Source organism: Phaethon aethereus, assembly GCF_964289735.1.
Source record: "Phaethon aethereus genome assembly, chromosome: 3".
Taxonomy (NCBI): Eukaryota; Metazoa; Chordata; class Aves; order Phaethontiformes; family Phaethontidae; genus Phaethon; species Phaethon aethereus.
Genome location: NC_138576.1, coordinates 80,425,448 through 80,497,536, shown reverse-complemented (window position 1 = coordinate 80,497,536; position 72,089 = coordinate 80,425,448). Strand labels below are relative to the sequence as shown.

Below are 72,089 nucleotides of genomic sequence, written 5' to 3'. Positions count from 1 at the left end.
CTGGGAGGCCCCAGATGCCTAAGCCAGCATCCAGAAGACACCTGTACATCACCTGGGGCGCTCCTCAGCTTCCCTAGGAATTCCTAGGGTATTTTCTTCTGAAAATAGTTCCCACTTGCTGATATGTCCTCTGAGCACTAGAAGGAAATGAAGAGGAGACATGCTTACAAAGTACCGATATGGATTTGGGGTTGCCAAGCCAATATTGGTAGCCCTCAAGGGACCCTGATGTGTAGTCAAGGCCTGCTGTGCTGCTTCTGTTCACAGCACAGAGACAGTGATTGTCTCCTTCTTAACCGTGATTACCTCCTTCCTAACAATTATCGCATTACACTTATCAGAAATTATTTTTATCTTCAGCAAAAAAAGCCATCAGCTCCCCACTCCTCAGCGTTAGTGTTGCCTGCAAGACACTCGGTTCCAGCAATGGAATTACTGAGTCACCTCTGGGCCAGTACTTCTGCAAATGGAGAATGGTGCATGGCTGAGGAGGGCACCTATTTTCTGCCTTGTCTGAGGGCTAGGTAGCATTTCTATTGCCTTCCTGCTCCATTGGTGTGCATTTTAGAAAAATAGACGAAGCAGTGTGAGTAAAGAGGTTTGACTTTTCCAACATGTCTTTGAAGGACAAAGCAGAGAGCAGGAAGAATGTCTTCAAAGTACAGAATGAATTCCCAACATCATTTAAATGAAACAGGTTTCTCCTCATTTATGCTGTCAGGATATTAATGGCTTTTAAAACAGGTTAATCCAAGAAGTAACCAAGTGAAAAGAGAGGACTATCATTGCTGATACTCCTTTTATCCTCCTATTTCTGCCTCTCTGACTACAGGCTGCTTCCTGCCAGATGGAGGAGATGTGTCAGCTGGTGCTGGCCCATGACTCATGGAGATTCAGCCTGCAATGGGCTGGGCAAGACCTTGGTGGCTTCAGAGGCCAAGTTAAAATTCTTCCATCATAGGAGAGGAAAAGAGCTGGAAGACATCCCTGGCCAAGGCATCTCTCCACCCTTCCCCTACTTGAAATACCACAGGAGACAAACTCAGGGGAAACAGAAACCCGTGGCAGAAGACCCTCCTTGGGACTGTAGGGGATGGGGCTTTCTCCTGTGCAACATGGGCAGGCACTGGGAAAGGACTGGCACGAGCATGGGGCAGAGGGGGATGCTCAAGGCCCACACAGCTCCTCCCCAGTCTCTGAGGAGCTCTTCCCCGTCCCACTCACCTATGGCCTCAGCAAACCCCACAGAAATGACTGCCTGCGTAGAGCAGCACGCAGACCGGAGGCAGCCGTCACAGGCCAGTCTCTCGGAGTTCGCCGTAACGATGTTGATTGCCCCCAGACACTACCCTAGGAGGTCTCTTGGAAAAGGGTCTCTGCTTTAAAACCTTGACTTAGGCATAACAAAACCCCAACAATTTCTATCTTATGCCAGACTGGTTTAATCCCTGGGGGCAAAATATTTGGTATATGCATAATATATAAATATTTTGTATCTGCCTCCCATGAGTGACTGCTTGCTTACCACACGTGTTCCCCAGCAGGCCCGTCTAATACTGAAAGATGACTAGTGGCATCAGACAAGAGGGATGTCCATGCCCCTTTTTTCTGCCAGAGTCCTTCAGCATCAGATGATACAAAAATATTTTAATATATTTTTTGGCACTTAAAAAAAACCTTACAGTGCACAACTGAAGAGGTATTTGCACACATGTAACTGTGTCTGCTATCTAGCTTTGCTTCATTCTCTCCCACTTTCAGAAATCAAACTTCTGGAAAATACTGGCAACTTTTACATGACATTTGAGTTAAAAGAAAAAACCCAACACACCCAAGAGTGAATTTGATAGTAGGATGATTATTGTGTGACTCACCCCTATAAGTATAACAACCAAGAGTTTACAAAGTATGCACTTGGGCTCTGGGCTGCCCACCTACACTTAATTTCCTCTGACTGTGGAATGTCCTCTGGCAGCTTTGCAGCTAACCGATACCCAGGAGACTGAAGAAAACACTACAACTCGTACGGTATTATTGGTCTAAATGCTGTGGGCTCATATTTCAGCCAGCCAGCGCAAGGTTACTTGTAAAACACAACCACATCTTGTGAGAGACAAGAATTCATAGGGTCGTGGCTGGAAATTGTGTGCTCAGATAGTACGGAGATGAATACATTAAAACTGCTAGATAGCTATTGTACCAAAAGGCATCTGCAGATTTTTCCCTTTCTGCCACAGCCTTTTGGCTCACAAGCAAGCAGCGTGCTAAAGAGGAGCCTGACTGGCTACACACCCTGTGCGCAGCGACGTATGAGTGCCGATGGAAATACTGCTCTTTAACTCAGCTACCCACCTGTGTGGCTGGAGTGCCGTGCCTAAGGCACATTCATCACTCCTACATCGTGCTCCCCGGTGGAGCCGTGACCACCCCTGTAGAAACCCCTTGTTGGACATTCAACGCGGTCTCGTTGCACATTGAGCTTCCCGTGAGAGGGAGCGGAGGCTGCTGTAACGGTATTGTCCTTCACTCCTGGCATCCTTCTTTAGCTGGAGGTGTATAGGCCATCCTGGAGAAGTGACCTGTGTTCAGCCTGCTTGTGGCCCTCCTGAGATCAGAAGTGGCCCTCACAGTTATTCAGTGTTCATTGAGGCTAACACATACCCATGAAGAAATTTGGTCCTTCTCCCACATGTGGCTTTCCCTGGAGTCTCTCCTAAGGGAACTGAGCCTCTCCACTCCAGAGGCAAAGGCTTCTCTTCTCCTTGTCCTGCCAGCCTGGGGCTGTCCTTAGCCTGTCCCAGCCCAGCACAGGCATCAATCCTAAAAGGTTTTGTTTGTTCATTCACCTCTTGCATAGTGAGAGGAAAGGGTATTCTGCTTGACTCGCTACACAGCGACACATTTCATCAAAAACAGTTCCATACTCATTACCCAGAAGTCCTAAGAAGTCGTAGCAGGTTTCCCCACTTGTGACATCAGTCTCTTGCGTTTTGTCAGAGTTGGGGACCCATCCAAAGAGAAAGAGTCTTTTTACTTCAGTGGCTGCTGGACTGGCCTGAACTCAGTAGCATCTAGTAAAATCCCAAGGAACAGCATCTCAGAAAGGGTACACAAAAATATCAGCATGAAAAACTCCAAACTAGGGACATTGCAAAGGCAGAACAATCAATTTGTAGGAAAGCACTGCAGAACAGTGCTTTAGCACCTGAGACTCTGGAGCAGCAGGCCCGTAACACTCACCTGGCACACTCAGTGGCTTATTTGACTTTAAGGAAAAACAAAGGTTTACTTCTAACTTTGGGCACATTAAAGCACTGACTGATTCTACATTTAGAAAGACATTGGGCTCTCCTTTCTTTCTTATCCATTAAAAATAAAAACTCTGGGGTTTTTTGTTTTTAAAAGAATTAAAAGGATTCTAATACTGACTTTTTTCCCCCAGGATACCCAGAATCATAAAGGTCTGTCTGGAAAACTGCAAACAGTCAGTGTGATGGGAATGAGCACGCTTGACCTTGCTGCTAACCGACTCTGCGAGCACCTCCTCTCTGCTTCTCCCCCTTCTCCTCTGTAGATGGACAGAGAAAAGGATGGCATTTCTCCGAGTTTGCAGAGCAGCTGGCGTTTCTTTGCTGAAGAGTTGTGATCTCTAAGCTAAAGATTAGCATAACTTCAACCCCGCCCCAAACCACACAAAACCCTCTAACCCTCTGCTTGGCGCAGAGCAGAGCCCTTTGCCAAAGCTGCAGGTGCCCAAAAGGACCCTGTACTGTAAGGGGACAGGGTTAGGGCATGCCTCTGCTCCCCGCGCCGTCACTGGCTGCAAAGCAGCCTTTGCTCACCAGGACAGATCACTCCTTCCCGGGGTCCCAGGACCCTCCCACAGCCACATCCTCCGCACAAACTCCTCTGCTGAAGTAAACTCAGAACTCGGACTGGTAAAAAAACACCGGGCTCCTGGGACCACCCTTTCTCTTCAACACACCAGGCTGCAGCTACAACACATTAGGTGCTTCCCAAGCGGAGCGGAAACTGGTGCTTTTCCCGTGCAGCATTCGTTAACAGCAACAGGTAAAGGGCCAGATATAGGTCAGCAAGCTGAACAATTGGATGGGCCTGATCCAAAATCCCTTGAAAGCAGTGGAAAGACTCCCACTGACTTCAAAAAGGCCCTGCCTGAATAGCAGAGAGAAATGTTACAAGGAATGTTATATATCTTAGTTTATTTCCTTTATGGAACCGAGTTCCAACTTTTCTACCCATGCCAGCAAACCTTCCCATGCACCCACTTTTTTTTTTTCCTTATCTCTTCCTTCCCTGCTTTGAAAAAAGGCTGATATCGCTCGATTATTTTTCAGCGCTGTAGCTTAGTCATGACTGCTACTTGGTCCCACAAAGCAAACCAGAGTGTCCTCCGCTCTCCTCTTCCAGGAACCTCCGTGCCGGCCGTGCCGTGGGAAGGAGCAGCCCGCCAAGCTGCACAGTGGGGAAGGGCAGCTCCTGGCAGGCCACGCTCACCACTCCACCTGCTCCACCAGCGTCAAAATTGCTCATCCCCTGCGAGGCTGGAGGGCAGCCTTGCCCCGGGGAAGGCAGTTCACCTGCTCCTCAGCATCTGCGCAGACTTTGTATTACTTTGGTTTTGCATGAAAATCAGGCTTTCTGTTTAGGTTCTTAACAATGCTTTGTATTTTGGGACTACAAAGCCCTGTATCAGGGCACTTTACACAATGCTACTTTCTTCACTAAAGGAAAAAATTTCTGAGCTCTCACTTTTCAGATTAATTTCTTCCCTCTCCAGAACTCAAATGACTAAGGACTTGACAAATCCAGGGATGGCCCCGGCATCGGTACCTATGACTTGGGGATGGAGCTACAGTGCTCAGCAGCAAAGACTGCTGCAGAGTTATGCGAGGAACTGAACAGGTCACCTTCTCCCATCCCAACCTCTGTCGGAGCAGCAAGCTCAGAGACAGTCAATAGGCTGTCCATTATCTCCCGTGTTTCAGTCAATGCTAAACAGAATGCCAATGCTTTAAAGCATAGAAAGTAACAATAATAGACTATCATATCAGTGTTCTGCTTCACTGAAGCTAACCAGACCTGTTCCAGAACAAGCAATATACTTTTCCATGGGGATTATATTACCCAAGGGTATTAAAGTATTAATTATTATTATTATTATTAAAATATTTTTCCAAGGGGGGAAAAAAAAAAAAAAACCAACCACCTAACCACAAACCAATCCTGGAATCATCTACAAAACCCCCACTTTTATAATCTAGGAGCTACTTTCCCAATTCACATTTTACAAAAAATACTATTTTTATCTCTTTAAAACAGAGAACAGCACGAAACGATTATCATGCATATGTGGGCACAAGCTCATGCGCATATACCTGCACATGCTGCATGTGTCCCTGGATCACAGGACAGCTTAATTCAGCAACGGGACATGTGCTGCTGGGTAAACCATGACAAATGCTGCAGCGTGAAGGGTAGCCCATCTGACTGGCAGTGTTGTGGGAAGCCACGCATTTCCAGTTCTCGGAAGCCTTTTGCCTCCTGGAAGGCTGTAAATAAAAGGGGAACTATCATCTTTGGCCTGAAGATTGTGGTGTTGTGATAAACAGAAAATCTAATTAATCAGGAGCATTATGCCTGATTTGTACAAACTTGTGGCTGAGCAGCTATAAATTATAACATCATATTCAATTACTGGAAATGACGTTTCCTGTGTAAGGCAACCTTTGCAGTCTGTAGGGAGATCTCCCAATTTCAGATGTACGTTTGTTAATCACTGCTTTAATTTTTCCACTTGAAAGGGAAGAATAGAATCTGTGCAGAGCAGGAAGTTCAAAAAGTCTTTCAATCTGGAGTGTTAAACTATTTGACCACCTTTGCAAATTTTAAGCTCTTAACAAATACACAGAGTAACAGGCATCTTAAAGATAAGGATACCTCGATTGATGTGCACAACTAATAAAAACATTTTCAGTTTTCAGCCATTCCATAAAAATGCTGATTAAGTCAAAGCCAAAACGTTTCACCAAGATATTCTGATCTTGATGAAGTTTGTAACAGAAGATCTCAAAGCTCTAAGGTGGACTCTAGCCATTTCTTGAGAGACAGTCTGAACTGAAAACCTTATCTTTTCCACTGAAAAGCTTTGAATTTATTCCAAAGCAGAATTGAAACAAAATTTAACACTTCAAAAGTTGTTCAAAAAAATTTAGGTCTTAGAAGCTGTCCACTAGTATCCAAGTGCACCTTCAATGTATATTATCACCAGGAATTCATTCAGGATTGTGTATACATGCAGACACACACACACATGTGAGTATGAGAAATGGCAGGCCTAATGAAAGGAGCCAAGTGGGCATCCCTTGAGACTACTTTGTAAAGAATCCTATTATATTTCTGGCCAACAACTGCGGAACGTCACTGCACTGCAGGTAAAATGTTAGCATAAAAGCAAGAACTGACTAGATTGCAACTTGACGCCTCAATACAATCAGTGCTCCGAAAGGCACTGGCTGAATCGGGAGAATCAGCTGTCACAGTGGCACTTTTTACAAGGTCAGAGGGGACACAATGGCAAGCACTGTCCCTTGGCAAGGTGTCATCCAAAGCAACCTCAGGCACAAAAGCTTAACCTGGCTGCTAAGCCTCCTGGTGTGTCCTGTTGGAGAAAGTACAATGCTCTCCAAGGCACTAAGGCAGCAGAAACTGGAGGTACAGGCCACAGAGACATCAGCATGAAGGAGGCTGAGGGCAGGAATGAAACAGGGTACACTGAACCCTGCTTTTATCTTGGCCTCCTCCATACCTGAAAGTCATCCCTGTTAAGCACCTCCACAGTTACTCCCGGGAGTCTGGCATTCCTACCCGCTGACATGAGCATCTCTACCTTGAGTCTTGCTGTGTTCATTTGTGGAGCCTTTACTCCATCTCCACTCTTCTCAGACTAGCAGAGTCACCTCTTTCACATCCCAGCACTTCACTGCTATTCACAGTGCTAAGGCAAGTGAAACAAAGGCAATGGACAAGTGGTTATGGCAAAGACTTTGTGAAATGGAGAGTCCTAGGCCTCTTTCCTCTCTCATACAGTTTGCACTATCTGTAACCCCAGTGATTTATATCAGGTTACTCTGGCATGACAACCGTAATTGGCAGTGGTAGGTCCTCTTGGTTATCCCAGGAGAAAAATTGATTGCACTTGTCAACTTTGGATTTACCTTCTTCAAAATTCCCAGTGTTATATCTTCAGCATTGTCAAGAAGGAAATGTGGTGTAGAAAAGACACTGGCTGCTACTGTACTACCAAAAGCCACCTGAACAAGAGCATGGGCAGAAGTGGTTGAAAGGCTGATAGCTGGTGCTCACTTGTGCTTTCACTGTTGCTGGCTCTAGAACAGAGATTACGGATTTTACTTTAGATTGCCAAATGCTGGGGAAAAAAACAACACTGCCACCAGAACCATTGATATCTTTTGATGAAAGGAAAAGGCATTTTCAAAATGCCTTTCAAAAAAGAGGTGTGCAGTGAATTAGTAGGGCAGTGAGCTCCAGTGGTTAGACTCCTCATACCTTCATTGAAGAAGAGCTGTCAGAATACACAGTCTGTGGAGGGAGTCGGAGCTGGCTAATTCATGCTTAGCGAGGTACTCAGATGTCTGGCTATCTGAAGTTTGAAAGTTGATCTTAAAGGCCTGTACCACAGCCACTGCTGTTATGTTAAGATTAAGATTTCCTGCAAAACTGACTAGGAATGGGCAAGCTATTGGGGAGTGGATTATATAAAAAAACAACTGATGGCTCTCAGCCCTGTCCAAGAAATGACAAGCTCATCAGAAGGAGTCCCCTTGTTCCTCACTCAACTCTGAACTCAAGCATTCTTCTGAACAGCACTGGTGGCCTGTGGTCCAGAAGGACTTTTCCAGTAGCAGGGACTCATGGGGTCAAAAAATAGCCTCCCCCTTCCTCCCTCCCAGTGTTTTGGGCAAGGAATTATTGGGAAGGACATGTCTTTCTGGAGATCCATCTCTTCAGTTTCTAGGGCTGTGGATCTGATATCTTTCATTAGCCTTGCCATGGCTGACCAACTCACCCACATTAAAGTGAAGTAGTGGCGATGAACTGGGTAGCTGTGTAAATAACATCCCATTTAGCAAACAAAGCAAAATTTCAAATACTGTCAGGGAATAATTGCAACAGCAGTGAAGCTATCAGTGAGCATTTATTAATGTAGCTCATCTGCTGGATACCACCAGCAGCAGCTAGGGTTATGTTCAAAGTACCTGTGTTTTTTCTCCGCAGTAACCAATGACACTGGAGAGGATGGCCATGCAGGCCTCACAGTCAATACTTTCCCTAGTACAAGCAGTTTGGAATCCTCAATCTCTTATCTAACTCATTCAGATCCTTAGTCCTTCCTTCAACCATCCTACCATCTGCTGTTAGCAGAGTGCTACCAATTCTGTTGAGTCTGCTTGGGGATCACTTATGTTCACACAGAGCAAGACCCTATTTGAACACTGTTCAGGTAACTCTACCCATTTTGCAGTGATCATATTAAACCAGCTTGCCCCCTCACACGTAAATGGAGGGCTTGAAGGCCATCCAACTAGAATTGCCTTAATGCCTCTCATCATGGGAATGTCTTTGAGAGATGTGGAGAGAATAAAGGGTCATGCTTTCCCCAGAATTGCAAGACGGTGAAGAAAGTCCTTGAGGAAGTGAGGGACAGATCATTAACCAGAGTGAAAGGTCTCATCCAACACAGATTTGGGAAATAAGGCTGTACCTTATACCAAAACCCAATAAATAGTCAGTGTTTCCCATTCCATCCCTGTTTTTCCCAATACTGTGAGATTTCTCGACAGATCTTCAGACAAATAAGCAAATTCACAATTTTGTTTTTTTTTAACGGATAATGAGTGCCTTAGTCTCCTTGCTGTCCTTTCCTTCCCACCCAAGATTGTCCCCTATCAAGCAGACCTCCAGAGGACCAGCCTCCCACAATGCAGCATCTGCATGCTCGCACTTTCCTGTCCCATCAGTCCTGTGCGCTGCCTGGAATTAGCGAGAACACTTGATGAACATTTTGTTTATTGACAGGTGAGACAACGCAGGACATGAGGAATGAGGAGATAACCAGGAAGCAGGATGGTTATGCATATTGCATCTTCCTACCTTCACCCTTCAGCTGTGCAGTGAAATCTCAGAGGCAGATGCAAAGGGCAGAGTCCTTCCTACATACACTTCTCCAAAAGAGCAGCTGTGGAGCCTACCTTGTACTGAAGTTGCAAAAGATTTGCTGGAATAACTTCTTCAGTGCAGTGAGGTTGTAACATGATCTTCTTCCAGTCATGACTGAAGGTCAGGAGGACCCTTTCTGGGGCAGTGTGCTATCACTGATCGTTACACAAAGACTCTCTACTACGGATGAGTGCTTGATGGGCTTTTATGTAAGGTACTGTGATACTCAGAAAGAGACAGCTGGAGTTAACCTGTCTTGTCAACGACTGCATCTGAGAAGCCTGATTTTCACTCATAGATAAGACTTTCATTACTGAGCCCTGCACAGCCTTCCAATTTGGGGATGAAAAGACAGAAGCTATAGCAGCCCTGTGAAATTTAGCCCTTAATAACCTCAATAGCAGATTTCTTTATGAAGCAAATACTTGCTACGGCTTTATGTAAGAAAAAAATCCAACAAAAAATCCCACAGAAATGTAAGAAACAAAAGCACAAGACTTGCTTTAGGAAACATCTTGGGACACAAGACAAGCTGGGAACCTCCATTTTCAGTTGACTTCTGAGACAAAAATGAAAGGCTTTAAAAATGCAGGTGAGAGCCACAGCATGGAACACCTCTGGAGCTGTGTGGCTGTTGTGGGTTAGCCCCGGCAGGCAGCTAAGCACCGCACAGCTGCTTGCCCACTTTCCCCCAGCTCCAGCAGGATGGGGAAGGGAATCAAAAGAGAAGAAGTTAGAAAACTCATGGTCTGAGGTAAAAACAGTTTAATAAGTAAAGAAAGGAAACAAAGAAAAGCAAAACCAAGAAAAAACAAGTGAAGCAAAAAATAAAACCCCACAACTGCTCACTACCACCTGGCCAATGCCCAGCCAGTCCCTGAGCAAACTTCTGCCTCCAGATTTTATGCTGAGCATGGCATCATATGGTATGGGATATTCCTTTGGTCAGCTGGGGTCAGCTGTCCCGGCTGTGTCCCCTCCCAGCCCACTTGCTGGTGGAGCAGCATGAGAAGCAGAAAAGACCTTGATGCTGTGTAAGCACTGCTCAGCAATAACTAAGACATCCCTGTGTTATCAACACTTTTCATCACAAATCTGAAACATAGCACCGTATCAGATACGATGAAGAAAATTAACTCTTCCCCAGCTAAAACCAGTATAATGGCTTTGATGGGGTAATGCAGGGTTGGCAGCATCTTTTACACCCTATTATAAACTAACCTTCCCTCACTTCAGAAAATGCTGGGCTAGGAGCAGAGGAAATGAACTGACGTTCTGGATACATATCCCTTTTGCTTCTGATATTTGTATTTGGAGCTGGCTGTGAAATGCTTGAATGCCTGCTGACAGGTATGACAGAGTGTCTCTGATTACAGGAATGTTGTCAGTTGAGGCACCTCCATGAAATGCTGCACAGTGAGAGTCTGCATCTGGCTGCTCTTCTAAGACTCTCTGTCTTACTTCTCTCTCTCCCCCTCTTTCAGTCACTTACCTTTCAGGCTGATTTCAGCATCACTGTTCCTTCTTTCTCCTCCCTGAAAGGATATTTTGGAACGTATGGCTGATTGCTGTCAGCTATAATTCCTCAGAAATGTAATTGTGCTTCAGAGAAGAGGAAATACGGTATCCGTGACTCATCCATACTTCAGGCAAATTCTCTAGTTCAAGGGGAAAATGAAAAGACGGTCTCTTAAAAAAAAAAAAAAGTAGGAGGCCAGAATAACAAAGTTGAACAGGAAGAGATATTGAATACAGTCAACAGGCTTCAGAAGCAGCAAATGTCTGATCCACAAGAAAGTAACAATAGGCTGAGAAATTAATTATTCCAGATGTACTGTATATCCTGCAGGCAAGTGGAATAGCAGACCTCAGCTCGCACAAACGTACAGCCTATTTCGGTTTGCATGAGGACACACGTACAACGAGCAGCACCCAGGCCCCGCACCACTCCGTCGAGTGCCGTGTGAGCCAGGGTATTAGTGCCTGGCTCTCTGCCAGAGACCCCCTCGCTTGGAAACAATTGTGCGGCCCTGTGACATTTCCTTTCTGTGCTGCTGGTGTCCCTCGTGTTGAGTCACTGAGGTCAGACACGATGGCTTCAGGGAGCCACGAGTTGCGTGTGCGCAGAACCGGTGGGACAAACCCTTGTCATCCTTCCGCGGCTGGTCATGAGCAGGACTTTCAGTCCTATGAAACGATGCCACTGTGCCGCTGCCCGCCTCGTGGTGACGGTGACAGCTCGTACGCATTGCTCCCTAATCCTGGCCATCCTGAGGACAACAGCAGCACACTCGCCCTGGGCTTCTGGGCAGCTGCTGGTGGCATCGGGGCAGTCGCCCTGCTGGCTTATGCAGCATTTAGTGCTGCGGTTCATGAAGGACATCAATATTTATTAAAGTCAGGGTGTGGGTGCATGATTCTGCCTGCTGTGGCATGAACAGGTCTCAGGTGATACAGAGGACTTGCACCAGACTCTGCTGGCATGAACAAGAGTGAAGGCAGTCTAAGCCCAAAGCAATAGCATACTTCATGTTTCGGGTCCCAAGGCGTACACCTGCAACCCACGTTTTAGCATCTCTGTAATGACCCAACGGCACGGCAGTTTCTGGTGGGCTTCAAGTGTTTCCATGGCAGACTGGCTTTGCAACAAAAAAGCTTAACTGGTTGCCCAGAGCAGCAAAATATTAGGACCTGCACAATGTCAGTGCAGCATGTGAACGGCAGCAGGTCCAGAAAGGCTGACTGTTCTCCAGTCGTGCTGCTGCCCAGTGTTGGATGCTCCACAGTCCAAAAGGTGCAGTGTCAGTGATGAGCTTTCACAGTAAAGATATGGTCGGTAAATACACAGAAGGAGCATCATTGAGCATTAGCAGGCTTAAGGGGAAGCTATTGCTTTAATGGATTTGTCAGCAATAATAGCTTTTCCAGGCAACCAGAAAGGGACTATCCCCAGGGTATCCTGCTACTGTCGCTTTCACTGGATGTCTAAGTAGAAGACTACAGTATTACTCAAATAAAATCAATTTCCTGCAGAGAAAAATTCAAGCCACACAGTTCACATCTGTATTTACATGCAAGTTTTCACTGAGTTTTGATCATTGTGCTCATTTAAGGTAGAGAGGCCAGTCTGAGCATCCAGTTCAAATCTCAAATTCGTGCCCAGGCCTGTTTCTTCAATATAAATCCATCTCCAGGTTTTGCATTACTTTTGGTTTTTTAATTTTTTAATTTTATTTTTTCTTTTTCCCTGGGAAAAGTACAAATGTGATCTCCCACTACCACAAAATATATAGCCAAATTTCCTAAGTTTGGGGAACTCAGAGAAGGGCTGACACACTGACTATGTGAGGGAGGCATCTTCCCGTAGGAAAATCCCTGCCTGATCATGGTGTCGTTCATACCACTGCTGCTAACCCAGCGTGCAGCACCCTTCCCACTGAGCCACTGCTCTGATTTGGCGTGGGGGATTAGTGTACCCACCCGTTTCAGTGCCCAGGGTGCCCTCGCTGGCTCCCTGTGCAGCCTTGCCCCAGGGCCAGACCGGCAAAAACCATTTGCAGCTTGGTCCGAAGCCAGGGGAGGCAGTTGCACGACCGTCAGACAATGGGGGATGCATCTCCATTTATTATGAGCTATTTCTTCTTTTTTCCTTTCTTTTTATCTTTTGTCAGTGAGTCCCAGCAGTGAGGCTGCCGAGGGACTGCGCCTGGGGCGAGGAGTGCAAAGGAGGAATGGGGCACCGAGGCCAGGGTGGGTAGCCCCAGGGACCTCACTGCAAACACTCCCATAGACCATGGCTGCTATTTCCAGAGGAGAAGGTAGCAGCTATCAAGGAAGAACATGCAAATCATGACCAAAAAAAAAAAAAAATCCAGGCAGCTGCCACCTTGCTGGCATTGGCTTCAGTGGCTGTGTCTGTCCCCAAGGGGCAGATCTGCTGGCAGCTTCATGCAAGCACTGTGCAGGCTGGTGTGCCCAGGCCAGGCAGAGGTAAGGTGTAAAGGCAACAGCTTTCAGCAGATGCTGGGAAAGGCCATCCTGCCCTCAACAACCACGGGAGGAAGGGGCTGGGTGATGCCATTCGTGTACCCCATCCTCTGTGTTTCGCTGCCCAAGCTTCCTCAGGAACCTGCTGAGGGAAGAGTGAATGCAGCTGGACGGGAAGCCAGGCGCTGCCCTCCAGCTCACATAGCTGTAGCTGTCTCTTTGCTTACAGGCACTGCTGCTTCTCCCTTTTCTCCCGTGGCTTCCTCAGCCCTTGCATATCTCCCTTAATTCAGACAAGTGTTCACCACTAGGACAAAGCCGGAAGCGGGGACCAAGTGACTTCAAAGAACATGAGGGTAAAAGCTGTGCCACCAGACATGAGTTTTCCTCCATGTGTATTTTATGTATACCACCTCAGTGCTGGGGTAGCAGTTACAAAAGTAAATCAGATATTAGAAATTATTAGGAAAGAGATAGAGAATGAAACAGAAAAAAAAAACCATCATTATGTTGATAGAAGTTTGAGGGCCAAGAGTACTTTTTTGTACTTATGGGCAGCCAGAAGACCCAAAATACTTGAAGATGAGATCAGCTAAAGGTTACTAAAGAGTACTGTGTCAGACTCCAGAAAATAACCTGCAAACAACTAGGTGGTGGAAGAGAGGAGAATGGTATGCTCTTTCCTCAAGCTTATTCCTCCCCATGCCCCTGCCTATAGCACAGTCAGAGACCAAATTGTTGGGCAGAGGGACCCGAGGCCAGAACTGATACAGCTGTTCCTACGTCCTTACTTCGGTGCATCAGTCACAGGCAATGAACGTTCATTTAATAACCCAACTGGGACAGGCATTTGACAGAGGTACACAGGGACACACATTTCTGTCAGTGTAAAATGAGAATAAACCACCACATTCTTCTAATTCACACAAGCAGAAGTGACGGAGCAGGTTGTGCAGGATTCTGCTCTCACCCCTGGAAATCTGCTGACACTCATGAATTACTCTGCTAGAGACCAGAACTGAGGCTGGAGGTGCAAGGCATTGGCAGATTAGACCCAGAGGGTTTCTGAATTACTTGTTCCGCTTCATTCCTACCCTTTCCTGTTCGGCAAATTCATTCCAGTTTTGAGAGGTCAAGAAGTCTTGCAGTGTTATGTTTGACTAATTGATCACATAACTTTGTGTTCAGGCGCCCCAATTGTTTGGACACGGTCAGGAATGTCAGGCTGATTTTTGTTAACTGGAACATGATGTCCAGAACTGGGGGGCTTCCAACATTGCTACTTTTAACACTACAAGTAGCTGGGGAGTGGCAGCCTGGCCTGGCTGCTCTCAAGTAGAAATGCTCTTGCTTCCAGGCTGTACTGGTGGCAGTTGGGCTTGGTTTGCTAAAAACAAATATTTAAGGTCATAGATGATTGCTCAAAACTTTTCTGCTTCCTGCTGTTTCTTCCAGGGGCCAAGCTTTCATTATTTAGCTCCAAGGACAGTCCCTCCTCTTCTGCCTGCCCAGGCAAAGTTAGACCCGGGAGCCTCCAGGAATGGAGGTTGCCTGTGGAAGCCTCTCGCCCTTACGCCCTTCCTGACCACTGCTCCCACGACAAGCCAGTATTCCTCTCACATTGCATCTCTGTGTTGCTGCTTTTTCCTCCATACCCATTCCTAGGGAGAATGGGTTATAAAAATAGTCACGTCACCAGAATTCTTTCTGGAGAGGTTGGTTTGTTTTATGTTTTTGTCTGGAAAAAGAAGTGGCATACTGATGGAGGCTTTTTACCCCTCTCTCTCATGTTACTTGGTATTTTTGTGAAGTCCCAGTTTCTAGAATTATGTACAATGATCTCAGCTGTCATTTTAAAAACCACAGTGAGCTGTTATCCTCATAACTATAAAAAGAGAAGCCTGTATCTCCAAAACCAGGTGGCAAATGACATCCTTCTGATTCTTGAAATCTTACTATCTTGAAGACAAAACGATTATGTTAGCAGCTATAGCAAGGGTTCTGGTTATAATTTTGAATATTTAGAATTGGTAGTGCTGTCTTTGTGATTTCATGAGTACAGGGAATGGAGGACACTGAAAAATCATTTCAGACAGGCTGGGGCTGAAAGCAGTACAGTCTCTCCTCCAGCTTACCAGCGGCTACAACAGTATCCTCCAGCATGAATGTGCACTCCTGAGTGAATAACATACACTGAACCTGAATATTTTGGTTTGCAACTTGAATGACAATCAGAATGCATATTTTGTAACCTGTTTCCATCATAGGAGAAAATAAACCTCCCAGAAAATTATCAAGAAACAACTGTTTCACTGAAAGGCTGACACAGGACACGGGACTAAGCAGGACATCTTGGGTTACTGAATTCAGTCTGACAGGTGCCGTTTGTCACTTTCATAAATTGATACAATTATTTTTTTAATTATCTGGGTTTCTTTCAGGTCACTTTCTCTGATAGACACCCCAGAAGGTCTTTCTTCAGATAGTTTGACAGCTTGTTTATATGCAGCTTCTGTTGAACTGTGGCTACTTCATAGTTACTTGATCTTGCACCACCTTTTTCCTTTAATCTACATAAATGTCCTTCTGTAGTGTGTGTATTTGTGGCTAGCAAGCACATGGCTTCTCATCCTTTGTTTTGCTGTCTTTGTCTCTTCCTGTCTAACAGACTCTCATCCCTTTCCACACTCCTTCCTCTCCCTACCCCCGTCCCCCAATCTTGCCTTTTTCTTCAGCATGGTTGGCTGGGATTGCATGTGATGTCTCCAAAGGAGAGGTTTGGGGTTTTTTTTCTGTGCTGACATCAGTATTCTTCTAATTCAGCACATTGAAGTTCCAGGGTTTTAGGAAGGAAGAGAAAGTAATCCGAGTTCACAACACTCAAATATATGATAGCTCAGCACTTAAATCTGAAGCGGTCAAGCAAAATAAAAGAGAAGAAGCTATCATTTAAGATTCCAAATCATCCATCCATAAAAGGATGCCAGGAATCTTTAAAACCTAAGTCCCACCCAACAGCCAATGCAGTTTACAGATTATTGAGCACAGTCTATGTAAACCAGGATAGCACCTGATTTTACACAGTACCTTCCACATCTAGAGAGTCTTAAAGTTCTTTAAATAGTATCACTTCCCAGATGGCTGCATTTAGTAGATTACACCTATAATTAGCAATAAGAGGCTAGGGAATGCTTCCCGTAGGGCCTATCTCCTCAGAGGGATTTTACCCAAGTATGTTGAGATGTGCCTAATACACCTCTGTAGGACTGGCTGTGAGAAACAAATTCAATTCCCTCTTCTTTCTGCAGAGACTCAAGCCCACGTCTCTCACCTCCTGCAAGAAGGGTGCACAACCAGCTAGCTTATGAGCTACATGATCCACCTCTGCCTTTCCCATTTTACAAAAAGCCCAGAAGACGCAGCAGGTGGGGGAAAAGGAGTAAGCATGCGAATTATTCTGTAATCCAGTGACACAGGCATTCACTCTGTGGGGAAAGAGGAAACAGGCAGACTGGATACTGGGTCTTGTATTTTATTCTGTGTACTGGTTAATACAAAATAGCAAAACATGGAACAGGGACCAGCTCTAGGTCTCCTCTCCCAAGCACCTAACAGTGATGTGCTGAGAGTTGCAAAGGCTTATGTTCTTCTGTGGATCTGCTCCTAACTCCCCAGCAATAAAAAAGGGTTCACAATATGCTGTTTCTCCTCTCCTGTGTTTTCCTGTCAAATATAAGAGAAGAGGACTGTTTACTCTTGGAATCATTTTGGATAGACTAGCAACACGGTACTCCTACACACTCATCAGCAAGGCAGAAGCTTCTGAGAAGATATGCCTGGCTTTACAGGCAATTCATACAGTCCCATTAATGTACTTTGGCTTTCAATGGATGTCAGATCAGGCAGAAAAACCCCCAAACCTCACAGATTAATTACATACAGGCAGTAATGTTCATCTATTGTAAATCAGCCCGGAGTCGTTGACTTTAGTGAAAGTATACTGATTCACATGGGTACAGATGTGACCTTTGAGACTGAAACAATCCTCGATTCTTCTCCTCTTCTCTTGTTACAAACTTACTGGAATCTCTAAGACTTCACTCTGACAACAGTGCCTCTCCACAGACACTAACAGCTCATCAGCCAGCAATACAGCTTCCCATCAATTAGCTTTTAAGAGGAAGAGAGAGGAAGCGCCATGTATGACTTTGTGTATTTGGTGACATTCAACCCACTTAATTCGAACTCGCTGGATTTACCGGTCTGCATATCACAAACACCCCACATGTGTGCGCAGGTCTGTGCGCAAGGTAGTTCCAGGCAATCAGCAGAAACTCACATTGGGGAGCATCTGAGTAAGTGTAAGAGAAAGATTACAGTGCTTAATTCCCAGAAGGCTTTAATATGTTTATATGTGGGATGAAGAGATCATTTGTATTTTATTTGCTTATAAAGCAACCTTAGATGTCTGCTTGACTAGGAAATTTGGGTAAAGTAGACCTTGAGTATGGATGAGTGCAATTATTTGTAAAGCATTCACCACTGTGTTGTGGGAAACCAAGGATAAGCAGAAGCCCTACAATAAATACTTTCCTGTAGGACTGGGCATTAAACAGTCCTTTGACAGTTGAAGTTCTCCATTTGGTGAAAAAAACCAAATATGTTCACCTTGTTCCAGTGGTGACTTTCCTACGAATCAGTAAAGGTCCAACACTGCCTAGATAGGCAGGACTGCCCAATGCAATAGATACATAGATCCTTACCTATTCTAATACATGGGAAGTCTTGTGTGAGGATGTATTTGAGACAGCATTACTTTCATTCCCATCACAACTAATCTGTGTCCTGGCTGTCTAGCTGATGGTCTGATGGTGCTATGCCAAGCCATTGTTGTCCAGCTTCAGGGCTCAGACCATGTTAGATTCCTTCTGGCCCAAAGTGCCCTTCTCCCCAGAGGGGAGTTGGGCCCTCAATGCTTGGAAACAAATGATGCACAACAAGGCAGTTTTATAGCTCCTTTCACAGCACTGGATCTGGGGAGCTCCTCTGCACCAGCTCCCTGCAGCTCTCCTGAAGGGTGGCTACGTTGGTCATACATAGAATCATAGAATAGTTTAGGTTGGAAGGGACCTTTAAAGGTCATCTAGTCCAACCCCCCTGCAATGAGCAGGGTCAGCTTCAACTAAATAAGGTTGCTCAGAGCCCTCTCCAACCTGACCTGGAATGTTGCCAGGGATGGGGCATCTACCACCTCTCTGGGAAATCTGGGCCAGGGTTTCACCACCCTCACTGTGAAAAATTTCTTCCTTAGATCTAGTCTGAATCTGTCCTCTTTTAGTTTAAAACCATTGCCCCTTGTCCTACCTCAACAGGCCCTGCTAAAAAGTCTGTCCCCATCTTTCCTATAGGCCCCCTTTAAGTACTGGAAGGCTGCAATAAGGTCTCCCTGGAGCCTTCTCTTCTCCAGGATGTACAACCCCAACTCTCCCAGCCTGTCCTCACAGGAAAGGTGCTCCATCTCTCTGATCGTTTTTGTGGCCCTCCTTTTCTCTGGATCCGCTCCAACAGATCCATGTCTTTCTTGTGGTGAGAGCTCCAGAGCTGGACACAGGGCTCCAGAGCTGGACACAGGACTCCAGGTGGGGTAACATGGTAACACCTGAAAGACTACATGGTGCAAGAAAAAAGGGAGCAAATGGGAAACTACGGTGCACCAAGGAGGAAAATAGGATTTGCTGCTATGGCAAACATATGCTTATTGTCAAAGGTTGGATTGCAGGGATCCTGCGTGCCTTCTCAATGCAGACAAGACTGCTTTTCAAAGGTGCATCTGAAAATTCAGCCAGACTAAACTGCATGGTTCTGAACAGGCCTGGTCAGAGTTTCTGGAAATTCGGTTTTCCTGATAAGAAGAGGGAAATTATGTGTAAACAAGCAAAAATGAAATCCTATTTTTCTAGTTTAAGTTGTGTTTACCAGCATCAAGAACAGTAACTTGCATATTCAGCACTGATATCTCATGACAAGATGTGCTGTTAGCACTTCTTTTCACTCTTCAACATACAGGTCTATTAAATGATTTCCCAACAACTTTTATTTCAAAAGTGCTGTTCTACTAAGCCAGCTCTTTCCCCCTGTGCATTTAGTTAGCTGTCCTAAAATTCATGTATTTCCATCCTTCTTTCCAGTATAGAAAGGTTTTTAAAAACATCTGTATATAAGCAAAGAGTAAAGATCACCTCTGTCTTTCAAAAGTGATGGGACAATGCATGAAAATTTAGATGCCTGTCACCAAAACTTTAATTCCCAGAAGGAAAAAAAAAAAAAAAAGAAAAAAAAAGAGTAGTTCTATTTCTTACAAAATATTTGTTGAAGGGAAAATGGAAATGCGTAGCAGTCAGAATGGACGTAAGAAAAAAAATGATGGCACACCAATATAATTTTCTTCCTATGATGGGTTACAGGCTTTGTAGCTAGCTAGAGTGCTGATGAAACTAGTGCAGGTTGGGTGCAAACCTGGAGAGCGCTACACTCAGTGACTACATACTCTGGATCACAATTGGAGCCGAAAGAGAAACAGAGCAAGGTTTTGTAGGTATCTATCCTGGATCTAGTCCCACCTACTGATTTAACTCATGATCTGGAGGCCTGAATAGAGAAGGACCTGATTATATCTGCAGAAAATATGACGCTGGAAGAGACCACAAGTATTAGAATTCAAGATGATTTTACAAGTTTCACCAAAACTTTATAGTCAGGGATGTTGTCTGCCGGACATACAAAGCTACCTCTCTGTTCTGCCTGGCATTTGTGAGGCCCCAGTAATTGGTTCCTGTAGAAGCAAGAATGACTCAAGTTATATATTCAAAGAAGTTTGCAAGAGTAAAAGGTCTGAAATAGATTGCCAAGGTCCATACCACCTCTTTCCTTGGACATCTTTAGGAAGAGATTAGACAAATGTTTAAGAAATGACTTGGGTAGAGACGATCCTGCCATGGAACAGACAGATGAATTAGAGGAGCTCTTTAAGCTGCATGCCACATTTCTTTTCCTCTTTCAATTTTTCTCCTTGGTGCCCACATTCTCTCTCCTTGGAAACAACAGAGCCCAAAAAATGTTATGTGTTTGCCTCGTTTCTACATACAGTGCAATTTTAGTAGGCACACACAAACAAAGTGATATTTCATGCTACCAAATTGTCAGATTCCTGCCTTGGTTTTTAAACTCAATAGCTCATCTAAATTAGATGAAAATTAGGTCACTTGATTTGTCTGGCCCCAGTTTATGAAGGGTTTTGCTGTATTAGTTGCCAAAAGTAGTAACTGCATACAAACACTGAATGCCATAGAATCATAGAATCATAGAATCATGTAGGTTGGAAAAGACCTTTAAGATTGTCATGACATAGTATCTACACGTTACCATCCCCCTCCATCCTTTTGAAGCTGCATACACCCTTATGGACCTTCACAATGACTTTGCAGCTTTTAACATGATGTCTGGCTTCCATTTTCACAAAGCCTCTGCCAGCATGCTTCTAAGGGAGGTTTGGAAGGCAGGATTTTTTTTTTTTTTTTTTATATGCTTTGTGATACTAAATAGATCCTCACAGAAAGCTCTTCAGTAAAAGCAGAAAGTCAGGGGCAGAACTCCCTTTGATGATTCACCATGCCCAGTTTTTGTTAAACAGTCAGATGATGAAGGAGCAGGTTTCCAGGCTCAAGCTGACAAGTCAACTATATTTGCTATGCTCAGCTTCTCTCTTTATCAACCCATGGCTCAGAGCCTGGAAGATGATACAGTAAGCTGGTAAAAGAAAGATCAGCCATGACATAGGTGAGACTCTCAACCTCTGAATAGATATGGGAGAATCACTGAGAAAAATTAGTATGCTGAGCAAGTCCAAGGGAGTCACTGGAGAAAGGTGTCAAATAATTTCAATACCTAAGAATTGATCTAATGGAAAGGGTTCAACCAGACAGAAGGAGTGCCTCAAACCTGAGCAGCAAGTGAAACAGTCCTTCTGATTTCTTAAAGGAAGTTCCTAAAATCCTGTAGCATTTTGAGCATCAGAATGCTCCACTCAAGAGAAAAGGGCCTAGTGGCAACTCTGTAGGAGAAATATATAAACCCAACAAAAACTAAAAATAGGTGTCCTAACTCCATATCTAGACCCAAATCCTCAGTCCTCCAAGGAATAAGCTATTTAAACGCAGTGATCTGCACTAGCCTGTTACCTGCAAGAAGATTTAAGGTATGAACCCAAAATGAAGGCTAAGGCAAGATTCCTGACTACTAGCCTAATTTTGCACTGTGGTAATTTCTAGCAAGAGCTTATATTGCCATCTACTTGTCATAAATTTCTGTAGATGAACAACTTCTTTCTCTGAGGTCGCTCTGTACTAAACGTGTAAGGTAAGGCACCTGAGCAGCCTGTAAAATACCAACCTCTCTCCATAAGCATCTAGTGGCTGAACACGTTGCTCACATGGGTCTCTGGGAAAAGTCTCAGCAGCCTGGCTCCCTGCCGTAGGAGTAAGATCCATCAGCAGAACCATCCGCGGGAAAATCCCGCTGTCTGGTAGTATTTCGTTGGAGACAAATGTTACAGTGGCCCTTGGTACAAGAACATTAACTTCAGCCCGGGTTACGTTGTTCCAGGCCTCGTGTCAGATTTTCCACTTATGTTTCAGTGAAGTTTCAGTCTATTGCACACAATGAGCAGAAAACACCCTGTCCCCATAACCTTAAGTGTAAGCTGATTTCATAAACAATCCCACTGCCCTTAGTGACAAAGTAGCAGAAGGCCCTTCATTCTGGCCAGTACCTAGTGTGGTCCCTCTGAATCTCCATCTGGGAGTGCCATTGTTTCCCCAGTAACAGAGGAGGCATTTAGGGAGCCTAGATGATTAATTGAGTAGCTGATATGCCTGATTTCTTACATCAGAAAGACGATTTTCCCCCCTTTTCCTTTGAAGTTCATGCAGGTAGGACTTTTTTTCTCCTAACAGAAGAATATTAACATAAAACATAAAATAGGTGGAAACCATGAATGAGTAGTTTCGCATTACACAAAGGAAAACGTTTCCTCACTGGGAGGGGACAGGTTACCAGAAAAACTGTGTCCAGACCCGATCTAAACAAAGTCATGGTTGATCTAACTTAGCTGCTCGGGGTGGGAGGTTGGAGTAGGTGGTCCAGTGGTCCCTTCCATCCACTATCTATGTGATTCTGTGACTTCTATCCAAAAGAATCAACTTGCTTCTTTCAGATCTGCAACAAACATACAATATAATGCAGTTTGATTTTTGCTTCCCTCCAATATACATACATTTTCAGCAGTCTCCTCAATTATAAAAGTCAATTTCACAGTCAGTAAATGGTTCATTTATTGATTCTCATCTACTAAATCCAAGCAGCTCCACAAACAACAATACACTGGTGGTGTACTGAGGGCTAAAAGAAATTGCCCACGTTTACAAGGAGAAAAAGCACAAAGCTACAAATCGACTGCCTCTCTTCTGTACTGGAGCTATAATTTCAGGTGTCAAAAACCTTTGACATGCCTTGTAGATTACATCTTGAGGAGAGCCGTGCTTCTGTTTAAAAGCTGAAATTAAAGGACTTTTACACATTTTGAATTTTAATTTCAGAAAACTGGTTAGGCCGCAATATTTAACCTCTGAGGTTTGAGTTACTCATGCTGCCGAAGAGCTGTCTTAGCAGAAGCTGATCTCTGCTGGAATTCTGCACCTACACCGGAAGCTTAATTAGAAAGGAGGAAGATTGAAAAGTATAATTTATGAAAAGCCCATATCAGGACCTTGACTTGTAAAAGAAGGCTTGCAAGCCAAAACACAGGCTTAAGCTCCACTCATTGCAAAACCAAGCCCTGAACGGCTTCATCCCCTGGGATTAAGGCCCTGGAGGTTCTCCAGCAGCAACGCACAAGGACAAGAAACAGACGCCTCTTTCCGGCTGGGTTTTCGTCTCTGCGGAGGGAGCCGGCACAGCAGACAGCTAGGCCGCGGCCTGCACCGTTGCCTACAAACCGGGTCTCCTTGCAGCCTCGGTCCCAGTCAAAAGCTGGAAGTCCCTTCACACACAAGTCCCAGCTGCTTTTGGCCTTCCTTTCCAGAGTAGCAGGGCCTTCTGGAGAAATAGCCCGTGCGCCTCGCACTGCCCGGAGCCCTGGCTGGTCAAAGGCACCAGAGCTGTTCCCGGGGCCACAGATTAAAACAGCCTCAAGGCTCAACACATGTCCAGCTTAAGGGACCTGCAGTTGTCAGAGGGAATGGGACATATTTATGCACAAAGCCAGAATCATCCTTGCTGAAAGTCAAGATTCATTACCATTAATTACAGGGGTTTTTAGCACGAATTTTGTATATTTACTGAAAGCCTCTTCATGCATGTTCTGTTCCTTTAATAGGGAGCTGTGGATATCTGTCTTCTGCCTCTGATCATTAGAAGAGGATGTGAAGAGTTTGATTGTTTAAGGGTTTGGTAATTAGAAAAACAGGCTGCTAGTTTGTCTACTTTTCTCTAACTGCTCCAGTAAACTCCCTGGTGCTCCTCCTCCACGCGACGTGGTTTTACTCCCTAATTTTCACCTCCTCCCTTGCAAAGCAGAGATCTCGTAATGAAAATGCACTGAGATTTTCTGTAGTATGCTCTGGCTTTCTTTCTATTGGTCTATTTAAGAAAAATACTTATAGTCACTTAAAAAGCTATCTCTGGAAGAGAATGTTTAAGATAAAATTTAATTAAGTCAGTCCTTAATGCTGCATAATTAAAACTACCATACCTCCAGAGGGCTCGCATGGAGGAATCCACATTTAGTATCATTTTTGAAATTTCTGACAGTTAAGCATATTGAAATTTTTTTGTAAAGTAACCACAGACATATTTAGTCCACTCTGGTCTGCTTGTTGGCCTTAGGGAATCTAGCAAACAGAATGGAAAAACCTTTTCTCACAGAGAGCCCATTGAAGTTAGCAGTCTGTTAGGAACTAGATATTGCTTCTAGGTTTCCTGCCGGCTGCTCTGACAGTTTTTCCTACACATTCCTCCAGAGTTGTCCTACAATGCTCGGAAGTCTTTAGCCTCCTGCTTCAGCTGACTTCACCAAGCTTTAGCTCTCTCACGTGGGAAAGCCCAGGGCATCCAGCCACCAGCGTATGAGGGACTGAAGCTACCGTCACCAAAGTCAGCAGTCTTCCAGCAGCTGCAGTGGATCCTGGAACAGACGCTGTGGGTAGCTCTTAAGAGGAAAAAAAAACAGCAAGGATGATTTTTCAGAGATACAATCCAGGCTGAAACTATCCACATGCAGTGACAATTCCTGTGGTACTGCTACATGAGTAAGGAACTGGTGGAAATAGACTGTCACTTTTCACCTACAGGTCCCCACTAAAGTGCCCACCATACTGTGCTGGGGGTCACTGATGGTCCTCACTGTCCTGAAGTTGCAGAATGGCTTCTGTGAAATGGATGGCATGACTCTGGTTAGCAATTTCAGCACTTCTCTGGAGGCGGGAGTACTTCGGTGGAATATTAACAGTTCACGAGAAATGAACATGCAAGCAAGAAGGCAAGCGAAATAGTACTTACTCCTATTTTAGATGATAAGCAAGAGGTGGAGTTGCATGTGTCCTTGTCTTCCTAAATACTGCTTGCTTCTTAGTTTGAGGCTCACATAAGGACTGACAAAATGAAGCGGAGTTTCCAAACCAGGATGGGATAGGAGTTTTGCAACCCTCATGAGCATACTAGGGCAGTTTCCGTAAAGATCGGTGCAAGATTAGAAATACACAGAGGGCTTGCTAATCTCCCTAAAACGGACGGGAAGCGGGAAGATTGTTCAGAGCAGCAACCGTCAAGACGTTCCCCGCTGGACTCCGGTACCTGTTTCCAGGGAGGTCTATCCTAGCTCCACAATTTCCAAGTACTGGAAGCTGTAAAGAAAAGGTAATTTGATTTGATTGCCCACAAGGAGATGCAGACTAATGGGCCTGCAACTGGAGGGTCGTGTGTGGGAGAAGGTAGGGCTGCAGATGGGAGAAAAAGGATCAGGGACGGCTGGTTGGAAAACAGTGTCCTGGGTGGCCACATGAGGTACTGATACTGGGACAAGGGAAGGAGTCTGTTGCTCGGGCCTGGGGGAGACTCTCTGTCACCCTAGGGGAAGGTTGTGGAGCTTCCCCGTATTTTGTGTCACAGAAAAGTCCTGGTAAAACAGATAATTACCTGCCACAAGCACTTGGTGATATCTGCTGGGATAGGGAAGAAGTTTTATCATAAAAAATTTACTGCAGGAAATAAAAAAAAAAAACAAAATAATATATTCTGATTAATTCTAATAGAACTTCCTTTTTGCCTGTAAGAATCCCTTTCTCTCATGCCATACTGCACACCAACCTGTACAGAACAGCCCTTTTTTTATGTTTCACCTTCAAGAGCCCCTGCTTGCACTTCTGCAGCTTGGTAGCTCCTGCTCCCATATGCAGTTACAGTATATCCAGTGACAGAAAGCACAAACGAGGGGCAGCAAGGCTTACAGAGGGAGACACTCATGCTACCTTTTCATTTTATCTGCCATAGATATTTACATTGACAGCAATATATAGGTGGTAAAGATTCCTCTTATGCCAGTCTCCAGCTATGGGTGCAAAGAATGGACAAATGAAAGCTGGAGGGCACTGGAGAGCGAGAACCTCCACATTCCGGGATGTCAACATCGGTATGCCTTTAAGCAACCCTGCTCTCTGGGACCAAGCCTCATTCTTCTTCCCCTTTTATTTTCACGAGGAGATAAATTGGTGGCAAGTCTTTGTGACAGCCTTTCAAAAGCAAGGGCTTCCTGGCTGAGCAATATAGACCCTTGTTTTGTGCTAGCTTGATAGTGGACATTAATAACACGAGCAGCCACCTCTGAACCAAAAAGGAGAGGGGAAGGCACATGGTCTGGGTTGCTGACAGAGTCCCATCCTCCCAGCCCACATCATGGGCGTGTGCAAGGAATTTGTGATGCATGCTCATGTGAACAACCAGTATGCAGTCGAGCAGTTTCCAGTAAATGGCTCTTAAGACTTCAGAGCCGCTGCCATACAAAAGTCTATTGTTCATACACAGGACCCGCCTCCCTGCCCTTTCATTATAAAAGCACAGATCACAACAGTGGCATGTTTATCTTAGCAGGGTGTTAAGTCTTACCAACTGAGTCACGACCACTGGTTTAGGATTAGAAACGGGTTTACCCCAGCTATTCCGAAACATCCAAAATGCAGGGCAAGGCACATGTACAATGTCAGTGCTCAGGCAACAGTTTTAAGAAGGTAAAATGTGAATAGGCTGAGTCTGAACCAGATGAAAGCACTTTTTTATAAGACAATGAATGCAAGACAACTCTGGTGGAGAAACAGGGTGTTGTTCATGGGCAGCTGTTAGCCTGGAGAGGCTGAGCTCCTTAGCTGTCCTCTGCAGAGATCTCAGCTGCTACACAGGGCAGGAACTTACCTTCAAAATGCTTGAATCTCTCCCCAGGCTAGAATTAGTATCTGTGAACACTCTGATAGATGTGTTCATGCATTGAAAGCTCCAGCCAAGAGAGATGCAAATCTCAGGAGGTGAGTAACATCTATAAGAAGTCCAACAGTTAAAAGAACTGTTTCTCCAGCTCATAAAAATTTATTAATGAGCCTGGACTGGCATCACATCATCTTATCCTTAATTGAGTCCTGCCTTTATGGTAGAGACAATATCAGTTATTTGGACAGCGCAGACAAGTCTTCTGTGGGGAAAGTCTCCTACACGGTCCTACTGATAGAAAAGTCACAGCTTCATTCAAGCCTACGGCCTGCACCCTCTCTGCTCTTTCTCCATTTGGTCGCCTTTTTACCATGAGCTGACTTCCAGCTCAGAAGACAAGGCGTCTCTCCTCCTCCTCCTCCTTAAGGGGTAGGTAGTGGAGCCGGAAAAGGGCCTCGTGAGATATTAAGAGCAGCATTGAGGAAGGAAGGAGGGGGACCTTACAGCCAGCGAGGCTAAAAGTGGAGTAACAACCTGTGAGATGGGAACACAACCAGCAGTTTTCAGGTGACTCCCTCAAAAGCAAAAAGTCTGTTGGCACTCGGGAGCTCAGGTAAGGAGGGAGAAGCAGAGAGATGAAGGCAGTAAGGGAGGACAGCATACATCAAGGACGTAAAGGAATACTGAGATGGACAGTTTGGTGCCTCCAGAGAAGGACAGAGGTCGTCAGCAGGTAGGATTCAGACAGAAGTGGCATACGGATGTCTACGCAGCCATACATGTAAGTCTTGGGAGAAGGCATGAAAGGGCAATATCAGTGGGTACATTGCATGGTGGAAAAGGAGCAGTATTTGAAAGGAGAGAATGGAAATACAGGAAATTTGGAAATGAGAGCTGAAATGCTGGAGGAGGGGGAGATGCTTAGACCTTTAGAGGTGCACAGGAGCAACTGACAATGCTGGAGCCCTTGGCACAACAACAAAAGCTATCTCCCTCTGACTTTGTGGGCAAAAGGGGTTCACTGACTGGCAAATCCCTTCTTCCACCCTTCCCAGGAGAAAACAGCTTTTACTGGTTGATCTGTTCAGCTCGGTATTACAGATCTCACATCCGAGCTCCGACCCTCTCTCAACATGTAGCAGCCTGTATTTTCTAAGGCCAGCAACCACACGTAACTGCACCTCAGCCCTCGCAGCTCCCAACCAGCACTCACCAGCACGGCGTTAGTACAACCTCACGAACACTGAGAGAAGCCAGGTGCAGTGTGACCTTTGCAGATTTGAGCATGGCCCTGAGGAAATAGATGAGTTTAACCCCCAGTAAGGTAAATTCCTAAAATCACAAAGTCCCTGTCAGGAATGGCTGGGCTTCGCACGGCGTGTGTCTCTCATTTAGCCATTCCTGCCTCAACTCCAAAACCATCAGGGTACCAGCAGCGGGGAAGGGGAAGGGGAAGAACAGAGCAACATGGACAGGCTTTCACAGCAAAAAAGGAAATGCTGTGTATGCAGCCTGGACCAAGCAGACCTGAATTTTAATTAGGACCTTTTTTTTCTGAATGGGTTAATAAAAATTAAGAAGTCAGATGTTGGCCTGGCAGGTGGGAACACTGCAGATATCAGGACAGGCTGATTTCCTGGGAGAACAGGACTTTGGAAAAAAAGAAGGGCTGCAGTATAGTTAGTTAGACATGCCTGGGCATCTCCTAGGAATCAGCCATGCTTTCCTGTGTGTCCTGGTTTCAGCGGGGATAGAATTAATTTTCTTCCTAATATCTGATATAGTGCTGTGTTTGGGATTTAGTATGAGAATAGTGTTGATAACATACTGATGTTGTTGTTGCTAAGTAGTTGTAGCACTTACACTCAGTCAAGGACTTTTCAGCTCCCCACGCTCTGCCAGCGGGGAGGTGCACGAGCAGCCGGGGGGGACACAGCCAGGACAGCTGGCCCAGGCTGGCCCAGGGATATTCCCCACCATGTCACGTCATGCCCAGTACATAAACTGGAGTTGGCCGGGGGGTGGGAATCGCTGCTCGGGGACGGGCTATTGATCACCGGGTGGTGAGCAATTGTTGCATTGTGCATCACTTATTTTTGTATATTCCATTATCACCATCATCATCATCATCATCATCATTATTATTATTATTATTATTATTTCCTCTTCCTTTGCTGTCCTGTTAAACTGTTTTTGCCTCAACCCATGAGGTTTTTTCCCCCTGTTCTCTCCACAGCTGTGTGGTGCTTAGTCGCTGGCTGAGGCTAAACCACAACACTATGCCACCTGCAAGCTATGAAACATTTTTCATATCTATCTAAACCATTTAATGTTGCTCAATGCATCACTCCTATGTTTTACTGGTACACCACTCTCTGGAGAAGTAATTTCCTCAAGACACTCACACTGTTATAGCCTAAGAAGAGTGTCTTCTGTGTGACAGCCCCAGAAGGTGAGCATTGGGGGTGGTGGTAGCTTAGTCACAGGAGGCTCCTGACTACCCCACAGTAGTGTCTGGAAAGACAATTCAGGGCTCAGGATGGATTAAATAGCAGCAGCATGGGTTTAACCAGCTGGGAGTGTGAGCCAGGTAATTCTATGTAGCTTACCAAGAAGGACCATGCAATCTGCTGGCTTTGCCACAGTTAAGAGCTCCAGCTAGTATACTAAGGGCTAGTAAACTAGTATAGTCCAGCTCCAAAACCAGTATACTAAGGGTCTTGTAGTACTGCTACAGCTCAGGACAACAGGCTCGATCCTGATGTTCCCTCTAGTACATCTGCAGTGCCTTCACCATGGAAAACAGGCACACATCAGCTTCATTTCTCCAGGTGGGACCACAGACTCTGTCACCACTCCACCCTCTCCCCATCCTTCTGTTTGGAGGTATCCATGGGCAGACACATGTCCTCTGCCACCCCTGCTCAGTGTCAGCTCCTCAGAGACCAGTGCCAGTTAGGGCCAGCTCTGAGAACAGCTCTTGCAACACTTGCCCCTATTATGTGGGTGGCCAAACCGTTGGCCGTTAGCATATAAAAATACTCATCCTTCCTGCAGAGAGACTCAAGGGATACTATGTACCACCACGGAGCTAATCAATTAAAAGCCTCCTAAATCAGAAAACCCTATGAGTATTCTGGGTGTTGGGTATTTTGCTTTGTCGTTGTTGTTAAAATAACTGCCTAAACAATATATTTAACCAGCAAAGAGTAAATAGGGAAATGATAATTATGAAGCACGAAAATGCGCAAAGATTAGCCTCTGGTGCTATAATCTTTTAAGCAAAGGCTGCCCTCATTTACACTGAGAAAATAAACACAGGAAAAGAAATGTGACGGGCTGTGGGATAGAGTCATGAATTTAACCAGCCTCTTCTATCTCCCATTTTTGTGATCGCACTCTGCAAGACATTTCAGTTTGGTGGCTGCAGTCTCCTCTGCGAAAGCTAAGCCCAAAATGCCATGCGCAGCTCCTGAGGCTCACTTAATCTCAGACTGGCAGAAAGAATGAAAGAGGTGTCGAGGGTGATACACAGCAGGCCTGCTGGAGCTGCCGCTGCCTGGCACCGAAAGAAGAGATCCTCGGCCTTATCGCATCTCCTTGGTAAAGACTGCACATTCCTGAGGAGGGGCTCAGGACCAGGCGGTTGGATAACCCAAAGCTCTGGGCATGGGATGTGGAACAGGCTAAATTTCTCTGATCAGTCGAAAGGAGAGGAAAAAAACCTCCACCCAAAAAAAAAAAAAAAAAGAAAAAGAAAAAGAAAAAAAAAAAATCCCTGCATGCTCTCCAGCGTTGCGCGGCAGAGAGGATGTGACTGAGTTAGGAGTTAAGAATTCCTCCAGAGCAGAAGTGCTGATCAGCTAATCTATCCAACAGTCCATTTTAAAAATAGCGTCCAGTTAATGCTGATTTTTTTAAAGCTGTGTTGTTATTACTGCTAATGTCAAGAAAGAACACTAAAATAAAGGCTTTTCTAACTGAGTGAGTGCACTTTGCACTATCCTTGGTTCTTGCCTCCACCAGAGCAGGTGATAATTATGGTTTTGCCTAGGATAAGCATTATTCTTACATTTTCTCATTCATTTTTCCCGTGGTTTTAAGCTTGCAATCTCAAGCCCCTGGAATTTTGCAGACTATTTCTAAAGTGTCCAAACAGAAACAAGCATGTTATCACCAGGTATAATCTTCTTCTGAATTTTCTTCACTTGAAAATTGCAAGAGTCCATAAACCTAAAAAGATTGGGAAAATTACCACCAGTTTGGTTTACAAGCCTTGCAGAGGATTACAAATGCTGCAAAACAAGAGTAGCATTGTGATCTAATTGGAAGTGTTTGCATGCTAAGCATACTAGTCTGTAAAATAAAAAGCCAGTATTTCACTATCTAGACTGCAATATAGAAGTACCATTAACAATAGAGAATTAAAAGATTATGTTTTCTGCATTAGTTCATTCAAGAAGATTATAAAACAAAAGAAGAAAATGAAAAGGCACATACTGGAATTTTTTCCAAAGTAGGAACTAGCTGTGACCTCTTTAATGTATTAAATGAATTAATGTATTAAAGCGTCCTCCCCTCATCCTCGAATGTCCCTGTGGGAAGCAAAATTGTGCCATCTAGTGGGATTTAGACCAAGTCTTAGCAGTGCCTTCCCCCGAGGCACTAGCCCTACAGACCACCTCCACCTGAATATGTCAATGTTACGGCATGGACTTTTTTGGATTCCACTTTGCTCCCAAGCTCAAATCCCTCCCCTGCTTCAGCTGCAGGAAGGGTCTGCAGCCGGTCTGTTCGCCCTCTGCCCGGCTTAAGGGCAGAGAGGACTTTGTGCGTTCAGAAGGGGAATATTCAAAAGCTCAGTCAGGACTTGCAGGACGGCCAGTGTGTCACGAACAAACAGGCAATGCCACTTCACCAGGGCAGGCTCTGCAAATAGGGGAAAGCAGGGGCAAGCACGGCAGGGTTGGCTGGCCAGGGGGAAACTACCACTCCTTGAGCCAGGCAGCGCTGGCAAGGCAAAATACGACCCACAAAGGATGTTTTTTTCCAGAGGCCGCGAAAGGAACTTGCTTTTTCATTTATCTGCTCAGTCCATGTTTCTTCTTGGCTTCTGAGTTGATGGGGAAGATGGGGAAAAATTATTTTCATAAGTATGACTTGATAAATTTGAAACACCAAAGCTATGGGGTTCACCACAGCTGAAGACTCTCTCCCCTGCCACGCAGCCAGCAACCTTGTTTTGATACACGGCACAGCTATAGAGCTGGTGTATGCAGAAAACACTGTAACACAACCAACCTCATTTCCTAGTATGCTTTTGTAACTTCAGTTAAGCAATAGGCCTCATATAGATTTCAGTACAATCTTTTAATCTTTGCCCTTTATGGATTAGCATATCTTTATGCCAGACAGGCATTTCACTGCTTGCAATTTTTTTCTTCTGTGCTAGTGATAGGAGAGAGCCATATAATGCATGACCACAATACTAAAATTGGTACAAGCGTTACAGGTGACTTATATACCTATCTAATAAAACATGACTGATGTCCTTTGGGAGCGCTCATTATTGCCTCAGTCACAACAGGTGAATGAGTAACAACTCTGTAAGGAGTTTTCAGTGTCAGAAAAAGTAAAGTTCACTGTCCAATCCTCAAATAATTAACAACTCTTTGCTCTACAAATGCAGTGGGAAGTGACCTTTTCCGACGAAACATAAGCTGTTTTTCTCCAACTCAGAGCATCCCCTGGAATAATTGGATCAGCTCCTGCACACCGGCTGACCTTTTGTCTTGTATGAATCAACATGGAAAGGAATCTCAAGAATGTTTTGGTCATTTCTTTTGGATTTTTACTTCTCTTCACTGCTTACGGAGGACTCCAGAGTCTACAGGTAAGTGGTTCATCTCTCACTGGTTGGCAGGACAGCTGGGCTGGAAGGGCATCAGGCCAGCTGGTTGTGTGAAACCTGTCAGTCTTTCCCCGATTTCTGTGAAGAAGGCAGGCACAATATTTTTCATAAGGTAGGTTATGACATCAACTTGGTGCAGGTTAGTATCCTTCACCCACATCCATAGCATTTACTGACTATTTTATTCTAGTACTTCTCAAATAGTTTAAGTACTTGTGTCAGACTACTTCTTTAGGTCCACAAAAGCTGTTTCAATGAAAACTAGATTTCTCTGAGATTTTTCTCAATAGAATCATAGAATCCTTTGGTTGAAAGGGACCTTTTAAGGTCATATAATCCAAGCCCCTGGAATGAGCAGGGACAGCTTAAAGTAGATCAGGTTGCTCAGCGCCCCCTCCAACCTGACCTGGAATGTTTCCAGGGATGCAAAATGGGGGAAAAAAAAAATTCTGAAAAAGGTTTGTTCTGAATATTTTGAAATTGCTATGATTTTATTATTATAATACAGCAATGTAAAATAATAAAAAATGTATGTCCAATCCATTAAATAATATAAATATAAAAAAACAATAATTCCTGGTGTCATGATGTAATATAATAATAAAAAATATTATTTTAAATCAAAGGCAGCTGTGGCTTGTATTGGTATTAACATTTTAAAACACAGTAGCAGAGATGGTTTCTAGAATGACTTGAACACTCAGAATACAATCAGAGCTGGTTTGTTTAGCGCAGCCATACTAAAAGACTGAGGGTTACTGTTGCTGTCTATGAATACTTCAGAGTAAATAAACACAAGGAGGAACTTTACAGACTAGAAGACTCTGCTGGTCTAATGACAAATAAATGGATATAAGCCATCCATTAAGATGTTTAGGCAAGATATTAAAAGATGACCCTGACCAGTTGGGTTCCAGAAGAATTTTCCAACTGCCGCGGGAATCTGTATGCTTTAAAGGTGGAGCTTGACATAAAACATGCTACACTTGTTTGCAATAACAAGGCGTTGACCTCATTTTGGGAGGAGGTCCCTGCTAGCTCTGTACATCTCCCTCTTCTCCCCTCCTCGAACTTTCAGCATCCAGGTTTGCTGACACTGTCAAATTCCAAGTTCAGGGAAGTTCAGCAAAGAACAGTCCCCAAAGTGGATGGAGATGTTACAAGCCGACCAGCCTAACAAGGAGGGGAATGATAAATCCAAGAAGCCATGAGTCAGCCCTACCATCTGAAATGGTGCATGCTCAGGTTAAGTGCTGGAACATAAAGCCTCCTCTAATGCTGCTGGAGGACGTGGTGCTGATTCACGAAGTAGCCCTCTTCTCTCTCCATTTTGTCTTGGTGCTTAAAGAGGACTTGCTGAGACGCAATCAAAAGTAGGTTATTTTAATGTGTTGTAGCCTGCAGGAGAAGCATCAAAAGATGCATAATTTATGTCAACATTCCACCCACCCACCCAAAAAACAGTAAAATTAAGATAATCATCTGATTTTGGAGTCCTGGCTCCTATTTTTTGGACGCTCTAGCAGACCAAACCAGGCATGTGGTTTCAGAAATAAGACCTCGGTGATGAGGAATCCCCTTTGCCTTTTTACAAAACAACCACTCCAATTCCCAAATACGTTGACACTGCTCGACAGAGAACCTCCTCACCTCACTGTCCTGATAACTGCTTCTCGCCAAGGGAGCCACACAGCTGCCACCATGGTCCTGCATGGCTGGACCATGCAGCCACCACAGGGCTTGGAAGTGTTTGGTGCAGCTACCAGCAGCCTCGCCCTCCTCCAGCACTCTCCAGCACTACCCCTCCCCACACCCATCCCCCCCTTCCAAAACCATACCCGATCATGTAAGCTTTTAACGAAAGCTAACAGGAAAATGTTGGTAAGAAGCATGTTGACCTTCTCATTGCAACTTTTACAGTATCAAGATAAATGAACTATTCTGAGCATAAAAATATAAAACCTGGTTAGATCAGTAAAATCTTATTCCTCCCTTGTGAAAAGGTGAGTGAATCAATTACTTCCAAATACAAAGGGCTGCTGTAAGCATATTAGGGTGTTTGGACCTTGGGATCTGAAGAATTTAGAAATTATCAGACCTGGAATTCAAAGCAAAGAACCTTCTACTGTTGCTAAGTCAGCCCTTGCAATGCAGACCTGATGATACCCCTGCCTGAGACAAAAAGGGAACGCCAAGAAAAGAGGTTATCCTTCATTCAGCTTGCTTTCAAAGAGAAACTCAAACGAATAACATTAAATAACCTAAAGTATGACTTACCAAAGCTTTGAATATGAGCAATCCTCACCTAGTTCTGTATCATATTTTCATAAATGGGCTAACATTGTTAGGAAAACCATAAATCCACAATACAGTTGCTTTGAGGAAAGGAGACAGTAGTATTCAGCCTCAGCTTCAGTGTGTCTCTATTCCTGGCTGAAGCCACTCTCTGTACACCATAGTGACATATGCCGGTGATAAACTTTGTCTCAACCGCTGGTTTTGTCCATGCAGAGCAGTCTCCACTCAGAAGAAGGTCTGGGCGTTGCTTCCCTAAGCGTTCTCTACGCTGCGCTCATCTTATCATCCATGTTCCTCCCTCCAATCCTCATCAAGAAGTTGGGCTGCAAGTGGACCATCGCAGGCTCTATGTGCTGCTACATTGCATTCTCCTTAGGGAACTTCTACGCTAGCTGGTACAATTTAAATACTTTAACCCTATCTATTGTGTTTGAAGGGCAAAGTTCTTTCTTTTTCTTCTTCCGAATTCCTACTCTACCTCTGTGTTGCAGATTTGAAAGTTGGATGCTAAAGATGTTACCTGCAAGAAACAGGGATAAATAAATCCAGTAGCAGGTGAAGGAGAGAGGTGAAAATGTGCAAAAAGACAGAATGAATGCATGCATCCACCCACCTGAAGCTACTTCTCTAACTCATGTGTGTAGCAGAGATTTCCCTTCAGAAAAAATAATAATGAGAGGCTTCATTTAAAATCCAAATAACTTTTAAGACTGGTTTTGAAAAGATTGAAGTGAAGGCTGTCTTCCAGCCAGTCGCTCTGGGAGCACAGGACCACAGGAGGAGGCCAGCTCCTGCCTTGCCCTTTCAGAGGTAGATGAACAATTTACCTCTGCTCTCCGGTGACAGGGGACGCAACTCTGCAGGGGAAAGTTGTTGTGATCCATCTTCTGAATTTAAGGTGCAATTTAATTCTCAGTTACAACAGGATAGGGCACATGAGCACAGGCCTTGCCAGCCTAGCCTAGACCTAGCCCCTGAACACAGCCTGACGTGCTTGCATACCCTAAACTTCATAAGACTGGTGCTTTCTTGGTTCCATGTAGTAGATTTATTGAATCACACAAATGATAAATCTATTTCTTTGATGTCGGTTTTTGCCTCTGGATCTTTGGGCAAATGATTATTATGCTAATGGATGATAACTATGCTAAATAAAGTGTTCTTTGGCAGGTACACGCTAATCCCTACCTCTGTGATCCTGGGCTTAGGAGGAGCACCGCTCTGGTCTGCCAAATGCACTTACCTCACCATTGCTGGCAATTCATATGCTGAGAAAGCAGGAAAAAATGGGAAGGACATTATCAACCAATACTTTGGGATCTTCTTTCTGATATTTCAGTCCTCCGGCATCTGGGGAAATCTTATCTCATCTGTGATATTTAGCCAAGCTTCCAACAAAGGTAAAATATATTTTAAAATCTTGGTGCTTCTTTCTATAAATACCAGCTAGTTTTACATAGTTAAAAGGCAAATTTCGGTAGCTGAGCTGGTGACCCTCAATTGCCTTCATAGTCAGTGGAAACAGGCACTTCAGATGTGACTTAGCTCATCTGAAGGTAGATGTCTGAAATAGATGGGCTAAATTGCTCTCTGGAAGTGCCTATTTTCTATCAACTTTTCATCAGCTATAAAGAGAACTCAGACAACGAGCTCACAGATGTCTATTGAATTCCTTTAGAATTCCACCCCTGTGTTGTAAAGCATAGATAGGCTGCTGGCAGTGACAGTCTTTCACATCTGACTTCTATTTAAAGTGGATTAAAACAAAAGGCAAAACACTGAAGCAGCCTTTTTGCAAAGCTTGTAGTATTAAATTAATTTGCTGCTAAACATTCAAGGTTAGTCAAGCTGATGCTGGTGCTTGCTGAAAATGAGTGTTTTACAGAATTGTCAAGAAGAAATAGAAGCAGCTGTTGGCAGGAGTCTGCACGCCAGGGCTCCTCTGCTGTATTTCAGGCTCAGACAGCAGATGCTCACATAGCTTGAAGAAATCGCTCAACGGAACTGCCCATATTTCCCACGCTTGTAATTGGTGCAAGCTCTAAAAGGGCAGTTGTGAAGATAAATTAATACTTGTACGTCACCTTAGAGATTCAAGGTGCTACAGCATATTATCAGTGCAGTCTCCCGTGTGTTCCCTATCCTGTCAAAGTCAGAAGAGGATGGACACGGAAAGAGCTTTCCATATACGTGCTCCTATGAATAGCAAGTAGTTACCTCTCTTCCCTGGCTCGGTTAAACAGTATGTCCTCTGGAGGATATTCAAATACGTATTAGGTTAAAACTAAATGTCTGGCAACAGGTTTTAATCTTTGAATCCTTGGGTTTATGGCAAAGTAGTTGTCACAAGGTGTGATACTTATGGAGAATCATGCTTCCTTTAAAGCCAAGCAAATATATATGAGACACCATCAAAGCAGAATGCTGAAGGACTGTATCGAGTGCAACAGAGCCCTGCTGACCTGATCACTGAGCCACAGGATGTCTCAGGAGGGGCTGTCCCTTCTGATTTCATGTTCAGGGCAGAGGCTGTGATGCAGCTGTGGGGACTGCACAGACTACAGCCGTTTTACTCTCCTCTGCCTCACAGAACACATCACAGAATCACAGAATCATTAAGGTTGGAAAAGACCTCTGAGATCATCAAGTCCAACTCATAACCCAAGACCACCATGTCCACTAAACCATGTCCTGAAGCACCACATCTACATGTTTTTTGAACACCTCCAGTGCTGGTGACTCCACCACCTCCCTGCGCAGCCTGTTCCAATGCTTGACCACTCTCTTGGTGAAGAAATTTTTCCTAATATCTAATCTAAACCTCCCCTGGTGCAATTTGAGGCCATTTCCTCTTGTCCTATTGCTAGTTACCTGGGAGAAGAGACCAACACCCACCTCACCACAACCCCCTTTCAGGTACTTGTAGAGAGCGATAAGGTCTCCCCTCAGCCTCCTCCTCTTCAGACTAAACAATCCCATGTTAATAAGAGAATAAAATAGGTGGGGGTTTTTTGCAGTCTCGTAATCCTCTCCTAGTTTTACATCCAAGGATGTTCCTCTAAATTCTAAAGAAACTCTTACTTATTTTTTATCAGTTACATTGGATTTCAGGAAATGCTGTGCTCCTCAGAGGTGTGCTGTGAACAGATCTCAAAGCCAAAGGCCTTGCATATCTTCACAACAGTGATGAGCAGTCATACCATAAGCTTCCCAACTGTGCCTCCTCAGGGAGACTCAGCTTTAATCTAGAGGAGCTTCTTGGGGGGTGAGGGGGTAAGGATCTCCAGTCACTCACTTCTTTTCCTCTCCTCTGACAGTGAAGCGAAGGTATCCACCCATGTTGTTCATATACTTAAAATGTATAATTTCAGTGACCAGTCAGAAAGGTATGGTATGTATCTGCAGAATCAAAATGCATCAAATTCAGACATGTACATACATTTGACATATTGCCGGCAACGCTGCATCCAGACACAGCAAGGCAAGCTATACCATGAGGTAATACTACAGCAGAAGACAGTAATCAGTGTAAATTACAAGAGTCATCCTTTCTCACTCATCAATATTGCAGCCTGATTTCCAGAGGAACAGAGCAAACCCTGCCTTGCAGCTTCCGTATCACTAATTGCATGTGCATCTTCATCTTCAGATGATGCATGAACAGATAAAAAACTTGTTTTACACACTTCCACACTTTACTAGTGTGACTCACCTTTTGCATATAGTAATTTTTCTGAGGGTCTGTTTGTTCAAAACGGTGTAGTGGTAGCCACTGGCTATAATAAGGTAATGATTTTCTTTATGTTATTAAGTTTTATCTGATGTTGAACCTAAAGCTGTTTATGAAGCTGGTTAAACAGATGATTCACATTGCAGCAGCTTTGATTGGAAGCAATGGGGAAAAACACACTGAAAGTAGTTACACAATAGCCCTAATTGAAAAATTACAGATCAAGCCCTGTTTAAGGAATCAGCCAAGGTACACTGTATTGCCCTTTATTATGCTTGGACCCGTGACAAATTCTGCAGTGAAAGCACTTAAATAATTGTATGTTTTTTTGATCATCCTTCCCCACTACACAGCTTATTAAGGCTCACACTTTGGGTTAGTATTTTTTGTTTGCGGAAAGGGTACTGGAGGAAGTAGGCACAGTGTTGTGGTGACACACAAGGTATGTGAGTACACACGTGTGTGGCTTTGACACATGCCCAGCACAACACTGATGGGATTGAACAAAGCAAAGGTCTTACTCCAAACCCTGCCAAACTGTTCTAGTTTCAAGTACATTCTCAGAGAGTAATAAAGGCAGTAATAAAGTAATAAAGCCAGGAAAAGCTGGTTTCTTGGAAGACTGCATTAGTGGGTAATCGTAATTTGAATTTATAAAACAAAAAGATGTCTCGAGGTGGTTTCCATTCCTATAACATATATAGAAATTATCTGGAGAGGGATAATATGCTGTGGCTGTAAGAACTGAGGTCCATCAGCTCAGTGGTGGTGTAAACTGAGGGACCTGTCTGGTGGGGCATTATGATTAAGAGGTACAGATACACACTGGAACTTTAAATAATGCACATTGAGCTTGGATTCAGATTTCAGCCTCTGGCTTTAGCCCATGTCTCCATGTGACCATCAATTCAGTGTTCTGTCTTGAGCAAGTGTTTCTGTTAAACTAAATTTTTGTGTGTTATACTGGAATTCTGAAGTTAGACATCTCTAAGCAGGAAGGATTTGAAACCAGAACCAATCACAGAGCACTGGGTTACCTGCTTCTTATCTCCTTACATATAGTGTGCACTCATTTGATTTCTTCTCTGACCTGCCTTTCTTTTGGTTCTTACTGAATCAGTGGAAATCTCAGGAGAAAACCTGGCATGCTGCGGAGCGTATGACTGCATGACTGATACCACTAATACCACTGGGTCAGCAAAACCCTCCAACTCCTTAATCTACACTCTGCTAGGGATCTACACTGGTAAGTAAACCACACAATCTTTAATGAATATCACTGATGGGTAACCTACCACTTGAGAAACCCAGCATGACTTTGCAGATTAAGTTTCCAACTTCCTCCTTCAATCCAATTTTCCAACTTCCTCCTTCAATCCAATTTGCTAAAAGGAAATACGATATGCGAGAGCTGTAAACAACTCCTTCCTAAATAGCTTCAAATGCTTTGTGCCAGTGCTGTATCATTTTTGCCTAAAGGAGCCAGACACTCTTTACACTTTTCACCCGGAATAAAGCTGAAGCCCAGTATGGTGGTCTCACTGTTTCACCCAAAGTCAGTATTGCTCTACAGGCTAGAATCAAAAGTATGCCCACATCGCAATTAGAGGATTACAGCAGTTTATCCAGTTATACATGAGATAAATTTAAATTAGCTATCTTCTGGATCAGCAATAGTGAACTAGCTATTGATGGCACTGGGCAGATTTATATAAGCATGCAGAGGTTCAAGATGCTAAAAGCAGCCCAGTTAGTGGTACTTGAACTCACCAACTTCTAGTTCATCTGGGGATGCCTCTCAGAACTGGCTAGTGTCCTACCACATGTAAAACAGTTTCAGCACAAGAACTACACTGTAATTAGAGGTGGATCTGAACCATGGCTCCCAGAAAATGCAACCATTTGTGGAGGGAGATTTTTGGATCCCTGCTGAGATTTTACAACTTCAGTCAATTCTCAGCTGTGATGCTTGAATTATAATACCCTAGTGTGAAAGGCGAAGATAAAGAGAAGCACTAGGCGAATTGGCACGTCTCTCATTTAGTAACTACAGCTGCTGTAGACCTTTCTTGCATAAGGCTAGAAAGGAATCAAAGGCAGGGAAGGCTGATTCCATCAAAAATTGGAAAGACAAAAATAGATATGCCAAGATTCATTTGTGAGGAAAGTTCAAAAAGTAACTAACTGGCTCAAAACAAGTTATTCTCTGGATAAAGGGGAAGCATCTGGCAAGGCAATATGTCACCTTAACTCTGTTAAAATATCTTGGCGGTCTCTGCACATAGATGCATTCTCTATGCTGAGACAGTTGCACGGAATTTGTCATCTGCTCAAACAGAAAGTATGTGATCTGGTCAGAGCCAGCCCTCACCGGACAAGGGCATCGCAGCAAACCCTCCCTCCTTCCCCAACCTCCATTCCTAATTGGTGAGAAAATGCAAAGAATATCCCCCCACTTCCCTTCCAGAGCGTGCTGGAGCTGATGCCTTTCTGCTAAAGGCAGGTTTGGCTCACAAGTTTAAATTTAAATTTGATGACTAACATATATAGCACTCCCTTAGGCTTTGCTCATGCAAAATGAATGCAACCCTGCTGCCTACTGACCCCGCGTCAGTAGGGTTTCATTTTTCTTTTAAGCTCTTAATAAAAGATACGTCTTTTTCTACCTCGAGGGAAACCAAATAGCTAAATATTTCATTCACAGACATTTTCAAAATGTCTCCTCTGTTTGGTTGCAGAACACATATTTTGCCCAGCTTGGGTGGAGACAAGAATGGATAAGACTTTTGTTGTTTAGTTTTTTCCAAGAACTGTGGATATTTCTATTTATGTTCATACCAATCACTAATAAACCATGCAGTTACGTATCTCCTATAATTGCTCTTGATTCATCTGACATACTTGTTAGAATATTTGTCCTGTAAATGTGGATGTCCTGCTCTAACCCATATAAGTCTTGCAATCAACCCAACAGTGCTAATAAACACCCTGGCAGAACCGACAATGACTTACACCATGAAAGGTTTACAGCTCAGCCACAGTGGAGAACCAGGACACTGGAGAATACAATTTCATTCTAGGACACATGGGTGAGAAATAACAAGCAATAAAATATTGAGGCAATTTACTGTAAATCTGCTAATATATTTGGAGATTAAAAGTTCACAGAAAAGAGTATGCCCATACACAGTAACATAGAAGCACATTCTCCTCTTACTCTGAACTCCACCTGTTTCCATGGATGGCGTTTTAGTCAGCATAAGTAAGAGAGGAAACATAACCATGCCTTGTATCTGTAATGAAGCAATCAGTTGTGAATCTGTGGCTGCTTCATGTATATTATGAGACACAGTTATCTTCTTGATAACATGAAAAAAATTTTATTTATTCACTCGACAAGCAACAAAGCTTGACCGATACATACATGATCATTTTCTGATTAACTACCCCATGTATTCTTTCATATGCTGCTTCTGCTAGGAAATTTTAGGTTCAAAGCTGCAACTTCCATCTTTTTCAAGTCACCCACAGTTGCTCACTATCATCTTTAAAATCACACATATTCCATACTCAAACATGGCTCCGAGCTGACCAAAAAAAAAAAAAAGCAATATATGCAGAGATCCAAGACAGCAGTTCTACTTCCAGCCCTGTATTTTTCTTTCCATGTATTTGAAGGAAGATCCCTCCTAGCCATGAAAACCTTGGCACTGGAAGTGGATATTCCTCTCTGGTGTAGATTTAAAGCCTTTTGATAGCTCCCGAGGGAGTTGTTTCTGGCCAGCTCCCTGTCCCCGTGACCCCCGGCTTGCCCTGGAAGGGTGAGCGATCGCCCTCTGCGGCCGTGCAGCTGGCCCGGCGGCTGTCACAACAGGCCAGTCGCGGTTAAGCTGAGGGGATTTGCGAGGTGCGCAGCTGTATGCAGAAGACGTGGATGTAGATCAGGCCTTCTTGTTTATGGAGGAATGGCCTTTACACTGAGGCGGAATCAGATGCGTCTGCCAAAACATCCCACAGAGAGCTAAGCACTAAGAACAATAACAGCAGCAAGCGACTTCCCATCATTCTTCCAGCGTTCCTCATTTTTTTATGAACTTTTTGTTTTGTTTTTGCAGCTAGTGGTGTGCTAGCTGTGTTGCTGATTGTTATATTTCTGGACCAGATCAAATCTGACCAAGCAGAGACTGAGAAAGAAACGCTAGAGACACCATCATTTTGGTCTACGTTCCTAGCAACTTTCCAGCATCTTAAAGATAAAAGACAGTGTCTTCTAATCCCTCTGACAATGTACAGTGGGTTTGAACAGGGATTTCTTTCTGGTGACTACACAAAGGTGTGGATGACTTTGAAAATCTATTTGTGTCTGATTGTTTTTTGTGACTTTGTGTCTTACTGTTGCATCTGATCTATATTTACTTGTTAAATGAAGTTGTTTTCAATGGCGATTTGTGGTTTTCTAAATTACTGCTTACTTCTACTTGAATGAACTCTGAATGACATCTTCAAACAGGAGAGGCCAGCAGTAAATATGTCTTTTGGAACAGCCTTGAAAAGAACATTGTAGAGAGCTTAACTCACCAGTGGAGGCCACAGCAGAGAGCTACAGGTTCAAACTCTTCAGCTTGTTGTAAATAACAAACTGGGAATAAAGCCAGAAGGCTGCAAAGCTTTTCTATCTTCCTTCCTTCTGGTTTCCCTAGAGTTTGTGTAAGTGCAAGTCAGCACACATACCACATATTTTATTTTGAGAACCTTTACAGTAAGAAGGCAAACCCTCAACATGGCTGGCTGAAAGCCCTCACCAGTCACTAGTGCAACAGGTCCAAACCCTGATGGACTGAAATGATCAAAACCACCTCTGCTCCTCCAGTTTCTCTACAAACATAGACACACAGCAGGTGTGTTCTACAGACATATGTTGAGAAAGCCTCCAAAGAAAGGGGGCAAACTTCCTGAGCTGCTTATTTGACACTTAAGTTTTCAAACCTTGCATATGAGCAGATGGAAGAGTGCACTTGCTGCTGTGTTTGAATGGACTGAAAGGAGCACTCCATGGCCACCTCCATTGGCTGTATGTTCTTATGAGTCCTCTTCATTTCTTGGGAGCTGCTCTGTAATGACCATAGTGCTGACTGTCAATTTTCATCTCTTGGGACATGAATGGAATGGCAGAAGATTCCTACTGCCGCTTCCAGGAGTTTTATTTGCATAGCGAGCGGTGCTCCTGTTTCTTCTCCTGCTTGTTACTGTTCTGTTTGCATGGCATCAGATGACTGGGAGCTGGGTTAGGAATATCGCTGCTGAAGGCCAACTATGTCAATACACTTGTCAGCAAACTCTGTAGCTGTGCTCCTTTGATCTCATCCATGCTGACTATTTACTGAATACTCAGGCTAAGACCCTTGAACCCTAGCTGCATATTTTCACTGAAGAAAACGTGTCACCACTGTCTCTTCTCTTCCAGACCTATGTGACCTGTGCCCTGGGGATACATTACGTTGGTTACGTGATGATCTGTTTTTCAGCTGTAAATTCCCTCTGCTCCCTGCTCTTTGGAAAGGTGTCTCAGTTCACGGGTAGAAAACTTCTATTTGCATTAGGTATGTAAAGGTCATTTGAAGGAGTGATCACCTCATGTAATATATGAAATCCAGTGCTCCCTCCTTTGCATGTACTACAAAGGGAGAGCTTACTGTCAGCTATCAATTAAAACCAAAGTCAATCTGGAGGCAAACTTCATTCATGAGAAGAGAGGCAGCACAGTTAACCACTGTATTGAGGTCACTGCCTTACATCACTTCACTCGTGGCACAGTTCACCCTGCTTTTGAGGGCGCTGTCTACTCAGAAAGTGCCCTACAGCTTTGATGCTTTATAGGTCTAATGCAACCAGTGATAAATGATCTTGCAATACAGATGTTGAGGCCTACACTATAACTAAGGAGGATTTCTCCACTGGGGTGAAACCTCCTCACCTTTATGGTGTGAAAGCATCTGAGAAACTCGCAAGATACACTGTTGATTTGAGTCTCAGGGGATGGTGAACCTGGTAATTTAAGCAACTAGTCTGCGAATTTCAGGAAAATTTTTAAAGGTTGGCCTTGTGTCCTTTTCACTACTTCTTCCCTATGGAAAAAAATAAAAGAAAGTCATATGCCAGTGTGTCAGGCTAGAATAACTTGAGGGCTTGTGTATGAGACAGTAATTTTCAGGTTGCCATGAGAAGAGATTTGTATATTTAAGAACATCTCCTTCTCCAGAGAACACTATTCCAATGAACAACAGAGTAATGGAGGCAGAAGAATACCAAGAAATATTTCATTTGTGTCCCTGTATCTACTAATCTATTCATACTGATGTGTACGAATACCTTACTTCCACTGCACAGTAGCCTGTGTTATTAGAAATGTCACTGACTGAGTCACTGTGCATCTAGACATTCTAGGCATTTCCTCCACAGGAAATTTTAAACCTGTGCAAGGAAGAAGAAGTTTAGAGTCCTTTATGCTACAGTCACTAATTCAGAGATTCTTCTGTATGTGTCTGTCCTAGGTGTATGTCTCACTCTATGAAGCTCATTTTAGATTAAAAAATCAAAATAGCAACAACAACAACAGCTTCTATAGTGTTAGAAAGACCTCTTAATGTCTCCGTTCTGTTTAATAGTCTTTGTACTCAGCCTGTGAAGGTGCACCTGTGGGGGGAGGAATCAGTGACTCAATTACAAACTGCTTTTAAAAAGACATTCAAAAAGTCACCAGACCCTCCGCATATCCTTGACTGTCTTCTCTGGCCCTGAAAGGAAATCTACGCTTAAGGACTAGGTAAGGAGAGCAGAAGGGTGCTTACCCCGCTTCCCACATGCCTCACATGGTGACTGCAAGTCTTTCATCAGCCCCTTCTCCTACTCAGTGGCAGTTCTTGTCCCTTGGGCTAACAGCCGTATCAGCACTGAGGACCTCTCAGGTCAGGAGACTGCTCAGAATTATTAATTGAAAAGTGTCAAATGACTGCATTGTCTTGTATTTCACGTGATATCAACTCAGTCAGCACAAATATCAGTAAACCAGAAAGATTTTAAGATTGCCTTGTGCTGTAGTTGGGGGAAGAATTTGAAAGTGTTATCTATCACTATCTGTCCTGTTTGTAATCACATTTATATTTTTCTTCTTTCTTTCTAAATCAAAAGCCACAGTTACAAACACCGCCTGTATAATAGCACTACTGCTGTGGAAACCTCATCCTAAGCAGCTTGCTGTGTTTTTTGTGTTCCCTGCTCTTTGGGCTCTATCTGATGCCATTTGGCAGACACAAACTAATGGTAAGTCCTGGTGACAATGACATGTATCCTCTTGAGATATAAAACTCTGCATGTTTGCATTTATAAAACAATGTGTGCATACAAATAATAATGGGTTTAAGACAGCACCTAAAAGAAATATGTCAGCTCATTGGAAAGTAGAAGAAATAAGAACAAGCTGGAAATAAGGAAGTAAAATACTCATTCAACACATTTTTCCAAGATGAAGAGAGAAGCACACTGCAGAAGATGATAGCAGATATTCAGAATAAATATCCTGGAGGTGTACAAGTGTTACAAAGAAAATTAGAAAACTAAGAAGAATGATACATTTAGTCTGTCTTTTGCAATAAAGGAGAGCACTCTGGATAAAAAATCAGCTCAAAGCCCAGCAACAAAAGAAGCAGCAAATTGGCTGTTAGGAGTTATTAGAAAAAAATTAAAGGAGAAAACAGCAGGAAGCAACATTATGCAACCAAGCAAATCCATGCAGTTTTGATTTGCTCCATTTCAAAAATCGTAATCCAATGTGATAAGGCATAAGAAGGTAATAAAAAGGAGCAGAGTCATGGGAGACTTCCACTTGAAGGAAGGCTAACAAACTAGAACACTTTAGCCTGGACAACAGATAAGTAAGGAAAGCAGTCAGTAAGATCATTAATATTGTGTAGAAGGTGATAAGAAATTCACCACTTCTCTTAAGAACAGAACTAGTGGCACCAAATAGTTATCAGACAGCAGGCTTTATAGGAATCAAAAGAAATGCTTTTTTCACACAATGCATAATCAAAGTATGGAATGCACTGCCAAAAATGTAAATATTTTTAAGCTAGAATTCCATCACTTCAGGGGAGAATGTTCTTGGGGGCTGTTAAAGCCAGGTGGTCCAAAGGAAATCTCCAACTCAGAAAGTCCCTATGTCTTTAACTGCCAGAATCAGGAGGGCACGGGGGGGGGAAAGATCACTGAATACTTGCCACATTTCTTACATGCTTATCCTAGAAGTCTGTTACTGGAAGTATACTGTTGGACTTCTTATCTGATGCATTATGGTTGTTCTTGTAATCTTTTATGTTCTTCTGCTTTGTGATACAGTGCAATTATTACATACTGATGGTTCAGATAATCAGCTGACACAAACTGACTCCTGTAAGCAACTATTTAAACTTATCCCTTAATCAAAACTAGAAGAAATTCATAGAATCATAGAATAGTTTGGGTTGGAACAGACCTTTAAAGGTCATCTAGTCCACCCTGCCCTGTAATAAGCAGGGACAGCTTCAACTAAATAAGGTTGCTCAGAGCCCCATCCAACCTGACCTGGAATGTTGCCAGGGATGGGGCATCTACCACCTCTCTGGGAAATCTGGGCCAGTGTTTCACCACCCTCATTGTGAAAAATTTCCTCCTTAGATCTAGTCAAAATCTGCCCTCTCTTAATTTAAAACCATTACCTCTTGTCCTATTGCTACAGGCCCTGCTAAAAAGCCTCTCCCCATCTTTCTTATAAGCCCCCTTTAAAGTACTGGAAGGCTGCAATAAGGTCTCCCTGGAGCCTTCTCTTCTCCAGGCTGAACAATCCCAACTCTCTCAGCCTGTCCTCATAGGAGACGTGTTCCATCCCTCTGACCATTTTGGTGGCCGCTCCAACAGACCATGGACCTCTGGACCCGCTCCAACAGATCCATGTCTTTCCTATGCTGAGGGCTCCAGAGCTGGATGCAGTGCTCCAAGTGGGGTCTCACCAGAGCAGAACAGAGGGGCAGAATCACCTCCCTCAACCGCCTGGCCAAACTTCTTTTGATGCAGCCCAGGATACGGTTGGCCTTCTGGGCTGTGAGCACACATTGCGAGCTCGTGTCCAGATTTTCATCCACTGGTACCCCCAAATCCTTCTCAGTAGGGCTGCTCTCAATCCTTTCATCTCTCAGCCTGTATTGATACCAGGGGTCGCCCCAACCCAGGTGTAGCACCCCCCACTTGGCCTTGTTGAACCTCATGAAATTCACAGGGGTCCATTCCTCGAGCTTGTCCAGGTCCCTCTGGATGGTATCCCGTCCCTCAGGTGTGTCAACCACACCACTCAGGTTGGTGTCATCTGCAAACTTGATGAGGGTGCACTCAATCCCACTAAGTCATTGATGAAGATATTAAAGAGTACTGGTCCCAGTACAGACACCTGAGGAACACCACTCATCATTGGTCTCCATGTGGACATTGAGCTGTTGACCAGTACCCTCTGGATGCAATCATCCAACCAATTCCTCATCCACCTAACAGTTCACCCATCAAATCCATCTCTCTCCAATTTAGAGAGAAGGATGTTGTGGGGGACTTTGTCGAAGGCCTTACAGAAGTCCACATTGATGACATCTGTAGCATTTCCCTTGTCCACTGGTGTGGTCACTCCATCACAGAAGGCCACTAGGTTGGTCAAGCAGGACTTGCCCTTGGTGAAGCCATGCTGGCTGTCTCAAATCACTTCCCTGTCCTCCCTGTGCCTTAGCATAGCTTCTAGGAGAATCTGTCCCATGATCTTTCCAGGCACAGAGGTGAGGCTGACAGGTCAGTAGTTCCCAGGGTCGTCCTTGCTACCCTTTTTAAAAATGGGTGCAAAGTTTCCCTTTTTCCAGTCACCAGGGACTTCACCTCACTGCCAGGACTTCTCAAACATCATGGAGAGTGGCTTGGCAACTATATCAGCCAATTTCCTCAGGTCTCTGGGGTGCACCTCATCAGGTCCCATAGACTTGTGCATGTTCAGGTTTCTCAGGAGGTCTTGAACCTGATCTTTTCTTGCAGTGGGAGGGACTTTGCTCCTCCAGTCCCCATCTTGCAGTCCATCCCCTCGAGAGGTGTGGGAAGAGACACTGCCAGGGAAGACTGAAGCATAGAACTTGTTGAGTATCTCAACCTTCTCCTCATACATTGTTACCAGTTTGCCAGTCTTGCTCATCAGGGAGGGTACGCTTTCTTTGACCTTCCTATTCTGGCTGACATACCTATAGAAGCCCTTCTTATTATTCTTTGCATCCCTTGCCAAATTCAGCTCCAGCTGTGCCTTGGCCCTTCTGATCTCATCCCTACACAACCAGACAGTGTCCCTGTACCCATCCCAGGATGCCTGTCCCTGCTTCCACTGCCTGTTCATTTCATTCTTGCCCTTTAGTTTGCCCAGCAGGTCTCAACTCAGACATGCTTTGCCTCTTGCCTTCCTTCCCTGATTTCTTACACCTGGGGATCAACAGCACTTGCACTCTATGGAAAGTGTCCTCAAAGATCTGCCAGCTCTGTTCTGCTCCCTTGTCCCTGAAGGCAGTTTCCCAGGAGGTCCTATTGATTTACTCCTTGAAGAGCTGGAATTTTGCTTTCCTAAAATTCAGGGTCCTGACTTTTCTCTTTGCCTGCCCCATATCTCTCAGGACTGCGAACTCCACCAGTGCATGATCACTGCAGCCCAGGCTGACTCTAATCTTGACATGACTAATTAGCTCACATGTGTTGGTGACCAACAAGTCCAGTATCACATCCCCTCTGGTAGGGCTGTCTATTATCTGGCATAGGAAGTTATCCTCCACACCCTCCAGGAGTCTCCTGGACTGCCTACAGCTCGCTGTGCTACTTTTCCAGCAGATGTCAGGGTGGTTGAAGTCCCCCAACAGGACAAGAGCCTGCAAGCGCACTGAATAGGGAATAGAGTCTCTTTCTTATTGAGACTAAAGACAGACTCTAAAATGCTGGAGACGGGAAGAAAGAGCTATAGTCTGTGATGACTTGAAGTAATATCTGCTCATGACTGTCAGTCATGCGCTTTTTAAACCAATACCATAGCCTATGTCAGTAAGACAGTTAAATGCTCTCCTATCTGCTCCCCTATTTTACCCCTTATTTCATTAATATTGTTTTCTTCTATCTCAAATTCATATTTGGCAGATGCCATAGAAATATGCATGTGACAGAACTAACTCATCTGGGCCCCCATCAGGTTGTGTGCCTTGGCCTCCCACCCTCTGGGCCTTCTGGTTGCTTCGGTAGCTTAGATGATTTCACCCATGAGATAAATTATCATGTTGCTCCTAGAGAGCCAAAGAGAAAACACCACAGTCCTTTTCCCAGCACTGACAGTGTTCTCCTTTCAAGTACGTGTAGAGTGTGCTCTACACACAAGTAAGTGACCAGCCAGACTTATCTGTTCCTCCACTAGCTCCAGCTCATATCCCGTAGAGGAAAGATAATACATACATCAAGGGACACATCTCATCTTCTCTCATACCAACCCATAGCCTTGTGCCTTTGGTACAATTTTAAATCAGCACTCTCATTATTCAGGTTCATGGAAGGACAACATTAGTGAGGATTTGCTCTCTCTGAAGTAAAGCTGTTAATTCATTTCCTGCTTCCTCAGCCACAATCTTCTTGATTTTTCATCAGGCTTCTTCCCAACAATCTTGAGAGCCATATCTTAGCCTTCCACTGGGATAAGGGACCTTCCCTTTACCTGGCTTCTCTTTTCCAGAAAGTCTTGCCCTCAGACACTTGGCTTCTTTCAGAATCACAGAAGGGTTGATGTTGGAAGGGACTTCTGGATGTCACCTGGTTCAACCCCCTTGCTCAAGCAGGGTCACCCAAGCAGACCCAGTTACCCAAGACCATGTCCACTCAGCTTTTGAATATCTCCAGGGAGGGAGACTCCACACCGTCCCCGGGCAACCTGTGCCAATGTTCAGTCACCTTCACAGTGAAAAAGTTTTTCCAGATGTTCAGAGGGATCCTACTGTGTTTCAGTCTGTGCCCATTGCCTCTTGTCCACTTTTCTTGGACATCACTGAAAAGAACCTGGCTCCATCCTCTTTGCACCTTCTCTTCAGGGATTTACATATATTTGAAATGTCCTTTGAGAAGGACATCTCCCCAGTAAGGTCCCTGTATGACTGACAAAGATGGACCTGATGGTCTCATTAGGAAAAAAGGTCAAAATACAGAGGACCTAAGTGTCCAAGAAGGTGGCTGGGAAGTGGCTGCAGTTCCCAACCCCCAGATGAGGTACAAACAGTGGACAATGCTTCATGCTTACTTGATGGCAAGTGAGCTCTACAGTGCTGTGATAAGACTGACCTCTATTACAGCACCGTAACAGGTCACCTCCATTCCCAGGATACTTGCAGGATACTTGTGAAAATTTCACGTTTGTGTTATCTGGAAAAAACCAAATGTTCCTTATGCTTGCGCAGTATCTTTTTTTTGTCCGTAGCTTCTTCAGCTGTGCCACAGCTCCCAGTTATAAAATTATACAGTTTGCTTTGTCATGTTGTCACACTGAAATATCAAGTGATGACACGAAAGCGTAACAGCGAGGTGCAGTGACATTACTCCATAATGCTGCATCCCAGAACAGGATCTTCAGTTTAACATGGACTAGGACTAACATTAGGACTAAGTCTCTTTTCCCCTACATCAGTTTAATGCAGATATACATCATATGAGAAATTCCCAGCTCCAAAGGCTATGAGGTGAGATAAGACCTCTCAAACAGCACTGGGGACTAAGGTCTGTGGTCCCCCCTTTGGCAAGCTCCTATGACTGCTGATTGGGCCTCAGTACTGAATATATACAATGGCATTGTGCACATACTTAAGGCATTCTACGGTTATCGAAGATGGCTGCCTTTGTCCTGCTGTGGATAGTTAATACTGGAGTTCCCCCTAGAGGATATATAGGCTCATAGGAGGTGCATCACTTCATCTTATAGAGGTTTCCTAACTTGTGTATGTGTGGGGACACTCTCATTTATTTCCAATGAAAGCAGCTTCATTTCAGAGCGTGTAGTGTCCTCTCTTACCTAACCTGAACACAGATGCCATTATTAGCCCCTGGCAATAACTGCACTTGAGGCATAACAATTGTGTAGCACAGAGCTGTTGGGCAGAGTTCAGTAAAACAGAGTTCTTTCCAGGCTGAGTTGCATTTTTTGAAAGGATATGAATCAGTCTGGGAAGTTTATAAACCTGGACTCAAATAATTTCCAGCAGTCCCGTTACATACCTGTGCCTACTAGTACCAGGGGAAAGAGTGGGAAAAGAGACAGTGGTAAACAGGGAGGATAATTTCCATGGAAGTGAGCTCCAAGAATTCAGGCCTAGCAGCCTCTCTGCTCAGCCAGCCCGTCAGGTCCCGCTAAAGCACAACTTGCCCCACATTGCACTTGACAGTGTTTGTGGTAAGGACAAATGTTTAAGTTCGAGGCAAAACCACTGCTGTGCTCCCGTGTAAACTGCTAGATAATACCACATATGCGTCCTGGAAATAAGAACCCTCCTGCCAAGTCAGCCCTTCCTATAGCTTGGACTAGATCCTCACTCAGTTCTCCCATTGTTTGGATTGAAAAAGAAGGCTTCAAAATAGCATGGGAAAACAGCTACCAGCCGAAAGCCAGAATCTTTACACATAGAACTGTCATGGCATCAGAAACCTTCCTCTATTAAACTCTCCTCACTAATCCCTTTCCAGAAGATAACACAGGGCCTATCAGCAAAGTTATATGAACAACTTGTGCTTGTTCATTTATTAGGTAAAACTATGAAGGATTATCAAATAATTCACACTACACTACACTCAGCCAGTTTAATGAACTAAGTGCATCTTGTGATGCACTTGTCCAGATTTTCCATCATGTCAAATTGAAACGTTCAGTAAATGTCCTTTTATAGTCATCAGCATGCAGCAAGTTTTTACATACAGAAGATGTCTCCCCCTTCCTAACAAAACTGAGCCTATCCAGACTTCTAGAGAACTTTGTAGTCCTCTGTGCCTTTTGGCTGAATGTGCCTATTTCAAACAGAAGTGTTGTTAGATAGAGAAGTGGATGACAAGAGTCCAGGTTCATGATATTCCTTCCCTCCCTGCACACCACAGCTGAGTCAGAGGAAACGCCCGCTTCTTTACCACCACCGATGCCAGCTCTGCACCCAGAGGAAAGCCAGCTCTCTCCCCTTCCCTGTATGCCCGACTAGTCAGACCTGGAGGCTGGGAATCCTTCTCTGACTCCTAGTTGTGGGTGTGCAGCTGACTCAAGTCAGTGGGAGCTTTCCAGTGAACACGACCGCATTAGAATGATCAGTTTAACTAAGTCCCCATGTCAAGCAAGTTTTCCAGTTGCTGCCCAGAGGTTCTGTATGCATCATGGATATTCTTTTTGTCAACCCATCCAGGAGCTGAAAATTTGAAAACCTGGTTATCTCAGAGAGGCAAATCTCCTCTGCATATCAAATCTGAGCCCAGTCATTGCACTCTCCTCAACTTTCTGATTTAATTGCTTTGGGTCAATTTGTTTCTCTTGGCAAGTATGAATAGCACACGCTACTACCATTGGCAACACTGCGCGAGTCTCACCTGGGGGCTCCCTGAGCCCAAGTTCTGCTGAAAACAAGGGACAGGCATTTTACATGAACAGTCTCCGCATATTCTTAGGCAGGTGAAAGAAATGGTTTGAAGAACAGGTAGACAGCGCATGCAGGGCCCATGCAGGTTTTCCCAAAAAGTGGTGAAGGGTGGCAGCAAGGGAGATCCCTACGGTTCTTTGATCCTTTCTTCCCCACACTGGAAGAGCAACTTGGTCCCTAAGGACCATGTAGTCTCTAGACAAAACTGCCTGATCTGTGAAAGCCTGTAAGGACTTGGTATAACCTTCTCAATAGTTATACATGGAGACTCAGCAGTGTCAAGGACCATTGCTGGCCATCTCCTCTTCTTCCATACTTACTCACTTGTCAGTGCAAGAACCTTCATTTTTGTGGCTGATAGTCTGAAAAATAAACTTCCTGCCATCTCACTTCACTAGAGCCCATCCTTTCTTCCTTCCTCCCATTTTCTTTCCCTTTTTTCCCCTGATATTCTCTATTTTGTTATTTTTACTCTGTTATAACAATTCACAGGAGCACAAAAATGTTTTGAGACAAAGCTTGTATTTTCCCTTCTCTGACATGTATGAGGGAGGGTCTATATTCCCCATTGTGGTCTATTTATTCCCTTTGCAGAAAATATATGGTTGCAGACTCAATTTTCACAAGCCATATCTCTCCTTCCTTGTAGGACTCTACGGCTTTTTATTTGAGAAGAACAAGGAGGCTGCCTTTGCAAATTACCGTCTCTGGGAATCATTTGGATTTGTCATCGCCTTCGGTTATAGCACCAAATTGCAAGTCTACATCAAACTGTACATTTTATTGTCTGTGCTTGTGTTGTCTATGGTGATGTACAAAGTGGTTGAATACCTTGAAGCTAAGAGGTCCCCTGGGACATCTACTGCTACAAAGAAAGAATATGTAGGATCCCTTACCCAGGAAACACACATGTAAACCCAACACGGTGAGAGCAATGGAGGCAAAGCAAACTGGACAGCTCCAACAGGCATGTCTCCAAGGGTGTCCCAACATGTAGTGTCTCCAGAAAGATGGTAAAGGAACAGATTTCAAGGCCAGTGTAATGCAAATGTCTTAGGAGTAAAAACCACTTTTGACATCTCAGCTTTATAAGGGAAGATTATAGAACCATAGAATCTTTGGTCTGGAAGAGACTTTTAAGGTCATCTAGTCTGACCCCCCTGCAATGAGCAGGGACAGCTTCAAATAATCAGGTTGCTCAGAGCCCCATCCAACCTGATCTGGAATGTTGCCAGGGATGGGGCATCTACCACCTCTCTGGGCAACCTGTGCCAGTGTTTCACCACCCTCATTGTGAAAAATTTCTTCCTTATGTCTAGTCTAAATCTGCCCTCTTTTAATTTAAAACCATTACCTCTTGTCCTATTGCTACAGGCCCTGCTAAAAAGCCTGTCTCCATCTTTCTTATAAGCCCCCTTTAAGTACTGGAAGGCTGCAATAAAGTCTCCCCAGAGCCTTCTCTTCTCCAGGCTGAACAATCTCAACTCTCTCAGCCTGTCCCTCTTAGGAGGGGTGTTCCATCCCTCTGATAATTTTTGTGGCCCTCCTCTGGACTCGCTGCAAAAGGTCCATGTCTTTCCTGTGCTGAGAGCTCTAGAACCTGATCTTCTCTTACAGTGGGAGCGACATTGCTCCTCCAGTCCCCATCTTGCAGTCCATCTCCTTGAGAGGTGTGGGAAGAGACACTGCCAGTGAAGACTGAGGCAAAGAAGTCATTGAGTACCTCAGCCTTCTCCTCATCCATTGGTACCAGTTTGCCAGTCTTGCTCATCATGGGGGGTACGCTCTTTGACCTTCCTTTTCTAGTTGATATACCAACTAAATGTTTCTCTTTTTTTAATTAAGAAAGTCTTAATATATACAAACGAGACTCTTAGAGTCCTCACATTTTTGTATCTGTGGATCAGACCTAGTACCATAGCTTTACCATCAAACCTTGAAAGACCATATGCAAAATCTGAAGATGACAGCAACTGGGGCTGCTCAACTGACTGCAGACAACACACATCATTTCATGGAACCACTACTGATAAAGATTTATATTGTTTTTATCCTGCATTCTTTAACATTTGCTGTAAATAACATCAAGTTATAAACTGGCTATATCTCCAGTGCATATGTGAACACCACAAAATCTGCTAGCTGCTGAGTCCACCAACTTGTCTTAGGTCAGCAGACAACTGTGTTTCTGCCCATGTCATCCCTCTATCCCAGCACTCTTTCCCTTTTGGTTTTCCTGTCTTCAGTTCTTCCGCCACCACTTACAGCAGCTTTGTCCCTAAAGAGCTGCCTTCCACATGATGAAGTACTTTAGTCATGATGAACTTTCCCATCCACAGACAGAGCTGTTTTCAAGATAAGCAGCCAGGGCATGTTACTTGGGGAACTCAGCCACGAAGAGGATGCAGATAACAGTGCGAGTCATAGAGGGAGAAGAAGAAAAGGAGGATGGGCCTATGCTGTAATATCTCCTTGAGACCTATATGCATCTAGCAGTGGCTCAGATGAGGATGTCCCTCATCTCATTTCAACTTCTGTTTAGTTTTATCCATACTATATTTTTTCCAGATTTGGATTTTTGCGGTTTTGCTGCAAGTAAAAGAGTGCTACAGTGCAATTACTGGGCAGTGTCCCTACATTTTGCTGAGAAAGCACTGTACAGGTATCATGATCATTACTGGTAATGACACTATGATCAGCTCCTCTGTGTGAGGCAGGCAGCATAAAAGGAATTGAAGACAAATGCTGTTCATCTCCAAGATTAGTGCTGCCCCTGGAAATAAACTACTTGGCTAGTTAAGTTGCTGCATGCCATGGAGCTAACATTTGAAAGTATTTCTTCTCAGTTATTAACCATAACTGGAAGATCAGGCACCATATGGTGTGACAACATGATAGAAATCAATAATACAATTTATGTGGAAAAAATTCCCTAAATTGTTAGGGCTTTTAAATAACACTATCTTTCATGCTGCTTTACTATCTCTCTAACATTTCTTGTTCCCAAACATCTGCGCTCCCCTCCAGACTTCACCTGTGTTGACTCATGGCTTTTCAACTTATAAGCCTCTTTTCCAGGTCTCATACATTAAGTAGAGTTCATTATGTCCTGCAGAAAAGAAAGTGGCAGGTTGGCTCCCTCACAGATCCACCTTCCTCTTGTGCCTTTGCCCTGTCAGCTCAAAGGCATGCTGTTAATCTCTCTGTTGGAAATACAAATGGCAAAACTACTTTGGCTGCAGAATCCTGACAGCCTCTCAGCTGCCCAGACATTACAGATGGATTTGCTAGGCTGCTGCTGATTCTCACCCTGCTTCCATCTATAACAGACAGTGAAACACATCTCTCAATCCTCCTCTGATTCTTTTGTACACAACAATGCTCAATGGCAAGTTAAGCAAAGAGGATTTCTGAGATCAACATGAGTGAAAATATGATCTGGGTCAAGGTAATAATTTATTGTTTATTTGTAACAGCCCAACACAGAAATCAGGATCTCACTACACAGGATGCTATACAACCTCAGAACAAAAAGATGATCTCTCCCTCAGACAATGTACAGTTTGATAAGTTTTTCTCTTTACTCTTGTACTGGGTCTGGCTGGGATGGAGTTAATTTTCTTCATAGCAGCCCATATGGTGCTGTGTTTTGGATTTTTGTAACTAAAACAGTGTTGATTGATAACACACTAGTGTTTTGGGTATTGCTGAGCTTGCACAGCATCAAGGTTTTCTCTTTTTCCCACTCTGCCCTCACTCAGTGAGTAGGTTGCAGGTGCCCAAGAAATTGGGAGGTGAGGCAACCAGGACAGCTGAGACATATTGTCCAAAGGGATATCCCATACGACATGATGCCGTGCTCAGCAATTAAAGCTCAGGGGAAAGAAGTAGGAAGTGGGATGTTCCTGGTTATGGTGTTTCTCCTTCCAAGCAACTGCTATGCGTGCTGAGGTCCTGCTTTCCAGGAAGTCGCTGGACACCTGCCTGCCGATGGGAAGTAGTGAATAAATTCCTTATTTTGCTTTGCTTGCACATGCAGCTTTGTTTCACCTATTAAACTGACTTTAGCTCAACCCAGGAGTTTTATCACTTTTGCTCTTCTGATTCTCTCCCCCATGCCATTGGTGGGGGGAGTGAGTGAGCAACTAGCTGGGTGCTTTACTGGTGGCCAGGGCCAACCCAGCACACATCCTTAACTGTTTTGTGCTCTGTGTGCCCAGGATTTGTCTGCAGTACAATTCAGCAATGGCATCCCAGCACATGGCTTATCACTCCACAGATTCCAGCTGAATCCGTGAGGAGCTACTAAGAAGCAAGAAAAAGGTGCTCTGACCTTGGAGAGAGCCTCAGTATCACTGACATAGAGTCAGCGTGCGAGACAGGATCTTGTGGCCTGTGGTTTGGGGAGCTGTTTTCCACTCTTTATTTTGTCACAGAACTTTACTATAGTCATTTGCCCAATTGTAAAGTAAGGGGAAAAACAACTCTTCCACCCCACACGTAGTGTGAGGAAAAACTCCATTACCTTGGTAATGAAACCCACAGCTACCTGTGGCGATGCAGTGAACATGCTTATTCCTGGGACAGGGTGAGGATAAAGGTGCCCATTTATCTTGGACATGATCTGAAATTGCCATTTAGGACATCATTATGCATGAACAGTACACAGTTATAAAATTTATGTGGTTTTGTTTACTATAAAGGCAATAGGGATTTTGCTGCATAGTATATCAGAAAAACTTCAGGCATAAGTTCAGCTAGGAACACGTCTTCACTAAAATGCAGGAAACAAAATGATGCTGGAGGTTGCTGTGGCATGAGGCCTCTGCCCTTTCACGGCCAAGGAAGACTCCACAAGCCTTGCTTCAGTCTAGCACGCAGCGAGGAGCATAGGTCTGTCTGCGCTGAGGCCTCAAACCAGCAGCAGGGTGCAGGTAGACTCACCCTTCTTCACCCCGTGTTTCAATACCACACAAGCTCTTATCTCACCCACAGCAACAACAGTGTTCCTCCTGCAATGAAACAATAGCTTTTATCAGTCTGACTCTGTGTGAGGTTAGCGAGAGCAGGTGCATCCATCTCAATGGACACTAGCTTTGGGGTTTGAAGTTGCAGCCAGAAGAATCCTTCCCCAGTCACGTGCCTGAAACCTTCAAGAGCTCTAAACCTGGCAATGGGTAAGAACATGTTAATGCTCATCTACTGAATGCCCTGTGTTCCCTGGTGTCCTCAGTCCCAAACTGTGGTTCCCTGGAGGTATAGGAGGAGAGTCAGGCCTTCACGCAAGAGAACCATGAGGCAATGCACGTAATGAGGACACCGTGTGAGGAGCCACCTGTGCCAGACAGGAGGAGAGGCCCTGAGAAAGGATGTCCAAGTCATTTCTTCCAGAGACTTCAAGGACTGAGGCTGGGTCACACACCAGTCTCTGTTGAGGACGTAGGTGTTGGGGAGGCTGTGGATTATGGCATTCATCTGCAACATAAGATAGTCGGGTTCAAGTAATTAATCTTGACATATTAAATAGTTGCTTTCATGAGGCACATAACATCGTCGTGTCTTATGGCATAAGCCAAAGGTCCAAGCAGCTGGAGGGTCCCAGATGCAGGCAGAAGAGGTGGGAGACATGCAGGGGCTCAACCGGCACCTGCAGCTCCCAGGACACCTACACCTGCCTCCGCCTGCACGCAGCCCCATGGAGCAGGCTTCCTCCACGAGGCCTGCGGGGACGGAGGTCCATCCTGGGCAGGTGGTGGGGCTGAGCTGGCGTGCCCCGACCCTCGAGGAGAGCACCGTGAGCGAGGGCAGCGGGTAAAGAGCGAGGCAGGAGAAGAGGGAGCTGCAGGTGATGGGTTGGCGCCCTTCTGGGCGCCCTTCTGTGCGTCTTCCCCGGAAGGCTCGGGTAAAAAGGCGGTTAAAACAACAAATAGCCCCAACGCCTGCAGGAGAAGAGCCAGGGCGGCTGAGGTGAACTCCGCAGAGACCCGCCGCCTGCGCCGCCGGCCTCGGCCTGAGGGAGGGCCCGCCCTTCCCCATCGCCAAGCAACGGCGCGCGGCCGCCTGCCAGCCCTTCCACGCCCCGCTGCTCCCCGCGCCCGTCCCCCTGCCTCGGCTGGCTGCTCCGACCGGGGGTGGGCCGCAGCGGCCGGCGGGGCGTGCAGCGGTCCGGGCAGAGAGCTGGGCAAGACCGCGGCGGCGGCGGGTACGGCTGGGCCCAGGTACGATGTGCGGCCGGGGAGGCTCAGCCGGGCCCCCACCCCAGCCACCACGGCTTTAAATACTAGTACTTTTGCTAATACAAGGGCGATGTGCAGCAGTTCAGCCTCGCTCCTGTGCCTTCAGGGGCGTTTTTTCGATGCTGGTAGCAGTATCCCACCACTGACCGCCTGCGTGCCATCAGGGCGCCGGACGCTATTTTTACAGAGAGCACCGCTGTGGGTGAGCAGCCCCGCGCCCTGACTGCAGCCCAATGCCAAGTCGTCTGCAAGAGTCACGGGGCGAAGCTGTGTAGCCGGGGACAGACGGGGTGAACCTGAATGGCGTACCAGACAGGAACCATCACCTCAAGAAATAATTAAAATGGTTATTTCTGAAACTAAATCCCAAGGCAAGCAGCTGCCAGCCCCACGTTATGATCTGTGACCCTGAGGTCTTAAAGATGATAGGAAAGACATCCAGTCAGTCTGCAGAGTTTAATTACACAGAGGCATTCCACCTTGACTTGGCAAATGCACGCTTTTAATGCCTAACCACTAAGGATCGTATTTCCTCGCATAGGTGTAAAACCGAGCAACTGGAAGCAACCATGGCTGGCACGAAGCCTGAGCTCTCCTAAGAGCTTCCCCAGGGACGCAGGTGCGGGGTCTGTCACCGCGGCATTTGCACAACTGCGCAGCCCCAGATCCGTGAGGTCACAGACGATGTCCTGCTCTCCTCAGGGGGAAGGCCTCCGCTTCTGGGTGCCAGTCGGCAACAGTGGTAGGTACGTGTTAAACTTGGGCGTGGTCAGAGACAACTGTAGCAGTTTTTGCATTGTGGAATAATGCCTGCAAATGCGTGGGTGGGTTTCTGAGTTATTAAGGAATGGGCTGAAGTTAGAGCCCCCTGGGAATGCAGGCTAATGAAGAGATGGGTGCTCATCTGAGCACACATTTATACAGAGTAAAGTGAGTGAAAATTGCGTTCATTCATTTAGACCAATGTCTAATCCTAGAGTTACTGTTCCATAATTGCACTCCAAGAGCTTCTGCTTATATGTGATATAAATTCCTTAAAAGCAGGTAGGTGTTCTTTATTAGTTAAAATGTTTTATTTTCTTTGCACTTAATTACCAGGGAGTTTGAAGCTGACATTTGTTATATCTAAGCTTGGTGAGCCCATTTCCTGTAAACTACTCCCTGAATGCCAGAGGTGTGAAAGGTGTTTCATTAATACAAGTTGACATGAACAAACCACCAAAGAAGGCTTCATTGTTCAGACATTACTAACAGCTTAATTTATGTATCACCTAGCAGAGACTGTGATGGCACAGTTTACCACGCACTGGATTCACATACAACAGTGCCTGTCACTGAAACACTGCTAGTAGCAATGTTGAGCAATGCAGAAAATACAAAGCTAGCTGCAGTCTATAAATTGACTCATCCAAATGCTTAGCTTGGCTACTTTCAACTACATCATTGTTTTCTTAATTTAATAATCTTTGCCCAAGGATTTGAACCAGCTACTATAAAACTTGGTTAGTTTTGTATAGTTGTGTGTGTTTGTTTTTTCAGCATGTGACATAGTGCTGTTTAATAAGGAGGCAGGAAAAAGAACTCCCAGGAAGGAACGTGGAAGCAGAGATGACAAACATTTCCTGGGACCACCACATTGGGTTTGTGCACAAGCTCAGCAGCAAGCCCCCAACTTCCTGGGGTCTGAAAAGAAGCACTGACTGCAAGAGACACAGCAAGACTACTTTCCCCTTTGTGGTATTTTAGGTAAGTCCTATTACATCATGACCGCACTTCAGTACCTTCTTAACACGTTTCTCTCCTGTTCCCTATAAACCTGTCACCCAAGGAAAGCTCTGACTAAGGAGAATTCAGCTGCAGTCTGTACAGGGAGGGATGGGTACTGCAAGGTTTACAGTCTGCCTGTAAAACTTCACTAAGTATATTAATACGCATATTAATATTGGAATATAGAATTACATGTTACTTTGGAATATAGAAAGTCATCGTATACAGAAATTCAAATTTTGGCCACAATCTCAGCCCATTAACAAGGCCTAAAGTACCTTTACAAGAGGAGCCTCATTCCTCACGTCCTGGACCGAAGCTTGCTTCAAATCCCTTCATTTTTAGGCAATGATTCCCTCACTACAGGATATAAGATGGTGCAGGGATATTTTTAACCTTCACACTACAGTCCCATGGTAAAGTAGTCATATACTTCTAATACCACTGACCTGCTTCCCATCTTCCCTGAAACACCTCCTGGACCCTTCTCTAAAACCCGCCTCCCATCAAAGCCCTGTTGATACTCTCCTGGTTTTGCTGTCTGCATTGCAACGCACTTGTTACAGACTCCACAACACTGCTTGTAGAAGAGCTCTGTGACTGCTTTGTGGTTACCCCTCAGAGCCTGTTAGCAGCAGCAGAATGCATTGGACAGCCAAGACAACATACTAGAGAGTCACCAACTGTCAAAGTGGAGAGAGAAACATGTTTTTTTCATCCTGCAAGAATTTTTTAATTGTTTTCAACATTCAAATAAAATAATGAGAATCTTAAACAGTTTTGTGACTTGCAAAACTTTTGAGTTATGTTAATTTACATTTGATAATGGTAAAGCGTTTCGCATTTGGGCTTTTAGTTTTAAAACTAAATTAGCATTTAAAAATGTCTGTCTGAACCATTGCCTTTTAAAAAATGAAAATAAGATATTCTGACAAGTTCAAAAGAAGAAAATTCGAATGAAATAAAAAAGCTGTCAAAAGATTACTTTCATTCTCTGGAAAAAAGCTTTCCATTCCAACAAATTGTAATGTTTCCACAGCAAAAGCATCCCTGGCAAAGTCAGCTGCACATGGGATTGAGTACTTCCAGGTGTGACATGTTCCCTTGGTTTCTGTAGTTGTTTGGAAGGCAGAGGCTACTCATTCTGGAGTCTAAAACTCAACCTGAAAAGAAAGAGCAAGGATATCACTCTGGTAATAGGATGTGAAGGAGTCTTGTCTAGCCTATGTCCCACCTACTTTGTATTTCTTTTGCTTGCTACTTTCTGAGAGGAGGTGGAGGTCGGTATGTTAATGCTGTGTCAGAATGGCCTTCAGCACAAACACGCTTCTCTCGTCCAAAACACTCTCTGTTCCAAACACGGAGACTTATCCTCAGGGAGCAACTCTGTAGAGTTTCAGGAAATTATGACTGAGAGAAAGAGCAACATTCTCAAGTCTACAGGTCCATGGGACTTTTTGTCTGCTATGCCACCAGCCAGTAAGACAGGTATTTTAGTTTGAATCTTGTATATATTGAACTTGCTGGGGAGGGAAGAGCACACTTCATGAACTGTTTATATGAGAATTGCTACGCCCAAAATAACTCGAAATGCATTTCTTACCCATAAAAATAGATGGAGACCATCATCTACTTCCACTATACATAGCGGGAAATAGTGTTTCATTCAGAATCTACATACTTTTCTGTGGAATATTATTTTCTTGAGAGGAAAGTGATGAGACAAGAATGTGCCCTGCTCTTCAGAAACTGGGGAGGAGCTCACTGGAGGAATAGCAGAATATTATCAGAGAGTTAAATCAGTATATGTCAGAGGAGGAAAAGAGCATTGGCATGAATAGGTATTTTCCTACTCTCTACTGTTGGTTTTGCATTTTTTATAACCTTAACCAAGAGAGTTTGCTCAGAGCAGGGCAACATGCTAAGTTAACGTAATGTCTCATAATGCAGCAATGCAAAGTAAGTCTTACTAGGCAAAGTTACAACCGTTAGGCTGAAGGCAGTTGCAAAAACCGAAAAGTCTTAAGTATCCAAGAATAACAAAAGCTTTGGGACAACTTTGGCTGTAGTAAGCTACCTCAAAGAAAAAGTAGATAAAGTGTGAAGACATATAACTTTGCAGCAGGCAGTGCTTTGTGCTGCCTTAACAGCTGTCTGGAATCGATGCCCTTTTACATATCTTTCAGCTTAAACACAGCCTTTGACTTCTCAGTCCTGGACCATGGAAACACACAGGGGCAAAATGCTTTGAGAATACGTTGAGCATGACAGGCATTGAGAATACAGTGAAGGTGATGACTGATAGCACAGCAGCATTAATTTCATTGTTTCCTTCCTGGTGATTCTGTTTTGTTTCAGCTAGTAAGATGGAAATGACGGCAGATGGCTACGATACAAGAGATATCTTGAGGCCATTGGTGTTTCGTCTCCACGAGAATGTCCCTGCAATAGTCCGTGAGGTTTTACTGGAACGCGGCTGGACTGAATTTGACAAAAAGGAGCAAGATGATGCAGACTGGAACCTGTACTGGCGGAACTCACCTTTCCGCATGACAGACCACCACAGCATTAAACCATGGCAGAGACTCAACCACTACCCAGAAGCTGTACGGATCACCAGGAAAGACTATTTGGCAAGGCATCTGAAACGTATGAAAGGAGCATATGGATCAACTCTCTATGAATTTAGTCCAGTGGCATTCATCATGCCCAACGACTATGTCAAATTTATAGCAGAATACAGCAAGGAGAGACACTCAGTAGGCAGAAGACCTAGCTACTGGATTTGCAAGCCTGTGGATCTCTCCCGTGGAAGGGGCATAATCATTTTCCAAGACATTAAAGACTTAGTATATGACTGTACAGTCGTTGTGCAGAAGTATATTAGCAACCCCTTGCTCATTTCAGGGTATAAACTGGATCTGCGCCTCTACGTGTGTGTCACCAGTTTTTGCCCCCTCACCATTTACACTTATGAAGAAGGCCTGGTGAGGTTTGCCACTGAAAAGTTTGACCTCGATTCTCTGGACGACGTCTATGCCCACCTAACAAACACCAGCATCAACAAATACGGAGCTTCATATAAGAAATATAAAGAAGGGATTGGCTGTGGCTGCAAATGGACATTCAGCAAATTTCGTTCTTACCTTCGAATATTTGGGGTTGATGACATGGTCCTCTGGCAGAAGATCAATAACATAGTGATTCTCACCCTGCTCGCTGTAACCCCCTTACCAGTGGCTTCCAATTGCTTTGAGCTCTTTGGCTTTGACATTCTGATCGATGACAAATTCAAGCCGTGGCTTTTAGAAGTCAACTACAATCCAGCCTTGTGTTTAGACTGTTCCATTGATGACACTGTGAAAAGAAAACTCCTTCACGATGTTGTTGAACTGCTGAACTACAAGCAGATTGACACTTACAGGCAAAACCAAGTGGCTGGGATAAAGGCTAGCAGAAGGCGGGTGCCCTGGAGCACAGCTGGTGAGAGTGCCACCGAGCACACTCCTGGCTTACTCACTTGCCAAAAAGTGGCTAAATGTACTTCTGCTTATTCTGTACAACCTGCCCTGCAGGCTGCAAGAGGATCAATTCGTAAGGCGGCTACCCTGACCAAGAAAACGGTCAGCACACATCCAAGAAAAACACTGACTTCCCAGCTGCGGGAAAGGATGAACATGCCAAAAATACCCTCCCAAGCAAAAGCTGAAGCTAAAAATAAACAAATCCCAGGACCTGGGCATTCTCCACCCAAGTCTGCCCAACTCAGCCACTGGTTACCTACACCTGACTTCTGCAACTACAAGTTAACCACACACCCCTACTTCCTCTCTGATAAAGACCAGAGGCCTATCCCCCGTGTAGGAGATTTTGTCCTTATTTTTCCTTTCAATGAAGCTGCACTTCAGGCTTCCAGGGATGGGACAGATATAAAGAGCATCATAAAGGAAATAAACAAATTAGTAAGCAAACAGTTACCATCAAAACAGCAGAACAGAAAGAAAAGGGTAGGCTATTTAACTTCTGTGTAACTTCGTGATGTTAGGTTATACAGACATATCATAAATGGCAACTTTAGCTGGAAGGAGATAGATGTACACTGAAATTGCATTAGCGAGGGAGATATCTCAAACGATACACAATTTTAAAATTGTAATTTAGTAACTACCGTGAAAGATTTTTTTTTTAAATTAAATTACTAATTTTTTTTAATTAATTCTTGTAATATTAAAGTAATCCCAGAGTATAAATGAAGAACTGCATTTCTCAAAACATCTTCAGAAATGCCAGTCATTCTTTATTATTCTTCGCAGTGATCTTTGCTTCTTTTCTTTTCCTAACTAAGGGGGCTTTATGACTTGAAAAAACAGTCACTTTACACCAGGGAGCATTCAAAATGCACTCAGTTTGCAAAGGAGAGGGTAATATGAATGTATATGAATATTGAAGAATCCAGTGAGCTTCTATGTACTGCTCCAGTGTTTTGTTTCAGACAAACTCTTAATAAAGAAATAATTAATCTTCCCAAGGTAACAGAGAAATTTGTTATCGGAGGGCAGAATATAAACTACATACATCTCTGCATTAGCCACCTGATGGGTACGATGTTTAGGCAGCTTTGTTTTGCTTGCAATAAAACTGGTGATCAGCTGTGCATGGAAAAATATTAACATGGAACTGAAGCATTTGAGATGATGGTCAAAATACTACCCTTCTCTTCTACATTTTTCCTGCCCCCAGCCGTCTGAATGAAAGTAACTGTTCAGCAGTCACAGCGTATTCTAAATTTGAATCAAAATTGAGGCCAAATACTGGCTGTAGCGTGCTTCCACTACTGCTGGAAAACCTGTGGAAAGACAAGAAGTGGGGTTTCCCAACTGTTCCATCTCCCTGAAGAATTCATAAAAAAACATTCACTATAAACCCTCTAGGACAAAAACCATAATAAAGTAGGTATGTGTGTTGCTATAGTTTAAGTACATATGCAGTCACACTTAATCTGGATTATTTGTGCTCCTACAACTATGAACTATAGCTGGTAGAGCCACTACTGCTTCTGGTTAAGTAATGCACATGGAAGGTGGAGGAGACAGGCTGTGAGAATCAGCCTGTGAAAAATAATGTGGCATACGTCATAATTGGTCTGTGAAGGACTCCTAGTTATAACAACCTCACAGAGCTTGTCATTTATGTAGGTGTTTTTCTGTCTCCTCCTTTTCAAACCAAATTTGTGCCACTTATTTCAAGAATCCCTTTGCTATTATACTATGAAATATCACTTGAAAAACATGTGTCAGTAAAAACGGAGGGCAGACATAAGTTGGCAAAAGTACTGTGAAATCCTCAAGTAGTCTTGCCCTTGATTTCACCAATGGAAGGTTTGCCGTTGATTTGCCAGAAAATAGAACCATTACAACCTCCCTGTAAGCAGGTGCTAACAAGGTGAATGCATACATCAGCAAGGTGAATGCATACGTCAGCAAGGTGTTTGCACACATGTATCGCTGTGTGCAGAGTTGGAGAGACTGACTTGCACGTATCTGCCTGTGTGTTGCATCTGTGCAGGACCGTAGGCTGAATTATTCCAGGATCAAAATGCTTCCTGCAAGTGGAATCAAGAGTATTTAATGAAGCAAGGAGCAGGCAGCATCCAAACAAAATTGTTCCTTATTTAATTTACAGTTGGAAGGGATTATATACATGGGTTATTGAATGGCAAACAGCGATTTAAGGCTAAAAGCTGCAAACAAAGCCCGTTTTCAGTATTACTATAGAAACAAAGAGAATGCCAGCATATTAGCTGGAGAACAGGGACCTTTTGTTAAGAGGAATTCCTGGGAATAAAAACAGTGTCGCTTTAGAAAACATCAGTATCACATCTAGTTTCCCAGCCAAGCTGAAAACATTAATCAATCACATTCACTTTTTTCATTATGCTTAATTGAGAAAAAAGTCAACATAGATTGGCAGCACTGAACTGAAATTCTTAGTGAAACACACAGAAAAGAATGACATCATCTTGGATTTCTTTTAATAAGAGTTTCCTTTTACAAAACACATAAAGTAGATATTTCAGTAGTGTATTTCAGCACATGTTTATAAATTGTTCCTTTGTTATACAGGAGTAAAGGAAAAACAATGCATTTTTATTATCACACTAGCCAACATCAAACTGCCTGGGTGTTCACAGTATCATAATTAAGTTCATAAACTGAAGTATGTGTGTGATCAATATTAGCAACGCTTCTTGCGCTATTCAATCTATTTCTTTCAAAGATGCTCTGTAGTTTGAATGGTGATTTGTTGATAGCCTGACCCGCTGGAAAATGAAGAGAAGAAAGAGAAATTCCATAATCTTGCAATTAATTTGCACTTAGGTATGAGAAAAGCTAAAGCAGCGTGCTCTGAAAGTGTGTTTGTTGCTACAGGAATGTGAAGGGCATAAGGAGATAATTGGTCTTCTCAGTCAAATGGGCAGGTAATGAGCTGAGCTCTAGAGGGGAAATGCTTCAGTGCTTTGGAAAAATTCAAGACAGATGATGGACAGGCAGTCTACAGGGAAAGCAGTTGAAAGCAGCATCTGATAAATGATTAATCCCCCTAGGTATCAAGTGCCATCCAAAGAGCCTTAAAGCTGGAGAGAGTCACTGAACCAGAAATACTTTTGCACTACTGGAAGAATAAAGACAGTAGTGAGAGAGGTTAATTCAAAAACAGAGAAACACAGAGGAGGACACAAAGCAACACAGTATGAGGAAAGACTGCTGGAGGAAGAAGAAAGGGCTGTTTCATCCAGAATAATGACCGGGATGGAATAAACATTACATTTTGTCTTCAAATGCATGAGACAGAGTTCTTAGATTATGATCATATAATTATTGAATAATTTAGGTTGGAAGGGACATCCAGAGCTGTGACTGTTCACTCAACTGCTGCTCAGGTTTTTGGTCTAATGTAAAGCTCATTATAAGGCCTGGTACATGCTGGGATCTTCTGGTCCAAAGAACCCAACCAAACTGAAAACATTAATCACTTCCACATTTTTCATGATGGTTAACTGAAAAAAAAAAAAAAAAGCACATAGATTTGTTTTAGTCAGCATAAGGCAGCACTGAGCTGAAATTCAAAAAGTTCTGTAGATTTGAAATTCTTATGCCATGCTCCTTAATTGTAATCACTTTTGTAACTGGCAGAAAAACAAGGGAAAATGTGATCAGTATCATGAAACACTGTGATGAGAAGTACTATGGGTATTTATTGTAATGTTATATACACAAAGAGGGCATGACTGCATCTCCTTCAAGTGTCACTCAAAAGACATTTAATTTGGGTGAGGTTATTCCAAACTAAGCACCAGTCACTGAGCCAAAGTAAATTTCAGCCCAACAGATCCATCCATTCTTTTTCACAAGGCTTAAACCTTTCTAAAAGTTCTGACCTGCCGAGAAAATGTGTTGAGCCACTTACGTAAAATGCGGCCCTCTGAAGGGAGGAATCCCTTCTTGTCTAGGATGATACTATCGTCCTCATCTTTGATTCGAACTCGTCCAGTGGAGTGCTTGGTTTCCTGTCTGCCATTGCAGTACACAGTTTTTACAGTGCCATCGGGGTACTCCCGCCTCTTGAACTGCGCAGTGTGAATCTCCTTTTGGCCATTACTGAATACCACTGTTTTATCTCCACTCCTGAAAGAAATAGCAATAAATGAAGTGATGAGAAGGCACTTGTCATTAACCTATCTCACTGAGCTGTCTGATGTGACACAATGAAAGTGGAAGAGAACGTCAAGTGGAAACTTTCTCAGATTATGTTAGAATTCACCTCAGAATTTACATGAGATGGCATCAGAGATCTGATCTCACAGTAAGATTTCAATACAAAGGTACTTCAGCGCATAGTATAATACCTAATGGATGGTGAGATCTCGTTTTACATGACTACTTCATGCAGGGATCTCAAAAAGCATAAAAGCAGGAAACCTATTTTACAACAGGATCCTCCCTAAGCCCAGAGGAGGCATGTGTAAGAAGGTCCTATTGTTTTTCTTCATTTTACATGGAGGAAGAGAGAGAGAATACATTAAATGCCTCGCGCAAGATCAGGAAGGGAGCCAAAAAGCAAGGAATAGAGCTCAGGAGTCCTCATCTTGAGTTCGTTAGTACCCACATTGTTAACACAGACAACTGGTGATCTCCCAGCAACCCTGGCCAGTATAAAGTTCCATAGAACTAAATGAGGAATATTTCACAGTCACTTTGCTAGTGATAAATGGTCACCTATCATCCAAGGTAGAAGTGAACAATTTTCAGTGCCTCATTGTAGCAAAACCCTCGTTATCTTACAAATCTTTTCTCCTTTCATCTGGAAATTCCCCAGCCATGCAGAATCCAACCACAGTTTTAAATGTCAGTATCATTGTACCTTGTGTCCAATGCCTGGTTCCTGTCATTAACATGAGACTTACTTTTCCACTTTTACTACTGTACCATCTGGGAAAAAAGTTTCCTTGAATCCATCACTATAGAGGCATTTCACTGTGTGATCTGGGAACACAATTTCTTGTGTGCCATCAGGATAATGTTTTTCTGTGGAAAAGAGGATGTAAAAGTCAAGTATTCTACATGTTGCTTTACACAAAGCTAGATCAGATTTTTTTTGGACATTATAGTGAAGATAGAAATTATACCCAGCATACTGCTAAAGAAATTAAAGTATGAAATAATCACATAATCAAAATTAGAAGAGGTGCATTTACAGCACATTGTTGTCTTTGCTTTGTAGGAGGAAACCGAGCAGTAAAGTGATGGAACACACTGGAAGTGAAATGCAAAGACAATGCAAAATGAGAAGAAAATAACCAATCTGCTGGAGTCAGAATCAGGTGGCGCTTTCATAATAGAAACATTCCTGCACATATAGTTCACATTTATGAGCTTTTGCATACCTATTTGATTATTAGGGAACTGCAGCACCTCCAGGCCATCTGGATAAACAATGTGCATTGTCTGTGCATCTGCATAATAATAAATCTGGAAGAAGAGTGAAGTGTTTGCAGCATGTTCACAATATTTACATAAGCAGATTCAACCATAACAATGTGCTTAAAAGTAAGCTGTCTTAAAAAAGTCATTTCAAGGTCATTTTCTGTATCTGCCATCCATAAAAGTAGATATGTTTGCATTGATGTTCATTCCTCTCATTTACCCTCCTCCTCATGGCTGTGTGTAGATGATGCTACTTTCATCTCTGCAGCATACAAGAGAACATTGCATGCATGAAAGTCATTTTGCCACATCTTTACTTTGGCTCTCACCCATGCACTATTAATTTAAAATAGTCCCACTGCTGCCAAGGCCTCACTTATTTCCACTGTAGCTCACATTATTATTAACTATTTGTATTTACATAATGCCAAGAGGGAAGAACCCCCTGTGCTACCTACCCTACAAATGTATGAAAACAAATCCTTGCTTCAGATGGTTGCCCCTGCCCTTTGCCTTCTTTCACTCTCCTTCAATCTGCTTGGCCAGCTACCCATTTATTCCTTCTTTGACTGTTACCTTCATCTCTTTCCACATTTGTCCTTGTAGGTGAAGCAGTTTTACCACTCACGGTTGTTAAACCAACACCTTGCCTCATCAGTTTCTCCCAGATAGGATAGTGATAGGTAAGTGATAGGACCTTGTTGGAAAATTGCTTAATCATTTTATTTTCCTTAAAGAAAGAAAAAAAAGTTACACACCACTCTCTGATCTGGCATGATCTTCTTTACATCTCCGTTGAAAAAGCTAATAGTTGTCATCCTTTTATCAGCACTGATCTCCTTTTTAGTACCATTGGGGAAAGTGATGATTCGACGTCCATCAGTAAGCACCTCTTCTACCTTCAAACACATAGGGCATCTGATGTAAATGAAGTCAAAGGAAATGAGTAACATTGCACTGCCTTCCGATTAAATTGGTCATGCTATGCCTTTGTATTTCAAAAGCTATCTCTGCAGTACAGGTACATTATTTTTGCCTCATTTGTGTGTAAAAGAGGCCAAAAGTAATTTTCTTTCCACAAAATGAACTTACTTATAGCACTCAGCCCAAGTTCTCACCCCACGACCTTGTTTTTCTGTTAAGCGAGGGAAGGCACACAGCCCTGTGCCAATAGAGAAGCCATTCCGGTTTCTCCTTGATGAACTTCAGTGAGTTACTGTCTGTACTCGTTTCATACATGCTGGTACACCTGCCACACAAGTCATTTAGGAGACCTCGGTTCTGGATTATGTGAACCAAAATGATACAAACACAGACTGTATATATAAACACAGATTGCTGATGTATGTTAGCAACCATTTTATTCCAAGTAACATAACCTGTATGGACATTCAGTACTACAAAATTAAATGTGGCTGCATGCAGAGATCTGCAAAATTACTCAGATTTCTTAACCACAGGGGGTAATAAAGTTATCAGTGTGCCCTTCTACAAAAAATACATTGGTCAAAGACTTCATACCTAGCATTAACCTCTGGTTAATCAGTTTTCCTGGAATTACTGTGGCAGCTGGTTCTGTTTAGCATATATCAGATCCCATAATATAATTCATTTTTTGAAGTCCAAAGAAGAAGACAACCAGAAGAT

General features: G+C 43.9%; 2 protein-coding genes across 2 annotated transcripts; both read left to right on the top strand.

Annotated features, from left to right (window-relative positions):
* Positions 1-32,584: 32,584 nt before the first annotated feature.
* UNC93A (unc-93 homolog A) lies at positions 32,585-54,370 on the top strand (the record flags this gene model as incomplete). Its single annotated transcript, XM_081997716.1, has 8 exons — positions 32,585-32,671; positions 35,201-35,382; positions 36,158-36,387; positions 39,838-39,963; positions 42,833-43,050; positions 44,182-44,317; positions 45,906-46,037; positions 54,105-54,370. 8 exons carry the CDS (start codon positions 32,585-32,587, stop codon positions 54,368-54,370), a joined length of 1,377 nt encoding a protein of 458 aa, XP_081853842.1.
* A 9,454-nt stretch (positions 54,371-63,824) lies between these two features.
* On the top strand, positions 63,825-65,918 carry TTLL2 (tubulin tyrosine ligase like 2; the record flags this gene model as incomplete). Its single annotated transcript, XM_081998467.1, has 1 exon — positions 63,825-65,918. The coding sequence occupies one exon, from the start codon at positions 63,825-63,827 to the stop codon at positions 65,487-65,489; it is 1,665 nt and encodes a 554-aa protein (XP_081854593.1). The 3' UTR covers positions 65,490-65,918.
* Positions 65,919-72,089: the final 6,171 nt, after the last annotated feature.